The following is a 56,145-nucleotide window of genomic DNA, read 5'->3' as shown; positions in this document are numbered from 1 at the left end:
GGTGGGGCTGACCTCGCGACCAGCCTCTTCATTGGCTGGCAGAGACTCAGCGCTCCGTGATTGGCTGCCGAGGCTACACGCCCCCTACCCTTGCTTTGCCGGAACGGGGCAGCCAGACTTCCACCCCGACCCAGTCCGGCGCTTCCCGCCGCCATCCTTCGTGGCCGGGAATGGGGAGGGAAGGTTCCTTGTCCGCTCGTCATTGGTGTTGCGGACCGCTGGCTTCCTGTTGAGGTGGACATCTGAGCATCCGTCCAAAAGCACACAAGAAAGACCCCAAGAATGAAGTTGTCACCTTTTCAACGTCTGGAACTTCTAGTCCTTAATGGAGATCTGATGACTCCAGTGGGGGCTGCGTGCTGCCTGTAAGTAACAGCATCTGTTCTCTGATCCCACAGCCTCTCGAGACGTTGATGTCGTCGCTGTCCACCAGGGGGTGGCAAAGGGTGTTGATTCGTCTTGGAAAGCTGCTGCTGGGTAAATGAGGCAGCCCTTGAGGAAGGAACGCCTATTTCCAATTACAGTTTTGAAGACTCCCGGTTGAAGATGGGGCTTCCATGGACTGGTTCACTCCCCAAATGGTCTGGCTAGACCAAAGTCAGGAGCCAGGAGCCAGAAACTTCCTTCAGGTCTGCCACGTGAGTGCAGGGGTCCATAGACCTGGGCCATCCTCTGCTGCTTTTCCAGGCCACTAGCAGGGAGCTGAATCGGAACTGGAACAGCTGGGACTCAAACCAGGGCACATATGGAATACCGGTGCTACAGGCAGACGCTTAACTTGGCACCAGCCCCAAACCATCTTTTTTCCAGAAGACATAAGAATGTACATATCTGTGTGAACTTGGGGAACTAAATCTTTTTCAAACCCTAAGAGTTGGTGGACCATGCTTCTAATTGCTCTTGCAAAAACAGCAACAACAACCACAAACTGAGTGGTGAATGTAACTACATCACACAGGTCAGATTTTATATCCGCGTTGGTTGGAATGTTGTTGTAATGTAGCAGGTGAAGCCACTGCTTTGGATGCCCGCATTCCACATCATAGTACCTGGGCCCTAATGCCTCATCTGCTTTGGATCTAGCCTCTTGCTAATGTTCAGTCTGGAAGGCAGCAAAGATGGCTCAAGTGCAAACCACATGGTAGACTTGAAGGCATGGTGGGGTGGGGGATGATCCTTTGCCTCTTCATTCTGCCCATTCTCCTCCTCTTGCAGGAAACCTTCCATGGCTCCCCACTGCCCTAACACAGAACCCGCTCCACCTCCCACTGTTCCCACTCCACCTCTCACCGAACCCCGGACTTCTCTCTGTTCTATTTCATTTTCGATATTGATTGGCTATGCAGAGTTACAGAGAGAAAGGAAGAGATGGGGGAAGAGAGATCTCCCATCTAGCACTTCATTAGTGGTCCCGGTGGCCAGGGCTGGGTCAGGCTGAACGCTTAGCACTCCACCTGGGTCCCCCACGTGAGTGGCAGGTGCCCAAGACATTAGACCATACTCTGCTGCTTCTTCAGGGGCATTAGCAGGGAACTGGATTGGAAGTGGAGCAGCCGGAACTCCCACACTCTTGTGGGATGCCGGGGTCAGAGGCTTGGCCTTGGTCTTAACCCTTAGGGCCACAACAATTATCCCCCCTGTGTTGCTTAATTCTCTGTGTGTGAATCCATACATGTACTCTCCTATCTGGCTGGGTAAAGTGCATGGTTAAGGATGAGGCTGGGGGCCCAAGGCTATACATTTCCAACAACATTGGCTCTGGTCCCCAGATCAAACCTCAATAACAGAAATCTCCCTCCCTCTCCCTGCTCGGTCCCCCTGCAACACTCCCTTTCTACCCTCAAACACACCCCAGCTTCTTCTGCTGTGTCAGACCAAGGAGCTTCCCAGACACTCGGGATAGACTCAGGGTGAAAGTCCTGGAAACCTACTTACGCCTCCCAGAAAAGAGGTGGCCCTGCCTGCATGGCATACCCACCTCCCACCCCCTTGCACACTCAGGGTGGCCACTGGTGCCAGCTACTACCAAGAACTCTGGAAATACAAATGCTGGGCATGCAAATGCTGCTGCCTTCCCTGGTGTCTTTGCTGAGACTCTGAGAGCTTCTGAGGGAATGTCATTCATGGAGGAGATGGGGAACCGGTGCCATGGCTCAGTAAGTTAATCCTCCACCTTCAATTGCCAGCATCCCATATAGGTGCCACTTCATGTCCCAGTTGTTCCACATCCTATCCAGCTCACTTCTTGTGGCTTGGGAAAGCAGCTGAAGCTGGTCCAAGTCTGTGGGTCCCTGTACCCTCATGGGAGACTCAGATGAAGCTTCTGGCTCCTGGATTTGGATTAGCTCAGCTCTGGCCATTGCAGCCACTTGATGAGTGAACCAGCAGATGGAAGATCTTTCTGTCTCCTTCCGTCTGTAAATCTGTCTTTCAAATTAAAAAAAATAATAAATCTTAAAAAAAAAAACAGCAACATGTCACTCTAGTCTCATGTAGTTTTACACTGCTCTACCTACCTTATCCTAGGGCTGATCTTAAGTTTAACTCTTTGCTCATATACCAAATTTCACTGTACAGGCAAGCCCATCTACTTCTCTTTGTTGAGTTTTTTTTTTTTTTTCCTGTGGCTGGGCTTAGTCCTTCTGGACTCAGAAACTGGACATTGATGGAAGAGTCTCTCTGTTTTCCTACAGTGACTTTTATTCACTCTCTATCAACGTGTAGCAAAAGCGAGGGCTTCGAGTTGTGGGATTTTTGTTTTTGTCTCTCTCCCAGAGCCATCTTTCCAGGCTGTATAGGGTGTACACAAGGGCTGGAGTTAACAGCATTGACTGCTAAGAGCTTGGGACTGAAGGTGTGTGGGTGGGGGGAAGTGGAAGGAGGGTTCACTCCTTGACTGTGTGACTCGAGTTCCCCCCTTGTGCCGTGTTAGTACTCCCAAGTGCTTGGATTGGCCAGCTCTGGTTTTTCAGGATGTATTGTTCTTAGGACTCAGATCTGAGCAGAATGTTTTACATTTTAATTCATTTATTTTTTTTAAAGATTTATTCATTTTATTACAGCCAGATATACACAGAGGAGGAGAGACAGAGAGGAAGATCTTCCATCCAATGATTCACTCCCCAAGTGAGCCGCAATGGGCCGATGTGCGCCGATCCGAAGCCAGGAACCAGGAACCTCTTCCAGGTCTCCCACATGGGTGCAGGGTCCCAATGCATTAGGCCGTCCTCCACTGCTTTCCCAGGCCACAAGCAGGGAGCTGGATGGGAAGTGGAACTGCCGGGATTAGAACCGGCCCCCATATGGGATCCCAGGGCTTTCAAGGCGAGGACTTTAGCCACTAGGCTATGCCGCCGGGCCCTTTAATTCATTTATTAGGCAGGGAGAGAGAGAAACAGAGAGTTAGCATCCTCTGGCTCAGGCTCCCATGGCTGGGGTTGGACTGAGCCAATCCTCGAAGCTAGCTACCACTCACACCCACCTTCCAGGTGACAGTGGAATATCACTTCTCAACCTGTCTCAGACTACCCTCCTCTCCCAGGAAGTCTTCGATGACCTCTCCCCTTCCCCTCTCCCTCTTCAGGTCTCCTCTGTGCTGCCTGAGCTCCAGAACACAGCACGTTGGCTCTGGGGTGCTGCCTGCCTGTAGGGGAAGTTAGTTGCATGCGTTGGGAGAACCCACAGCACACTCAGGTCTCTGCCTGTCCCTGCCCCACTCCTGCATGTACCAGATTCCTAGGACCCCCTAGAGAGGCAGAGGCACTTCCCAAGAAGCCAGACTGGATCTGGATGGCTGGATCCCAGATCCTTTCCCCATTTGAGGTCCACCAGTCCTGTGTCCACACTCTTGGGGCTGAACCAAGCAGATGCTGATGTGGGTGCCTGGGCTTGGCAAAATTCCCTTCTGGTGTGATCCATCCATGGGCCAGGCCAGTTCTACCACTGCCCCCCTCCTTGGACCCTAGGATGACCTCCCCTCTGATCCATCATCTTATTCCAGAGGGAGGTATATGGGGGGGGAACCTCTGGCTTCTGAGCAGGCTAGGGGAACCTACCCTTACCCCAAAAGTCCAGCCAATGAAATGGGCTAGTGGAAGGAAAAGGCACAGATCAAGTTAGGATGGGATACAGAGGAAAAAACCCAAGGATGCTCAGCCAGGGACAGGTGCAAAGACAGCAGGTGCAGCATATTCCACTGTAAACTGTTTTTATTAAACATTGTTGACCACACAGGCTGAATATATCAATTTAGTCTTCTCCTGGAGCATAGATTCTCAGGTATTTGACAAGACAGGGCAGCGTGACAAAGCACTCTACAGGGGACAGCTGGAACGCTGCTGAAATGGATGCTTCCTTGGTGGTTCCCCATTCCACTCATCTATGCTCTGAAATAGGAAGTGGCAACGCAACTTAAGCAGCCACCTGTGACATCAGCATCCCTCATCAGAGTGCAGATTCAAGTTCCCACTGTCCTGTTTTTCATTCAGCTTCCTGCTAATGCACCTGGAAAAGCAACAGAAGATGATCTAACTACTTGGGTCCCTGCCACCCTGGCTTCTGCCTGGCCCAGCCAACATCATTGTGGCCATTTCAGGGAGGGAACCAGTGGATGGAACATCTCATTTTCTGTTATTCTACCTTCAAAATAAATACATTTTTGGAGACGGTTCAATGGCTAAATCCTTGCTTTGCACACGCAAGGATCCCATATGGGCATCAGTTTACATCTGAGCTGCTCCACTTCCAATCCAGCTCCCTGCCTGCGGCCTGGGAAAGCAGTGGGATAACAGCACAAAACTTTGGGAACCTGCACCCATTGTGGGAAACCCAGAAGAAGCTCGTAGCTACTGGCTTTGGATCAGCTCAACTCTGGCTGTTGCAGCCATCTGGGGAGTGAACCAGTGGATGGAAGATCTTTCTTTCTGTCGTTCCTTCTCTCTGTAAATCTACCTTTTCAATAAAAATAAAGACATCTCCAAAATAAAATAAATATATTTTCAGTGGAGGGGCAGAGACTGCTTCCATTCACTTTCTCCTAGCAGACACTGTATTTCCAGGTCAGGCTCTTTTGGAACATGAGGATTTGCAAGGTGCACGCTCAAGACGGAACTCGGTGAGACGCCAGAGCAAAGAAGCACAGCAACGCCCAGGGAAGGTGCCTACAGCCCGCCCCGCCCTGGACTCCTGCAGGTCGCAGCAGTCCATGGAGAAGGAACGGTCCAGGCAACTGCAGGTTGAGGACAGTGACCTCAGGAGGCCAGCAGAGTCTGCAGGAAGCCCCAGGACAGGCTTCACCCCCAGATTGTGGGAACAGAGTGTGGGAGCAGGCTGTACCCTCCACCCCCAGATGTACACTCTGCCAATGCAGCTGCCTGGAGACTCAGGCACAGGAAGTGCTTGCTGCACACACCAAACACACTGCCCATGTTGGCCCAGTAGGACCAGTCGAGGGACAAAAAGGTGCCCAAGTCTTATCTGAACTGTGAGGCTCTCTTCGTTTATTGGTCAGAACCACGGGGGACCAGGGAAATCACAGGCAGGTTAGCCCAAGGGGGTCACCAAAACTGCTATCCCCCAGGCACCTACTGGGTCAGGGGGGCTGGCTCCCAAGGATCTGCAGTCACCCCCACCCCCGCTCCCCACCCCCCTGCAACCCTGGTGGGTGTGGCCAGTGGCCTTGCACCCCTGTCCTGACCCAAGGCCAACTCCTTGCAGAGGAACTCAAAGAATCGGGCGCTGTGGCTGCGGTTCTGCTCAGCAGTGCCCACCACACCCAAGGCCCTGATGCACAGCTGGACACAGGGCTCCTCAGAGCTGAGATGCAGCATGGTCAGGCTTGGCCTCACGATCACGTTTATGTACTGTGGGTCAAAGCTGGGCAGAGGTTAGGGGAAGAAACAACCAAAGTGTCGCCTAAAGCTGGGCCCCAACCATGGAAGCTCTGAAAATCACTGCTCGTGCCCCAAGCATGGAAGTTCCGAAGATCACTGCTTGGGAGGGTGGCAAGGGAGGATGCTCATGAAGAGTTTGTGGGAGGTGGGAATCAGACTAGGATAATCTGGACATTTACCCAAGGCAATATCCCAATTCTTGCAACCGCCCCAAGCTCACGTACATTCTCGGGTTTATTCAGGATGGTGGCAGCTGCCTGGCATAGCTGCTTCTCCAGCCCCGCAGGCAGGCGCCCGGTGGGCAGATTGGTGTCCAGTTCAATGGTCGGCATGTCGGGAAGCGAAGACAGGGTAACTCTTGCTACAGGGATTGGCAGGTGTATTAGAACAGGGAGCGGGGCAGAGGGTTGGACTTTGTGTGGCAGTTGCACTCCTCATTGGCTGTGGGGCCTCAGAGGTCCCTCCCATGGCTGCCTGCCAAAGGACTGGGTAGGGCCAGTGTACTGACTCTGATTTCAGGAAGTCAGATCTCTTGGGGCCCCTAATGTCCCAGTGAGTAGGGCTCTGACATCAGCAGGCACTGGGGTGTTAAGGTACTTTGGATCTAGCTTCTATCTAGATGAAGTCTGAACCACTCCCCACATGACCCTGTGGAATCCTTCTCCTGATCTTTCACAATAACCCTCTCCATGTGGCTTGCAAGACCTTTTTCTCAATGAAATGTCAACCATTTCACAATCAGATTTCAAGTTCCAAAGGGAAACCTGGGTGCTGTTCTCTGCACATAAAGTAACACGTGGCACGCAGGTGGGGCTGGGTGTGATCTTGGCTTTTACCCTCTTGTAGGGGAGAGAAGCCACTGGGGCAGGGGGAAGAGATAGGGTAGGAACAAAGATCATCATGTGTGGGCCCATGGGTATAGCTTCATTCAGTCCAACACACGTGACATTGTGCACATGTGTGCATATTACATAAAGCAGCCTCCTTGGGTGGGAGGGACGGGTGGAGGCAGGCCAGCCAGGAGACTTTGTCATCATGCCCTGTCACCATGATTCAGGAGATCTCTGTGGAGTCTGGGATACAAGACAGGTGGCTTGGTGGCCCCCTGCAGGTGGCAAGACTGGGAGCCACAATGGGGCCTAAAGAAGGCTGTGGTGGTGATGAGAGCGATGTGAGAGGGATCACCCAGCTGTACCCAAAACTCCCATGGGAAGAGACTAGGATATCATTCCTCTTTTATCTTCTTTTGTTGTTATTTTTTGTTTTTTGGTTTTTTTAAGAATTGAAAGACAGGGTTCAGTGCGGTAGCCTAGCAGCGAAAGATCTTGGCTACCACACAGGGCTCCCATATGGGTGGCGGTTCTAATTCCGGCAAGCACACTTCCCATCCAGAGCCCTGTTTGTGGCCTGGGAAACCAGTCAAGGATGGTCCAAAGTCTTGAGATCCTGTACCTGCATGGGAGACCCAGAACAGGCTCCAGGCTCCTGGCTTCAAATTGGCTCAGCTCCAGCAATTGTGGCCAGTTGGGGAGTAAATCATTGGACAGAAGACCATTCTCTCTGTCTCTCTTCCTTCTATATATCTGACTTTCCAATAAAAACAAATACATATTTTTTTAAAAGATTGGACAGGCAGATTTGTAAAGAGATCAAAGGGATCTTTCCTGTGCTGGCTCTTTCCCAGAATGCTCACAATGATTGAAACCAGGAGCCTGCACTCCATCTGGGTCTCCCCCTGTGAGTGGTTTAGGCCAAGTACTAGTACTATCTTTACTGCTGTTGCAGGAAATGGGTCAACTGGGATCCAGTTAGCATCGACGGGGGAGAATGACCTTGTAGAAGGGCAGCACCACATTCGTCTTCTGCAACACAGCATTAGTCCCCACAAAACAATACAACCTCCAGCAATATTGCTTATTCCAGGAGGTATTATAAAGGATGAAGAATGACTAGAAGGGACACATGCACACACTGCTTCTGGAAGGGTCCGCTCTGGTTTACAACCAGACGCAGCAAGAATGAACCTTGGATTCCAGGACCATAAGCCAAATAAACCTCTTGTTAAAAAAAGAAGAGGTGCCCTACAGGGTAGCTTAGTGGTCAAATTCCTAGTCTTGCACACACCTGCATCCCATATGGGTGCTGCCTTGTATCCCGGCTGCTCCACTACTCATCCATATACTCATGCCTATAGCTTGGGAAAGTAGGAGAGGATGTCTCAAAGCCTTGGGACCCTGCACCCACAAGGGAGACCTGGAAGCAGCTCCTGGCTTCAGATTGGCTGAGGCCAGCCTTTGGGAGTCACTTGAGGAATGAACCCGCAGATGGAAGATCCTTCTCTCTGTCTCTCTTACTCTCTGTAAATATCACTTTCCAATTAAAACATGCATTTTTAAAGAGTGAGTAACACACAATTACAGAGAAGGAGAGACAGGTCTTCCACCTGCTTGTCATCCGCCAATGTCTACAGTGTCCCAGTCTGGGACTGGCCGAAGCCAGATTGGAACTCTCTCCAGGTCAACAGGTGGGTAGCAAAAGCCCAAGGACTTAGAGCATCCACTGCTCCTTTATCGGGTGCATTGGCAGGGAGCTGGATGGAAAGCAGAGCAGCCAGGAACTGAGCAGGCATCATATGGGATGCCAGTGTTGCAGGTGGCAGCTTAACCCTCCTGGACACAAGGCTGGTTTCTGCATCTCTTTTCATTATAACTCACCCAGTCTATGACATTGTGTTATTGTCAACACAAAAAGAAACTAATGCTTTTGAAAAGGCACAAAAAGAGTTGGGGTCATTGCTGTTACTGTTGCTTAGGAGCTGCACAACTTAGGGGAGGACTCGATGAACACTCAGGGAGAAGGAGAAACACAGCATTGCCCTGGGCAGGTGCCTGCCTGATACAGTAGTCCACAGAGGTGGAACGCATCAGGACACCCCAGGCAGAGGACAGCAGAGTATGCAGGAAGCCCCAGGTCAGACTTCACCCCCAGATTGTGGGAACAGAGTCAGCAGGACGGTCCCTCCCCCGCCCCAACTCGTGTGTACTCTGACAATGTCACTGCCAGGAGAAACAGCACAGGAAATGCCTGCCACACATGCCAAACACACTGCCCATGTTGGACCAGGGGGCCTGGTCGAGGGACAAGAAGGCGCACAAGTCATGTCTGCACTGTGAGGCTCTCTTCATTTATTGGTCAGGACGTTGGGGACCTGGGAGGTCATGTGCAGCTCAGCTCAAAGTTGGCATCTCCCAGATCCCCACTCAACCAGGATGTGGCAAACATCAGACACCCCGGATCCTTTGGCGACAATCATAAGAACGTTGCAACTGTCCCATTCATGCCGATCTGCCAGCATTCCACTGGATAGAAGCGAATAAGTATTCTACAAGACACAAAGAAGAAGTTATCAGCTCTGTGGCTAAGGGTTCATCCTGGACACCCCTCCCTGGAGCTTCCCGTGAGACTTCCCCCAGCACATCCCGGCTCAACCTGCCCTGCAGCCTGAAGGCATGTATGTCCGGGTAATGATCTCCCATTACCTGGACAGGACAGCACATGCCTCTTGCAGACAGGCACTGCCCACCCAACAAGGACAGAGTTGACCTGGGGGCCTCCCAGCAGGTGCAGTGTGCACCCAAGTCCACCAGTGTGTGGGCTCACAGCAACAGTCACCCTCTTCCTGACTGCAGGAGACCTGCAGGAGACCTGCGCATGGTCTCAGTCAACCTTTGCCTCCTCAAAACCACATTCCAAGCTGGTGTGGGACAACTCCCAAGTAACATCTAAGGAGGAATGATCAAGTCCCTGGTACCCCTCTCCTGCTGGCTACAGCAAGTGGCAGCTGATGAGCACAGCAGGGAGAGCTGAGTGGCAAGCGTCTCTTCTCCTCTCTGTGGAGCCCTCAAAAATGCAGAGGACACTTCCGGGGAAAGGCCAGACTGGGGGCAGGCCTGAAAAGAACCTATAGAATTCCCTGCACATGCGCATTAGCTGCATCTATGGGAATCATCCTCTCTCCCTGGCTCCACCCACATCGCAGCACCTGCCAGGAGTCACCAGTGTTTGCCAGCCTTCCTTGGGTACACAAAGGCTCCACCCTGGAAGGTCCTCTGCAGGCCCTGCTGTCCTCAGCTCCTCACTGACTGGAATTGCACCCAGTGGGCAGTGTCACCTTTGACACCAATGCCACATCTGGGTGGCAGAATCTCACGGTGGTGGAGGGTGACCATCACACCTCCCTGCTTTGTTCAGTAAAGAGGGCCACCCAACGGAGGATGGCTCATCACCAGGTACTGGTCAGTGCTGGCCCCAGACTCCACGTGTCCCGAATCTGCTGCTTCCCCTGGCCAGGGCTTTCTCGCTGCTCTGTGACGCTGAGCCTGGGTTCTCCCTGGCATCCATATTTCCATAGCATTTCTCCCAAGTGGCTTGAAAAAACTCTCCTTGGGTATGAGACTCTGATTATTTCCCAGCAATAGCATCTCCCCATTTGCCCAGGTGCCAAGTGAGGCACAGAACACCTGCCAGGCCATGAGACCCTTGCAGAGCCCCTGGCGAGAGGGTTGATGAAGACAGCCTACTCTGTGCCCACTTGTACCACTGAGGATTAGAAAAAGCCATGATGACATTCTTGGACAGTCAAAGGTCAACCCACCTTCATCTGGGGGAGGAATCTGGGGCACCAGATGTGGATGAGTCTGTCTTTGGGGACTGCACACGAATGTGGCCCTGAGCAGTGTCCTGCAACGGGCGTCCCCTTACGCACCTGCAATGGGCGTCCCCTTACGCACCTGTCCTTGGCAAGCCCCAGCTCCTTGGTGAGGAATTCAAAGAAGCGGGCGCTGTGCTCACGGTTCTGCTCTGCGGTGCCCAGTCCTTCAAATGCTGTAATGCTCAGGTGCACACCAGGCTCAGAAGAGCCACCCTGCATCATGGTCAGGCCCGGTCGCACCAACACGTGCATGATCTGTGGGCATGGGAAGGAACAAACGAAAGTGTCACCTGTAGTTGAGCCCCAGCCAAAGCCTGGGACCTCGGAGAGCTGCCATTCAGAGAAGTCAAGGTCACTGCTGAAGAAAGAAATAAGGGAAGACGCTGGATATTCAGCGCAGGGGTGAGAGCTGCTGGAGGCAGAGTGAAGGAGCCTTGGGGAGAAGGGCAGGGGTTAGGGGAATCTGTGCCTGAAACCCGGACAGAACCCCAGTCCTTGAACCTTCCCAGCCGCACTCACGTTCTCTGGTTTGCCCAGGATGGCCGCGGCGGCCTGGCTCAGCCGCTTCTCCAGTCCCGCGGGTAAGCGGTCAGCAGGCAGGTTGGTGTCTAGTTCAACGATTGGCATGTCGGCGAGAGCGGCAGGGACAGAGAAGACAGGACAAGTCTGGCTCCTGCTTGGACTGGAAGCCTTATTTGAACAGGCAGCTGGGGCAATGCTGGGCTCCTCATTGGCTGCTGGGACTCAGTGGTCCCGCCCATGGTTGCCTGCCAAAGGACTGGGCAGGGCAGTATGCTGGCTCTGATTTCAGGAAGTCAGATCTCTGCGGACCCCTAAGGTCCCAGTGGGCGGTTGTATGACCTCTGCAGTCCCTGGGGTGCTAGGGTCCCTGGGCTTCAGCTTCTGTCTTGATGAAAGACCCACCCACCAACACCCACACCTTTGGGATCTTTTCTAGGCTCCCTCTCCCCATACCCTCTTACTGAAAATAACCCTCACCCCTCCCAAAAACGTTCACCTAAACTGTTGACATTTGTCCTGTTAAAGTTATAGAGTTAGACTACCCGAAAAACAACCAGATTCAGCAAAATCATGCTTCAATGCTATAAAATGCTAAATACTAACATTGAAATAGACAAGAGACAGCTGAATAGCAATCTATAGCCATTTTAAGGTATATAGAACATGGTTGAATATAAACCAAAATTGAAATGCCTATGAGGAAGTCACAGGTTGTGGTCGAGAACATGCATTTCCCTAGTAACATATTGGTTAATCAATACCATGTCAATTAATGCCATAATGTTGTAAATGGTAGTAAATATTATGTTGGGTTTTTTACTTGATTGGGATGATACTCTGCTGGTTCTACCTTCAGACCAGAGATGGTCTCACCAAGAAGCCATTGAACGTACCAGGACGATAAGATGCTGGACTTTATGATTGGTCAAAACCTCCAATGAAAGAATCTCAACTGAAATTGAACTATGGAAATGCAACAAGGTGGAGCAATCCACTATGGGGGGAGAGGGTTTGGGGAGGGGCGGGGGTGGATATCCAGTGCATAACAAAAAAAATGTGTCAAATAATGCAATGAAATTAATAAATAAAAAAAAAGAAAAGAACCCTCTCTATGACTTACAATCCTTTTTTTTTCTTTCTTTTCTTTTTTTTTCTTCTCTCTCTCTTTTTTCCAATGAGCTGTAACCATTTCACAACCAGATTTTAAGCTCCATAGGATGCTGTTTTCTGGACATGAAGTGACATGTGAGCACAGGTGGACCTGGACATGACCCTGGCTTTCAGTCCCTTGTAGGTTCTAGGAGCCACTAGGATGTGGTTGGGCAAGGGGAAGAGATATTAGGAATGATGGTTGTTACTCCTGAGTTCATGGGTGTAATCAGGCAACACATGATATTCTGCATGAATGTGCAAATTACATAATGCAGCCTCCTTGGGCGGGAGGGATGGGGGGAGGCAGGGCAGCTCAGAGACTTTATCATCATGTCCTGTCATCATGATTCAGGAAATCTCCGTGGAGTCTGGGATACAAGACAGGTGGCTGGTGGTTCCCTGCAGGTGGCAAGACTGGGAGCTACAGTGGGGCTTAGAGAAGGCTGTGGTGGTGGTGGTGGTGGTGAGAGGTTTAGATGGTGTGGAAGGGGCCAGCATCCTTGCCCCAAATACTCCCCAAAATACTTGCCCCAACTGAACCAGGAGATCGTGGCTGGTTTTTCGCTTTTAAGATTTGAAAGGCAGTTTTACATAGAGATGAAAGGCATCTTCCCTCTGCTGTCTCACTCCCCAAATGCCTACATCAGTTAAAACCTGGAGCCCATTGGCCTCCCCTGAGTGCAATAAGTACCCTTGACCTTGGTCTCCAAGACCATCCATCAAAATAAACTTCTTTTCTTTCTCTTTGTTTTAAAAGATTTCTCTTTTTATTAGTAAGGCAGAATTACAGAGACGGAGAGACAGGTCTTCCACCTGCTGATTCACTTCCCAGCTTGTTGGCATGGCCAGAGCTGAGCCAGGCTGAGGCCAGAATAGGAATTCTAGCTGGGTCTGCAGGTGGTTGGCTGAGGCCCAAGCACTTGGACCACCTTCTGCTGCTTTTACAGGTGCATTAGCAGGGAGCTGGATTGGGAGGTAAGCTTAAGAGGGGTGCTCAAAGCTGGTACTCCATGGACCTCCGCTGGAGCAGGAACGCTGGCTCACAGACACACCTGGAGCAGCGACAATCACAGAAATGTCAGGACTGTCCCTTGTTTGCCAACTTGCCATGGCTCCACGGGATTAAACAGGATAAGTATCCTTCAGGAGAGAGAAAAACAAATGTTATCAGCTCCTTGGCTTCACACCACATCTTGCACCCCCCCACACACACACACCAGGCCAGCTCATGAGCCCACCTTGCAGTTTGAAGTCCTGCTCATCCCCTGCTCTGACCTTTCCCATGACCTTGGCGGAGAAGCAGGTGACAGGCAGAGCCCGCTCAAGACAGGCACCACACGGGAGGGAGCCTTCGTGTGGGTGCTGTGTGCTTGCCAAAGTCTATGCAGTCCCCTCTCCTCCTAACTGCACGGTCCCCGGGGACCTGTACCCCATCTCAGTCAACCTATGTCTTAAAGCCTGGCTCAAGGTGAAGCTGGGGTGATCCCCCAGCTCACATCCACAGTGTGAATCCTCAGGCCCCTCTCACCAAAATGACATGAAGGTTATGGTGAGGAGAAGGAGACTTGGCACACGTTAGCAGAAGGGTGGGGTGCAGGACTGTTCTGAGCATCTGCATGAGGGGCTTATCTGAGTGTGTGATAATCTCACTTTTCCCATCTGTAAAACTGGCATAATGGCGGCATCTACCCTGTGAGGGCCATATGTTTGCACAAGAGGGCATGCAGGAGTGGTCAAGTTCACACATGTGAGAAACCTGCAGAGCTCCCAGCTGGGAGCATCGCTCCATTCCTTATGACTGTGTCTCCCCAGCTTGGGCCAGGTCAAAGCACCTGCCAGAAGCAGCCAGTTCTTGCCAGCCTTCCTTGGGTGTACAATGAGTCTGGAAGGTCTACTGCAGGTCCTGGGGCCCTCAGTTGCACTTGAACTGTACCCAGTGGGCAGTGTCACCCTTGACGCCGATGCCACGCTTGGGTGCTAGCATCTCGCTGGAGAATGGAGCCCTTGAACTCCACCCCGATGTCTGTTGTTCAAAGAGGGGGCTCCCAGTGGAGTATGGCTCATCCCCAGGTACTCTTCAATGCTGGCCCCAGACCCCACATGTCCTGAAGTCCCCACCCTCCACCCTCCACGCCAGGGCTCTCTCTCTGCTCTGCGGCTCTGTCCCTGAGTTTCTCTTGGGGCCTCTGGGCACCTCCCCAGGATTTCTCCCAAGCAGCTTGGAAAAGCTCTCCCTAGGCATGAAATTCTGGCTTTTCTTCAGGCAGTAATATCTCTCTACTTGGCCAGGTGACATGTCAGGCACAGGACACTTGCCAGGCCCTGTTTCCCTTGAAATGCTCCTGGGGAAATGGTGCTCAAGTTGTCTTCTAGGTTCACACAGCAGCACATTGGAGACCACAAGCCACACTTGGTACAGGTGTCACAGGCAACCACTGCAGAGCTGGTCATTCATTCATTCATTCATTCATTCAATTATTCATTCACAGGACCATTAGAGGCCTGGCAACCAGGATGAGTCTGCCCTTCCTGGGTTGGGTGAGGAATGCGTGGGGGGCTGAGGGTGCAGTCTCCTCCCAAGTGGGTCCTCCCCTGGGTCTTACACACCTGTCCTGGCCCAGGGCCAGTTCCTTCGTAAGGAACTCGAAGAAGCGGGCGCTGTGGGCGCTGTTCTTCTCGGCGCTGCCCACCAGCCCAATGGAGGAGATCCGCAGGCACACATAGGGTTCGGTGGAGCCGCCCATCAGGATGATCAGGCCCGGCCTCAGGATCACGGTGACGCCCTGCGGGGGACAACCAATTTTTACCTGCAGCAGGGTCAGCCGGGACTGGAGCTGACCCAGGGGAGAGGCGACCCCGGGGAGTCAAAGCTCAGCCCATGTGGCGTCGTCGTAGGGGCCTGGAGAGGTGAGCTTGAAGGGCCATCACGCGGTCACGGCTGGAGAGCTAAGGTGGGATGCGGCGGACCGCATGGTCGCGGTGCTTTGAGTAGAACAAACAGGACCACCATAGGATTCGTGGCGTGGACAGGACTGGAAGCCTAGGACCTCAGTCTCCCACGCACCCGCTGCTCCCCGGGGCCACACTCACGTTCTCTGGTTTGCCCAGGATGGCCGCAGCGGCCTGGCTCAGCCGCTTCTCCAGTCCCGCGGGTAAGCGGTCTGCAGGCAGGTTGGTTTCCAGTTCAACCAACGGCATGTCGGCGAGAGTGGCACGGACAGAGAAGACAGGACAAGTCTGGCTCCTGCTTGGACTGGAAGCCTTATTTGAACAGGCAGCTGGGGCAATGCTGGGCTCCTCATTGGCTGCTGGGACTCAGTGGTCCCGCCCATGGTTGCCTGCCAAAGGACTGGGCAGGGCAGTGTGCTGGCTCTGATTTCAGGAAGTCAGATCTCTGCGGACCCCTAAGGTCCCAGTGGGCGGTTGTATGACCTCTGCAGTCCCTGGGGTGCTAGGGTCCCTGGGCTTCAGCTTCTGTCTTGATGAAAGACCCACCCACCAACACCCACACCTTTGGGATCTTTTCCAGGCTCCCCGTGCCCCACACCCTCTTACTGAAAATAACCCTCTCTATGACTTACAATCCTTTTTTTTCCTTTCCTTTCTTTTTTTTTTCTTCTCTCTCTCTTTTTTTCCAATGAACTGTAACCATTTCACAACCAGATTTTAAGCTCCATAGGGTGCTGTTTTCTGGACATGAAGTGACATGTGAGCACAGGTGGACCTGGACATGACCCTGGCTTTCAGTCCCTTGTAGGTTCTAGGAGCCACTAGGATGTGGTTGGGCAAGGGGAAGAGATATTAGGAATGATGGTTGTTATTCCTGAGTTCGTGGGTGTAATCAGGCAACACATGATATTCTGCATGAATGTGCAAATTACATAATGCAGCCTCCTTGGGCGGGAGGGATGGGGGGAGGCAGGGCAGCTCAGAGACTTGATCATCGTGCCCTGTCATCATGATTCAGGAAATCTCCGTGGAGTCTGGGATACAAGACAGGTGGCTGGTGGTTCCCTGCAGGTGGCAAGACTGGGAGCTACAGTGGGGCTTAGAGAAGGCTGTGGTGGTGGTGGTGGTGGTGAGAGGTTTAGATGGTGTGGAAGGGGCCAGCATCCTTGCCCCAAATACTCCCCAAAATACTTGCCCCAACTGAACCAGGAGATCGTGGCTGGTTTTTCGCTTTTAAGATTTGAAAGGCAGTTTTACATAGAGATGAAAGGCATCTTCCCTCTGCTGTCTCACTCCCCAAATGCCTACATCAGTTAAAACCTGGAGCCCATTGGCCTCCCCTGAGTGCAATAAGTACCCTTGACCTTGGTCTCCAAGACCATCCATCAAAATAAACTTCTTTTCTTTCTCTTTGTTTTAAAAGATTTCTCTTTTTATTAGTAAGGCAGAATTACAGAGACGGAGAGACAGGTCTTCCACCTGCTGATTCACTTCCCAGCTTGTTGGCATGGCCAGAGCTGAGCCAGGCTGAGGCCAGAATAGGAATTCTAGCTGGGTCTGCAGGTGGTTGGCTGAGGCCAAGCACTTGGACCACCTTCTGCTGCTTTTACAGGTGCATTAGCAGGGAGCTGGATTGGGAGGTAAGCTTAAGAGGGGTGCTCAAAGCTGGTACTCCATGGACCTCCGCTGGAGCAGGAACGCTGGCTCACAGACACACCTGGAGCAGCGACAATCACAGAAATGTCAGGACTGTCCCTTGTTTGCCAACTTGCCATGGCTCCACGGGATTAAACAGGATAAGTATCCTTCAGGAGAGAGAAAAACAAATGTTATCAGCTCCTTGGCTTCACACCACATCTTGCACCCCCCCACACACACACACCAGGCCAGCTCATGAGCCCACCTTGCAGTTTGAAGTCCTGCTCATCCCCTGCTCTGACCTTTCCCATGACCTTGGTGGAGAAGCAGGTGACAGGCAGAGCCCGCTCAAGACAGGCACCACACGGGAGGGAGCCTTCGTGTGGGTGCTGTGTGCTTGCCAAAGTCTATGCAGTCCCCTCTCCTCCTAACTGCACGGTCCCCGGGGACCTGTACCCCATCTCAGTCAACCTATGTCTTAAAGCCTGGCTCAAGGTGAAGCTGGGGTGATCCCCCAGCTCACATCCACAGTGTGAATCCTCAGGCCCCTCTCACCAAAATGACATGAAGGTTATGGTGAGGAGAAGGAGACTTGGCACACGTTAGCAGAAGGGTGGGGTGCAGGACTGTTCTGAGCATCTGCATGAGGGGCTTATCTGAGTGTGTGATAATCTCACTTTTCCCATCTGTAAAACTGGCATAATGGCGGCATCTACCCTGTGAGGGCCATATGTTTGCACAAGAGGGCATGCAGGAGTGGTCAAGTTCACACATGTGAGAAACCTGCAGAGCTCCCAGCTGGGAGCATCGCTCCATTCCTTATGACTGTGTCTCCCCAGCTTGGGCCAGGTCAAAGCACCTGCCAGAAGCAGCCAGTTCTTGCCAGCCTTCCTTGGGTGTACAATGAGTCTGGAAGGTCTACTGCAGGTCCTGGGGCCCTCAGTTGCACTTGAACTGTACCCAGTGGGCAGTGTCACCCTTGACGCCGATGCCACGCTTGGGTGCTAGCATCTCGCTGGAGAATGGAGCCCTTGAACTCCACCCCGATGTCTGTTGTTCAAAGAGGGGGCTCCCAGTGGAGTATGGCTCATCCCCAGGTACTCTTCAATGCTGGCCCCAGACCCCACATGTCCTGAAGTCCCCACCTCCCACCCTCCACGCCAGGGCTCTCTCTCTACTCTGCGGCTCTGTCCCTGAGTTTCTCTTGGGGCCTCTGGGCACCTCCCCAGGATTTCTCCCAAGCAGCTTGGAAAAGCTCTCCCTAGGCATGAAATTCTGGCTTTTCTTCAGGCAGTAATATCTCTCTACTTGGCCAGGTGACATGTCAGGCACAGGACACTTGCCAGGCCCTGTTTCCCTTGAAATGCTCCTGGGGAAATGGTGCTCAAGTTGTCTTCTAGGTTCACACAGCAGCACATTGGAGACCACAAGCCACACTTGGTACAGGTGTCACAGGCAACCACTGCAGAGCTGGTCATTCATTCATTCATTCATTCATTCAATTATTCATTCACAGGACCATTAGAGGCCTGGCAACCAGGATGAGTCTGCCCTTCCTGGGTTGGGTGAGGAATGCGTGGGGGGCTGAGGGTGCAGTCTCCTCCCGAGTGGGTCCTCCCCTGGGTCTTTACACAACTGTCCTGGCCCAGGGCCAGTTCCTTCGTAAGGAACTCGAAGAAGCGGGCGCTGTGGGCGCTGTTCTTCTCGGCGCTGCCCACCAGCCCAATGGAGGAGATCCGCAGGCACACATAGGGTTCGGTGGAGCCGCCCATCAGGATGATCAGGCCCGGCCTCAGGATCACGGTGACGCCCTGCGGGGGACAACCAATTTTTACCTGCAGCAGGGTCAGCCGGGACTGGAGCTGACCCAGGGGAGAGGCGACCCCGGGGAGTCAAAGCTCAGCCCATGTGGCGTCGTCGTAGGGGCCTGGAGAGGTGAGCTTGAAGGGCCATCACGCGGTCACGGCTGGAGAGCTAAGGTGGGATGCGGCGGACCGCATGGTCGCGGTGCTTTGAGTAGAACAATCAGGACCACCATAGGATTCGTGGCGTGGACAGGACTGGAAGCCTAGGACCTCAGTCTCCCACGCACCCGCTGCTCCCCGGGGCCACACTCACGTTCTCTGGTTTGCCCAGGATGGCCGCAGCGGCCTGGCTCAGCCGCTTTTCCAGTCCCGGGGGCAAGCGGGTAGCGGGCAGGTTGTTGTCCATCTCTTCGAACAGCATTGCCAGGCCGTGAGTTGGGCAGCAGCAGCCACTGGGCAAGGCAGGTGCAGAGTTCTCCTGCTGAACGTGCACAAAGGTCTCATTTTAGGGAACGAGGGAAGAGCGCCACGGCCACCGGGCTCCTCATTGGCCCGGTAGGGTTCCCGCTCTGCGCGATTGGCTGCCCTAGTTACACAACTTGCACCTCTTCAGAAAGTGTCACCAGTTGTTTGCTCCGCTCCTCCGTGTCACCAGCCAGCTAAGTGTAACCCCACCCCCAAACAGGGTGCTTCGCCACCCTGCTCCAGTGTGTAGAGCAGGGGAGGATGGGAGGCGGGGAGGTGATTTTCTCTCTTCTAGCTTACGTCGGAGGTGTGCAAAACTCAAAACTCCTGCAAAACACACACACACACACACACACACACACACACACACACCCCTCAGGGGGTTCTCCCCACGGTGGATCCCTTCCCCCAGTAACCACCACCATAATGGCTCAAAATGTGTTCAACAGTTTGCTACATTGTAAAGTCAGGCCAACTTCAAGTACCAGAAGAGAATCAGCCAGCACGTGCTTCTCTGGGATAACCAGGAGACCTGGTGACCCTTGCAGATGCAGCTGGGGTTGGGCATGACGCTTGGGGGAACTGCCTCTGCACCTGAGCCCCTGGACACCCGTCTTCTAACTTCTTCTGCCAGTACTGAGCTGTCTGAACCCCGTGAGCCTGCTGGCCACCTGGGAGTCACCACAGCCTTGTAGAGCCTGTGCCTTCTGACTGTCCAAACATCAGTCAAGTGTGTCAGAGGGGTGCTTGTGTGCAGCAACAAGTTCCTGTGTAAGGTTTCCTGCATATGCATAACACATGGGGCTACTTGTCATTGTTCCGCTAGCTTGCTTAGTGCGTAATTCAAGTATCAGAGAGTCTGAGACCCATGGGCTGATGGATAAATTGTGATAATCCTGAAGGTGGCAAGTCAGGAGAAGGTAAGGACTGGGCCTGGAGGGCCAGGGACTGCACCCCCACTCACCTTGGGAGGAGACCCAGACAACCCACACCACTTCTGCTTCAGACACCTCAGGGTCAGCCTCCATTGGTGCCTTGTGTGCAACCCTGGGGCAGTGGAGAGTAGGGTAGGGGGACGGATGCCTGGAGACTGTTCCCAAGCAACTGAGAAACTCAGGCCCAGAGGACTCACCTCACCCGGCCCAGGGCCCATGCATGCTGGGAGGACTTCCTGGAGAAGGTGCCAGATGCCAAAAGACCAGCATAGGCACCAGACCAAAGTGATGAAGAAGGGGTAAGGTGAACCAAGGCAAGGAGCCAAGGGGTGGGGGTCCTCAGTGGCACATGATGTGGCTGTTGTGAAATGATGTCAATCCTAAAAACTAGTTAAAAAAAATGTTCTAGATATGAGAAAAAAAAAATGTCTTTGGTATTTTGAGATTGCAATAAGCTTGTAAATTGCTTTAAGTACGATGGGTATTTTGATGATATTAATATTTTCAATATATAAGAATTTGATTTTAACAGATAATTTTGTACTATGAATGTTTACTGTTAGTACCAGGTATGAAATATGGCTTTTTTGTTATTGTTATACTTTTGTTTTCAAAAGATTAATTTTTCTGGCAGAAAGTCTTAATTATTTTAGAGGTAATCTGTGACTACTTTGCCATGTGTGTGTTTTTCCTTTCTTCCTGCGTGTTCTATGAGGAAGATATTCTGACTTTGTAGATGAAACATGCTTATGCTTTATTGTACAAGAAGTCTTATGTTTTTTTTTTTAAAGATTTTATTATTATTGGAAAACCGGATATACAGAGAGGAGGAGAGACAGAGAGGAAGTTCTTCCATCCGATGTTTCACTCCCCAAGTGAGCCGCAACGGGCCGGTACGCGCCAATCCGATGCCGGGACCCTGGAACCTCTTCCGGGTCTCCCACACGGGTGCAGGGTCCCAAAACCTTGGGCTGTCCTCTCCTGCTTTCCCAGGCCACAAGCAGGGAGCTGGATGGGAAGTGGAGCTGACGGGATCAGAACCAGCGCCCATATGGGATCCCGGGGCTTTCAAGGCGAGGACTTTAGCCACTAGGCCATGCCACCGGGCCCAAGAAGTCTTATGTTTTTAAAGCAAATAAAGGTGTTTAAGAAAAAAAAAAGGACAGAGGTCTGAAACTTGTGAGGTCTGGCAGGATAGGAATATGCAAGTTCAGCACCTTTGTACTTCAACCTCCAGAGAAACAAGTTAAGCAGGAGAAGATGTAAACAAGGCAATCGATACTAAGCAAAATCAGTCTTTATTCAGACTCTTTCCAGAAGGGTTTTCCAGGAGGTCAGAGGGAAGGGTGAGAGTAGGGTGGGTGGCAAAAGGCACACAGCTGTGGTTCCCCTGAATATGGTGCATGGCCTGCGGGGGGGGGGGGGGGTGGCGAGCTATGTCCAGCCAGAGACGTGGGCACCTCTCCAGTTCTCCTCTGACGTCACAGCTCTGCAGGCCAGGGTGCCTGCCATCCGCTCACTGCAGCAGCATCTGCACTACAGGCCCCAGCCTCTCTTTGATGGCAGGTTCTGCCGGAGGCATGTCCTTGGCCTTCATGACCACCTCGTGGGCCTCCCGGAAGAGGTCCTCCCCCACGGCAGCCTTCACACGCTGGTGCCACGCGTTCAGTTTGGGACGACCTTCAAAGATGTGGCAACCGGCACTGACAGGCTGTGGACAGAGGGAGCCGAGAGGGAAGGGCTAGGTTAAGGGGAGCACCAGCTTCGTAATCGGCTCCAGGGATTCCTCCTTAGAAGCATCCCTCGCCCACCACCAGCAGCACCAACATCACCAGTGTTTGTCTGGATTCATTTGGTGGATATAGAAACTGAGAATTCCAAAGCATCTCATCCAGGCTGTCACAGCCAGAGAGAGCAAATCCCAGCCAGGGGGAGTCACCTGGTTCCGCCCTGCCCTCACCATAGCACTCACATGCATCAGCTCCGTGATGGCCACCAAGTCAGCCACAGAGATTTGGGGACCAGTAAGGAAGGCTTGGTCCCGCAGGAACTTGTCCTCGAGTAGTTGCAGGTACCTGTCCAGCTCTGCCAAAGTGGCTGCCAACGTCTCCGGGGGCACTGATTGGCCCAGGAACACCGGGCCAAACACCTGGTGGGCCAGAGTCATATCATAGCCCATGCGGGCCCTGCCTGCTTCCCATCCATCACCAGGCTCTGGTATACTCCTGAGCCTGCCCATCCCTGGCACCCGGCAGCCCTGGTGTCCTACTCAAACAGGGACTGCCTCCACCTTTCCCTGGGCCCTCCTCCCATAGGGCAGCTGGAGAAGGTCTTAATGCCTCCTCAGCCTGCTCATCCTCCTCCTACAGGAAGCCTTCCATGGCTCCCCACTGCCCTAACATTAAGCCCTCCCCAGTGCAGGCACAGTCCAATCTCTACCACCCGTTACCCCCATGGCAGCCCACCCCACCCCCAGGATCCAGTTAAGGTATATGTTCCCAATCAGTAGTAATCTGGATGGGGCCTGGCACTCTGCATTTCCAACAACTCCTTGATGCTCACTGTTGCTCCTGGCTCCTCCTTCCTCACTCTCCTCATCTTTTCTTATTCTGCCCTCAAGTGTCCCCAGGCTTCCACTCCCGCCAGCTTCAGGGAGTTCTGTTTCCCCATTCCTAGAGACTCAAGGTGGAAACACTGGCATTCAAGTGTCTCTTGACCCTGGAAACCCACTTATTGCCAGAACAGACTGCCTGCACCAGGTGTGAGCAGACCCACTTTGCTCTCACACACACGTACACACATTGTGTGCCAGGTGCTACGTGAGTGCTATCCCAGGGGCACAGCTCAAACACATGAATACTGGAGAAGAAAGACAGCAGGTGTGTGTGTGTGTGTGTGTGTGTGTGTGTGTGTGTGTTGCCAGGCCCACACTTGCTGGGTGCTGAAATTAAATAGAATTTCGACACTTATTGGTCATGTGTCTTTGGCCTTCAACTAAACCCCTGCTGGGTTCCTTGGCCCCATTTTCCTTTTTCAGGAGAAAAATGTCTACCGGTTGAGTTTCCTAAAGTATCTTTATAAATGTCATTTCTTGGGCCCTGCACAGTGGCGTAGTGGCTAAAGTCCTCGCCTTGAATGTGCCAGGATCCCATATGCGCCCTGGTTCTAATCCTGGCAGCCCCGCTGCCCATCCAGTTCCCTGCCTGTGGCCTGGGAAAGCAGATGGCCCAAAGCCTTGGGACCCTGCACCCATGTGGGAGACCTGGAAGAGGCTCCTGGCTTCCTGCTTCAGATCAGCTCAGCTCTGGGCGTTGCAGCCACTTGGGGGGGGGAGGTGTGAATCATTGGATGGAATATCTTCCTCTCTGTCTCTCCTCCTCTCTGTGTATCTGACTTTTCAACAAAAAATAAAACAAATCTTTAAAAAAAATGCTTGGGTCTCTGCCACCTATCTGGGAGACCTAGATGGATTTCCAGGCTGCTGGCTCAAGCCCGGCATAGTCCTGGCATAGTCCTTTAGTCATTTGGGGAGTGAACCAGTGGCTGAAAGATCTCTCTCTTTCTCTGTAACTCTGTTTTTCAAATAAAATGTGTCTTTTTTTTAAGTCACTTATTTCTGACATCTTATTTTTTCTGACATATCTTCACCAGTTCCCAGGATCTTTTTTGTTTTAAGTGTAATCCTTCTCCATCCCAAAGTTCATTGTAGGTGTAAAAATATGTTGATGTTTTCTTTGTTGAGTTCTCCCATTATTTCTCTTTTAGACTGTCTTCCATGCCCAGACATCAGGCACATGCCAGTTGTAAGGTCTCCTTGTTTCGTTACAGTGTCAGACTATTTTTCACTTAGTCGTGTTCCATTCAGGGATATGGTGTGTAGCAAGGTGAACATTTTTGTTTGACTTTTTGTTGTTTTTCTAAAGACCTATATTGATCTTCATTGGAAAGTCAGATATACAGAGAGAAGAAGAGACAAAGATCCACTCCCCAAGCAGCCACAATGGCCAGAGCTGAGTCAATCTGAAGCCAGGAGCCAGCAGCTTCCTCTGGGTCTCCCATATGGGTGCAAAGTCCCAAGACCTTGGGCCATCCCCAACTGCTCTCCCAGACCACAAATAGGCATCTGGACAGGAAACAAAACAGCCAGAACATGAACAGAAACCTATGAGATCCCAGAGCATGCAAGGCAAGGACTTCAGCTAATGGGCTACTACACATGTCCTTGTGTTTGTTTGTGCCTATCTCAAAGAGCAAGACCCCAGGGGCAGCTGGGCGTTGACGTGTGCTGGGAGCTCAGGACTGAAGGTGCATGGTTTGTGTGGGAGGGATTCCTTCCTTGGTTCTGTGAGTTGTCTTGTGCCATGTTGCTTCAGGATGTTTGGTTCTCAGGGTCTCAGGTCTCAGCCGTCAGCACCGTCCTTTGAGCCCCCACTTCCCTTCTCTGCTCCCCAGGGTGTTTACCTTCTGCCACAAGACCCGGGTACAGCAGTTTCGCAGGGTGGTGTGTTGCCATGACAGGTACTCATCCACGCGGGCCCGGGCCTGCAGGTCCTGGGGGTACCAGTGGTCAGGGGCCTTGTACTTGCGACTCAGATATAGTAGGATAGCCACGCTGGGGGTGAAGGAGTAGGGATGCCCCAGTTACTTTTCAGCAATTTTATACAGGATACCTGTGTGTGTGTGTGTGTGTGTGTGTGTGTGTGTGTTGCATTTTCACAATGGCCTTGGGGGCATAAACAGAACGAAAGGGTTCTGAGAAAAGAAATGAAGGTGACTGTCCAGGCCCACTTCGATCTGCCCAGGGCCCTCCCACTATCTTAATGTGAGACAGAAGGACTTGTATTTCAGGAAAGATCTGAGGGCTTCCTGGAGAAGAAGGAGGAGGCGGTGACACCCAGTGGGGAGGGTCAGGGAGCCTTGAAGGACAAGCACCGCCTAGAATTCACGCACACATGGGCCAGGAGTGGACATGCACTCCGCTCGGTGAGGGTGGGGCTGGGGGAAGGCTTCCAGATGACATTCAGATGTTGCTTCCCATCCCAGCTATCTGCCCAAACCATCCAGTGGCTTCTACCTGAAAGTCCTCCATGGTTTCCTGCCTTCACTTCCTTCGTATTCAGTCTGGTTTGTGCAACCTGAGATCCAAGTCGTCTATGCAAGCTGGACCGGGCAGCAAGGTGCCTGGGCCCGCAGCCTGGGGTGAGCCCCTTCCCTCTCGTGCCCTCTGTTCCTCATCTGCACCGCACCGCCGTAGAGCCCACCACAGCTCACCGCAGCCTGGGTGCCTCTGCCTGCTCCAGCTGGTGGTCCACTCCAGGCTGGGCACACAGGCTATGAAAGGGGCTAACAGCAGGGGCTGCAGACACCTGACCGGTCCCTGGGGACACCACAGCAGTCCCAGGAGTGGGGACTCCTTACCTCTCAGCCAAGGTGAAGTCTCCATCCTTCAGGGCTGGCACCTTCCTCAGAGGGTTAACCTTGGCAAAGGCATCAGTGAAATGCTGGCCTGTGGTAGAGGACAGGAGAGTGCTGAACCCTCTGAGGGCTGTGCCCTCGCCCTCCCCACCCAAATCCAGGCCCTCTCTCGGCGGTTGGGATATCAGGAGAATAGGCAATCACCCTGCTGGACACTGACCCACAAATCTGTCCGTGGCTCTTGGACCCTTGGGTGGAGCAGATGCTAAACTTTAGGTCAGGATCAGAAGGACTCCCTGATGGCTGTTTAACCCACCTGCACTCCGGGCCAGTTCCAACCACGTGCCAGACACACCGGCCTCCTTCTGCCTTGACCTTTTTCTCGTCCCAAATGACGTCTCGGGCCATTCTATCCAGGATGGCTGCCCTGAATGCCCTCACCCGCACCTCAGTGCTCTGGCCACCCCGCCTGATCCCAGGATCACCTGTTCCCATCTATTGCACAAACCCAGCAGCTCAGCTTTCTCCTTCCTTCCTTGCACTGACCCATGAGGGTCCCCAGATCTGAATCTTTCACATGCCCCGTGTTAGGCTTCACAGCCCAGGCCTATGCTAGAGCCTCTACTTGGCACCCAGTGGACTCCCAGTGTGGAGTTAGCTATCCCTTACCTTCTTGTCGCTTCTTTTGTCCTTCTGACAATGAAGACAACCAACCCTACCTGTTCTCCCTGTGGCACTTGCCTTTGGGGGCAGGGCTGTGGGTTAAGTCATCACTCAGGATGCCTGTTCCCTCAGAGGAGCAAGGGGTGGAATCCCTGATACTATTCAGACCTTCCCATCCAGCTTCCCTGCTGATGTTCTGGGAGGCATTGGGATGGTGCCTCAAGTACCTGGGTTCCTACCACCCACGTGGGTGACTCACATGGAGTTTCTGGGTCCTGTCCTTGGTCTGGCCCAGCCCTGGCTATTGTGGGAATATATGAAGTAAACCAGCAGATGCAAATCTCTCTCTTTCTCTCAGTCTCTCTACCTGTCACTCTGCCTTTCACAGCCACTGTCCCATAGCAGGTGGCCCAAGCTGGGAGTACCAAAGGCAGCAGGTAGAAGGGTCCAGCCAACAGGGCCATTTTTGGGCTTGCCCCAGGGGTTTCCGGCTCTGGTGCCAGCTGTGGCCCCACATCATCGCCTAGCCTCTGAGCCAACTATGATCAGTCAGCCCTGACAGGTTGCCCTCATGGCCCCTCCAGCTGGGAGTTGGGGGTGTAGAAGACACCCCATTGGCAAAGGCAATAGGACACAAGAAAGAGAAAAGGCAGAGACAGGGCAAGGAAGGCCCGCAAGTAGAAGTGACAGAGATAGAAGGCAGGCAAGGAGGCAGGGGTGGGAGCCACAGAGGAATCCTGCCTTGCAGGATGATGCCGGAAAGACCTGTGATGGCAACGACCCTAGCTAGGAACTAGGGCTGCTGTTCTGGTCCTTGATCCACTCCCTGCCCCTGTCTCAATTCCCAGCTGCTTTGTCCCCTCCTGTCCTACACGTGGGTAGGGTGCTGGCGTTCTCCCGAGTGAAAACACTCAACTACTAACTGATACAACGGCTTCCTCTCACACCTGAAAGCCTGGCGCCCATCCACAGCCTCGGTATAACCCAGCCCGCTGCGGAGCGCTCGACCCACCTTTTAACACATTCACCGTGCGCAGCTCGAAGGGGATGCCGTTCTTCTTAGCGAAGATGTAGACGGCGCGGCAGGGCTGGGACATGAAATCCAGGTAGAGCTCCAGAACCATGGTTGCGGAGCGGCGGGCAGGAACGGCTGCGAGGCGAGCGTGGCGCGGGGGCGGTGGACTCCGGCTGCGGCGGGACACGCGCGGCTGAGCCACTGAGCCCGCGGCGCATAGTCCAGGGGAGGACCCGAGCACGCTCACGCCCTCCTCGCCCGTTGGATTGCTCCCGAGAACTTTGGGCCAATCAGTAGCGTCCCCGTTCCCGGGGCGTCCTGGCTGCCGGTGTCTGCCGCAGACGGGAAGGACCTAGACTTTGACCCAAGGGTCTCCGCTGCCAGGTGGTTCCGCTTCCCTGGACCTCAATGCATTCCTTTGGGGATAAATGGGGCGGGGCGCGTGGTGGTCCTGGCAAACGAATGTGCTGTGTCTTTCCAGTACAGACCAGGCGACGGAATTCGGATGGGAAGATCTCTGTTACCTGGGGGTACTGCCATGGTCCAAGCACCCAGGGACAGGGCAGAGAAAGAGGGATGCGCAAGGCATTCGCTGAAGTGCTTAAGGTACAACTTGGGGCCCCTTGAAGTATCTGGGTTTGAGTGCCCTGGACACTCTGGAAGGCAACTGGACGATGGCCCAAGAACTTGGATCTCCAATTCCTGTCCCTCGTCTTAGTCTCAGCCTGGGCCAGCGAGCCAATCAACGGAGGATCTCTCGCTGTCTGTCGCTCCATGCCCATCTCCGTTTCTCTTTCAAATGCAATGAAAAGAACGTTTTTTGGGCGTGTGTGTGTGTGTGTGTGTGTGTGTGTGTTTTGTTTGTTTTTCGTTTTTGTTTTAAGATGGGAGAGAGTAGAGGAGGAAGGCCAGCTTCCACATCTAGTGCCTGGGTCCAGAGCCCAAGTGGGAGGCCAGGGAGGGTGACTGGCCCTGTGCCCGTAACTCACCCCTGGGGAAGGAATGGTCCCTCACCCTCCCCTTCCTCCCCCCTCTCTCTGCCATCCAAGCCTTAGGCTTCTATTTCTCCCACTCCAGCTGATCCAAAAAGCCAGACTCCAAAAGCCAGAGGCCCCATGGAGCAGAACCTCCGGCCTTCAACGACAGCTAAGATGGAACAGAACAGTACTTTGCTCATCTTGTATGCAGGGTCAAGCTTCTCCCCTTGCAGCTCAGACTCCCTGTGGCCACGGCACCCTCTCCCTGGTCCCCTTACTCATTTCTCTTGGAGTGAGGAGGTCCTGTCCCCAACCCACGACTGTATAGAAACCTCCTGTGGAAAGGCGAGATGAGCAGAGGACCTGAGGATATCTGTATGGGGGCTGGTCCTGTGCCATCCTCCCCTAAGGAAGCTCCATCCTCCTGCAACAGCACCGCAGGGGGGCACCTCCTTGGCCTAAAGCTGTCACTCACTCCCACTGTTCCCCACCCTCCCTGAGAGCCTGTCCCCCTCCCCTCCACAAGCCACTTTTGGCCCCACTTGGGACGTCTCATCTCCCAGCTTCCTCCCTGGCTGTTCTCCAGCCTAGCCACGAAGAAGCAGCAGCAGCAAGCCAGAACGTTCTACAATGCAAGCAGAGCCCTCCATGTCTGTGCTCGGCTGAGTACCCAGGAGTGCCATGGAGGCCCCTGCATGGCACGCTCCAATTCCTGAGCACTTCTTACATGGTGCAGGACTGGGGACTGATCGTACCCTATGCAGAAGGGACTTGTTCTCAACCAGGTTGGCCTGGCCAACCCATTGATCACCACACCTGCAGCTTCTACATGCCGGGGTGCTGCTGGAGTTTTGTGTCAGCTGACAAACTGCTTTTCCCTGAGGACTAGAAAGTCACATGACATTTGCAAATTCCATCCTCAAGGAAGGGGTAAGGGGCAGCACTGGAGCATAGAATGTTAAGCCTCCGTCACCATCCCATCTGGTCGCCAATCCAAGTCCTGGCAGCTCTACTTCCAATCCAGCTCCCTGCTAATGGCCTGAGGAAGCATTGGAGAATGGCTCAAGTCCTTGGGATGCTGCACGCACATGGGAGACCTGGAAGAAGCTCCTGGCTCCTGGCTTCAGGTTGCTTCAGCTCTGGCTTGTTGCAGCCATTTGGGGAATAAACCAGCAAATGAAAGATCTCTGAATCTGCAACACTACCTTTCAAATAAGAGTAAATAAATCTTAAAAAAAAAAAAAGGAAGGGGTGGGAGGTCACATTTCGGATGAGGGCGAATAAGTCACACATTAGAGTTAGAAGCAGAACCCAAGGCTGAGTCTAAATTTATTATCTGTGCTTGATACAGAGCAATTAACAAGCTGCAGTGTGTGCTAATCATTATGGTGGCTTTCAGGAGGCTGTGGAGGAAAGGGTGGGGGTGGGCCCTGGCCTCACAGAGCTGAGGATAAGTCTCAGGCAAGATCCTTCTTGCTGTGCCCACCTCCCCTGGGACCCTGGAAAGGCGGGAGCTTGCGTGAACTGCCCGGGGCAGCGCGGGATGCTCATCGGATCATGGCCAGCACCCCTGGCATCATCTTCTGCTTTATGGTGGGGTCCACAGGTGTGGAATCCTTGGCCTTGAGAATGACCTCGTTGGCCTCACGGAAGAGGTCTTCGCCTACTGCTGCCTCCACACGCCGGCGCCATGCAGCCAACTTGGGCCGGCTTTCAAACACTTGGCAGCCGGCACCCACGGGCTGGAGGGAGAAGGGTGGGCAGAATGAGGATGCGTGCACGAAGCCAAAGACAGGCAGCTTCTGCCTGACCCGGTGACCACATCAGCACAGTCCCAGAGCCAGATGCGTGCACAACCAAAGGGACCGGCTGGGCCTGTTGCTCCACTTCTTCCTCCCCCGCCCACGGCACTCACATGCATCAGCTCCGTGATGGCCACCAGGTCGGCCAGGGAGATTTGGGGCCCGGCAAGAAAGGCCTTGTTCTGCAGGAAGTTGTCCTCCAGCACCTGCAGGTTCACATCCAAGTCGGCCAGGGTGGCTGCCAGCAGCTCAGGAGACACCGGCTCACCCAGGAAAACGGGGAACATCACCTAGGGGATAAGTGGCAGTGTGGCCGAGTCAGGGGGCATGCCCACCATGGTGGGGCAGAAGGAAGGCAAGTCCTACTCCACAACCTTGACTCCACAAGCCCTGACCAGTGCGCTTATGCACCTTTTGCCCAGGGGTTGGCTAAACCTGAACGCGAATTTCTGAAAGATATTCTTTCTTCCCTGCTGTAGGGTTGGCTGAACCTCAGAGCATCAGACTGAATGAACAATGAATCAAACGCTTTCAGAGGGAAGTGTTTAACTTTTTTTTTTAAAAGATTTTTATTTATTTTATTACAAAGTCAGATATACAGGGAGGAGGAGAGACAGAGAGGAAGATCCTCCGTCCGATGATTCACTCCCCAAGTCAGCACAATGGCCAGTACTACGCCGATCCAAAGCCAGGAACCAGGAACCTCTTCCTCCGGGTCTCCCACGTGGGTGCAGGGTCCCAAAGCTTTGGGCCGTCCTCAACTGCTTTCCCAGGCCACAAGCAGGGAGCTGGATGGGAAGTGAAGCTGCCGGGATTAGAACCAGCACCCATATGGGATCCCGGGGCGTTCAAGGCGAGAACTTCAGCCACTAGGCCACGCAGCCGGGCTCAATTGTTTAACTTTTTATAAAACCAGTAACCCTTACAGCGTAAGGGGCAGAAGTTGCGAGTAGCAACTTAAGCTGCCGCTGGGGATGCCAGAATTCCTTATCGGAGGGTATGGTTCAAGACCTGGTTCTTGCACTCCTGATTCAGCTTCCTGTATGTGCCCTCTGGGAGGCAGCAGTGGACAGCTCAAGTACTTGGGTCCCTGCCAATACCATAGGACCCCTGGATTTAGCCTGGGTCAGCTCTGATTTGCTATGTGTATTTGAGGGAAGTGAATCAGCTAATGGCAGATCCATCTCCCTTCTTCTCCAGAAAAAAAAAAACAAGAACAAACAAAAAAACAAAAACAACAAAAACAAAAAAACTCATCTCTTAGCCTTTCAAGCAAATGAAGACAAACAAACATAAAGACATCCAGTTCCTTGATAATGTCAAGAAAGTAGCAGAGGATGGACCAAGTGTTTGGGTTCTTGCATCCACATGGGAGACACAGAAGAAGCTTCTGGCTCCGAGTTTCATAACAGCCCAGTTCTAGCCAATGCAGCCATCTGGGGAGTGAAACAGCAGATGGAAGCTCTCTTTTTGTGTCTCCTACACTCTGTCAACTGTGACTTTCCAATGCAAATAAATAAATATTTTAAAAATTTTTATTTATACTTTTATTGAAAAATTGGACATACAGAGAGAAGGAGAGACAGGAAGATTTTCCATCTTTTGATTCGCTCCCCAAGTGGCCGCAATGTACGGAGCTGAGCTGATCCAAAGCCGAAGCCAGGAGCTCTTCCGGGTCTCCCACACAGGTGCAGGGTCCCAAGGCTTTAGGGCATCCTCCACTGCTTTCCCAGGCCACAAGCAGGGAGCTGGATGGGAAGTGGAACAGCTGGGATACAAACTGGCACCCATATGGGATCGCTGGGGGCATGCAAGGCGAGGAGCTAGCCACTAGGCTATTGTGTCAAGCCCTAAAAATCAGCATATCTTTAAAAAGTTCTTAATATGATCATAAATTTCATTTGCATAAGCTCTAGTACATTTAATTACTCTACAACTCTTGGCTAAATTGCAGTGGGGAAACATTGGTTAGCAGTAACTCAGATCCTACTCCAGTCCTGCCCCTAACCAAAAGCTAGAACTTTCATCTTGAATGGTGTTTTGTTTTATGATCGGTGCAAATAAAATTCAGAATTGACAACTTGCTGGGTGGGCAATGTGTCACTCACTGGGACATGCATACCCAATGTCAGAGTGCCAGCTAGCCCTGACTATTTAGCTTTCCATCGAGCTTTCTGTTATCCTACTGGGAAAGTAGTGGAGGCTAGTCCAAGTGCCTGGGCCCCTTGCTACCCATGTGGGAGAACTATTCAGAGTTCCCAGCTGCTGACTTCAACCTGGCCCAGTCCTGGTGTTGAGGCCATTTGAAGAATAAAGCAGCAAATAGATAGATAAATTTAAAACAGAAAATCTTTGAAACAAATGAACCAAAAAAGAATTTATCACTTGAGTCAACACCCATCTGTTGACTTTGAAAATGTGTTGAGGGCCAGGCACGGTAGCCTAAAGGTTAAAGTCTTCACCTTGCACGTCTCAGGATCCCATATTGGAGCTAGTTCTAATCCTGGCAGCCCCACTTCCCACCATCCCTATTTGTGACCTGAGAAAGCCGTAGAAGACGGTGCAAAGCCTTGGGACCCAGCACCCACGTGGGACACCCAGAAGAGGCTCCGGGCTTTGGATTGGTGCAGCTCCGACCGTTGTGGCTGCTTGGGGAGTGAATCAACGGACCGAAGACTTTCCTTTATGTCCCTCCTCCCCTATGTATATCTGATTTTCCAATAAAAAATTAAAAAAATATATAAAATGTACTGAGACATTATTTAATAGGTATTAAACATTACAAACAAGAGTTTCAAAAACATGAGCCTAGTAAGCTCACACTGTAAAACAATTTCCTTTTCCTGGTCCCTGTTTGCTGTTCTCAACAAGCTTATTCAAGTATTTTTTTTTTAAACTTGAACAAAAACTCATGGTCATGCCGACTGTCTTGAATATCTTGCTGTCCGTTCCAACACTATCAGGAAGGCACGGCCCGTGGCTGACCTCTACCCTCCTGAGCTTATATAAGTAAACCCTGATGCTTGCACAATGAAGAAATTGTGAAAGGATGCTGGCTTCAGAACACACCAGCTGTTAAGCAAGGCATGACTTTGCAGTAATGAGTTGATAAATAAATTCTGATTGATTCCTATGATAAAGTAACATAGAGCAGCAAAAACGAATACCTTTGAGCCACCCATTGTGACATGGAAAAAATAAAAGTACGCATTGCGGAGTACAAGTTCCAGATTGGCAGCACAACATTAAAAATGATAAAATTTTCATTAAAGCTTTTAAAGTCTTTATTTTATCACTTGAAAGGCAGAGAGACACACACATACTCCGAGAGAGGTCTTCCATCCCCCTGGTTCACTCCCTCAGAGCCTGCAAAACTTTGATTGAGCCATGTTTAGTCCAGGAACCTAGAATTCAATCCAGTTTCCCACATGAGTATCAGGGAATCAAATAATGGAACCATCTTGGCACGTCGTGGGGTGCAAATCAGGAAGATACTGGAGGGCCCGGCACAGTGACCTAGCGGCTAAAGTCCTCGCCTTGAATGCTCCAGGATCCCATATGGGTGCTGGTTCTAATCCCAGCAGCTCCACTTCCCATCCAGCTCCCTGCTTGTGGCCTGGGAAAGCAGTGGAGGACGGCCCAAAGCCTTGGGACCTTGTATCTGCATGGGAGGCCTGGAAGAGGTTCCTGGCTTTACATCAGCGCAGCACTGGCTGTTGTGGTCACTTGGGGAGTGAATCATCGGACAGAAAATCTTCCTATCTGTCTCTTTTCCTCTCTATATACCTTTGTGATAAAAATAAAATAAGTCTTTAAAAAAAGAGAGAAAGAACTGCAGAGACCAGCGCCATGGCTTAACTGGCTAAGCCTAGCCTACAATCACCAACATCAGAGCTGGTTCATGTCCCAGCTGCTCCACCTTCCATCCGGCTCCCTGCTTACGACCTGGGAAAGCAGCCGAAGATGGAAGCCTGTGCCTACGTGAGAGACCCAGAGAAAGCTCCTAGGTCCTGCTTTGGATCAGCTCAGCTCTGGCTCTTGCCACTATTCGAGGGAGTGAATCAACAGATGGAAGATCTTTCTCTCTGCGTCTCCTTCTCTCTGTAAATCTGCCTTTTCAGTAACAATGAATTAAACCTGAAATAAAACAAAATAAAAAGATTCTGGAGTGAGGAACAGGACCAGAACTTGATCCCAGGCATTCCTGTATGGGATGCACGTTTCCCAAGCATTGCCCTAACAGCACCAAACAACTGCTTAGTTACACTCACATACAGCATACAACTTGAGTTCTCAGGTTGAACTTTCTTTGGCTCACAGCCACATCCTAACCTAATAAAGCTTACAATCATAAACTATGAGGACTTTGGCACCAGATCCTGGCGTGAGCATAATGGCCTCGGGGGAGGGGGCAGGGGGGAGCAAACAGAACAACAGAAGAAAGGCTATTTGAGTATTTTTTTTTTTCCTCAAGTATTTCTTTCTGACATCAAAAGGATTAGGAGGGAAAACAAGTTTCGCAATGCAGAATTAGTCATAGGCTGGCAAAAAGAAAGCGTTCTACTTTGTAGCAGGACATGAACGGTTGGGAAAAAGATAATAAAGTACACCCACTGTAATACTGACTTGGAAAGAAAATAATCTCACTTAAAGTCATCGAGAGTTAACGGTACCTTAAGAAAATAAGAAGGATGGAAACCTTTCTGTCTCTCCTTCTCTCTGTAAAGCTGCCTTTCCAATTAAAAAAAAATTTTTAAGGAAAAAAAAATACATGAAAAGCACAGACTGGTACTATCCTAGGCTCAGGAAGTGTTTGGTGGTTTTGGCCCAGAGGTGCTCACCCATCTGAACACACTCCAGAGTCGGGGGCTCAGTACTAGAGAGAAACAATCAGAATGTAAGACATTGCATGAACCGCTTTTCTACTGGGACAGGCAGTTAGGCTGCTTCTTGCCATGTCGCAGTGCCAGCTGGAGTCGAAGCTTCTCCACTTCTGATCCAGCTTCTTGCTAGTGCACACTGGGAGACAGCAGAGGAAGACAACTTCTTGGGTCCCCCCCCTGACACTTGTCAGGGAGACCCGGGTCGAGTTTTGTGTCCTGACTTCAGCCTGGCCCAGTCATTTGGGTTTGGGGAGCATGAATCAGAAAGATGGAAGAGGGCCCAGTGCGGTAGCCTAGTGGCTAAAGTCCTCGCTTGTATGCGCCGGGATCTCATATGGGCAGCCCCAGTTCCCATCCAGCTCCCTGCTTGTGGCCTGGGAAAGCATTCAAGGACGGCCCAAAGCCTTGGGACCCTGTACCCGCGTGAGAGACCCCGAAGAGGCTTCTGGCTCCTGGCTTTGGATCGGCTCAGCTCCAGCCATTGCGGCCACTTAGGGAGTGAACCATCGGACGGAAGATCTTCCTTTCTGTCTCTCCTCCTCTTTCTGTATATCTGACTTTTTAATAAAAATAAATAAATCTTTAAAAAAATAAATAAAATAAAAAGAAGATGGAAGACCTCTGTCTCTATCTCTACTGCTCTGCCTTTCAAGTCGATGAAAATAAAAACAAATCAGCATTCAAAATAACTTCTCCCGGGCCCAGCGGCATGCCCTAGCGGCTAAAGTCCTCGCCTTGAACACGCCGGAATCCCATATGGGCATCAGTTCTAATCCCGGCAGCTCCACTTCCCATCCAGCTCCCTGCTTGTGGCCTAGGAAAGCAGTTGAGGACGGCCCAAAGCCATGGGACCCTGCACCCAAGTGGGAGACCTGGAGAAGGTTCCTGGCTCCTGGCTTCGGATTGGTGCAGCCTTTGCGGTCACTTGGGGAGTGAATTATCAGACAGAAGAGCTTCCTCTCTATCTCTCCTCCTCCCTGTATATCTGATTTTCCAATAAAAAAAATAAATCTTAAAAAAAATTCTTCCTTCATGCATTCATAGATTGCCAGGATAATTTGTGAATGGTGGCATGATCTAAAATTGACCGAATCAACCATTTCAATAGCAAAACATTTTTTTAAGTGCCGAATTCAGTGTGGTTAGCCTCAAAAAGAAACAAAGATGAGCTCTCCAGAACAAATGAGTTTATTCTGGGACTAGCAGAGAACTGTATCATGGAGGAGGAAGGTCATGGCCGTAGGGAGAAGAGTTTGTTAAAGAGAAGAAATTATTTTGAAACCAAATGTTACAAAACCCAAGGCCACAGCGGAGGCTTCCCAGAGGAGTCAGGGTTTGGTTATTGGCTGAAGTAGCCATGGCTGTACATGTGGCTGCTTCAGAATGCTTTGGTCTTCGGGAGATTTTCACGCTAAATCTCATTGCACATTTACCCAGTGCTGCAGCCTATCCACAAGGAAATGAGTGAGCCCCATGGGTGAACACAGACCGTGACTAAGACATAACATCTATCAGTGCAGGCGGTGAACAGATAAAGGCCATCTGGCAAACCCCCGCCCTTGAGGGAAGCCGCACTGGCCAGAGTCATTCACTGTAGCTTTCGAGGACTGATTTAGGATAGGTGGGGCAGGAAGATAGGCACTTTTATCACCCTCAGGATTGTTTATCAAAGGTGATTTTTAAAAAAAATATTTATTTCGGGCCCGGCACAGTGGCCTAGCGGCTAAAGTCCTCGCCTTAAACGCCCCGGGATCCCATATGGGTGCTGGTTCTAATCCCGGCAGCTCCACTTCCCATCCAGCTCCCTGCTTGTGGCCTGGGAAAGCAGTGGAGGACGGCCCAAAAGCTTTGGGACCCTGCACCCACGTGGGAGACCCGGAGGAGATTCCTGGTTCCCAGCTTCGGATTAACTCAGCACCGCCGTTGCGGCTCACTTGGGGAGTGAATCATTGGACGGAAGATCTTCCTCTCTGTCTCTCCTCCTCTCTGTATATCTGACTTTGTAATAAAAAAAATAAATCTTTAAAAAAATATATTTATTTCAAGGGCAGAGTTACAGATAGGAGGACAGACAGAAAAAGAAATATTTTATCTGGGCCCTGCGGCATGGCCTAGTGGCTAAAGTCCTCACCTTGAATGCACCAGGATCCCATATGGGTGCCGGTTCTAATCCCAGCAGTTTTCCGTCCAGCTCCCTGCTTGTGGCCTAGGAAAGCAGTCAAAGACAGCCCAATGCCTTGGGACCCTGCACCCACGTGGGAGACCTGGAAGAAGCTTCAGGCTCCTGGAAGAAGCCATTTGGGGAGTGAACCAGTAGGTAGAACTCTCTCTGTATGTCTCCTCTTTCTGTAATTCTGCCTTTCAAATGAAACAACAGGGCCCGGGCGGCATGGCCTAGCGGCTAAAGTCCTTGCCTTGAGTGCCCCGGGATCCCATATGGGCGCCGGTTCTAATCCCGGATGCTCCACTTCCCATCCAGCAACCTGCTTGTGGCCTGGGAAAGCAGTTGAGGACGGCCCAATGCTTTGGGACCCTGCACCCGTGTGGGAGACCTGTTGCACTCACTTGGGGAGTGAATTATCAGACGGAAGATCTTCCTCTCTGTCTCTCCTCCTCTTTGTATATCTGACTGTGTAATAAAATAAATAAATCTTAAAAAAAATTAACAAATGAAACAACAAAAAAAAAATTTAAAGAAGTGTGTTTTAAAAAGTTTGATAACATTTGGAATTCTTTCACGATTCTAGCATTTTCTTAGGTGTCATATTAGGTTTTTGAGTTTCAGGTGATGCATAACATAGCCAGATATGAATAAATATACCCTTAAAGATAAAAAAAAAAGAAGAAGGAAAGATGGGAAAATGTGTGATCAGATGGGGAGCTTCAGTGGAGAACTAGAAACTCTAAGAAATAATTTCTAGAAATAAATGAAGAGGGCCTTAGATGGCACAGCAGCACACGCACAGCCGAGGAATCCGTGACACGGGACAGGCCAGCAAAGACTCCCGTGCCCCTCTCCGAGTTGAAAGGCAGAGCTGGGCAGCACCTGATCCCCCAGTAGTCGACGGCCTCACCGCCCCGCCACCCTCCTGCCCAGCCTCACCTTGTGCCACAGGGCCCGGAGGCAGCTTCTCCGCAGGGTGGTGTGCTGCCACGCCAGGTACTCATCCACACGGGCCTGCGCCTGCAGGTCCTGGGGGTACCAGTGGTCGGGGACCTTGTACTTGCGTGCCAGGTAGAGCAGGATGGCCACACTGTGGGGGACAGGGATGTGTGATGGAAAGAGGGAGGGCACAGTGCTGGGGGCTTCCTGCACAGAACCTTCGGCTTCATCCTTTCTGACAACCCACCAAGGCACTGACTCTCTCTCTGTAACTCCGACTTTCAAATAAAAATAAATCTTTTAGAAAATATATTTACTTATATTTATTGAAAAGTCAGATGTACAGAAAGAGAAGAGACGGAGAGGAAGATCCTCCATCTGCTGATTCACTCCCCAAGTGATGGCAATGGCCATAGCTAAACTGATCTGAAGCCAGGAGCCAGGAACCTCCTCCCGGTCTCCCATGTGGGTGCAGGATCCCAAGGCCTTGGGCCGTCTCCGACCGCTTTTCCATGCCACAACAGAGAGCTGGATGGGAACTGGAGTGGCCGGGATTACAGCCAGCATCCATATGGGATCCTGGTGCATTCAAGGGGAGGACTTTAGCCACACCAAGACCAATAAAAATAAATCTTAAAAAAAAAAAAAAAAACAGGGCTCAGCGGCATGGCCTAGCGGCTAAAGTCCTCGCCTTGGAAGCCCCGGGATCCCATATGGGCGCCGGTTCTAATCCCGGCAGCTCCACTTCCCATCCAGCTCCCTGCTTGTGGCCTGGGAAAGCAGTTGAGGACGGCCCAATGCATTGGGACACTGCACCCGCGTGGGAGACCAGGAAGAGGTTCCAGGTTCCCGGCATCGGATCGGCGCGCATCGGCCCGTTGCGGCTCACTTGGGGAGTGAATCATCGGACGGAAGATCTTCCTCTCTGTCTCTCCTCCTCTCTGTATATCTGTCTGTAATAAAATGAATAAATCTTAAAAAAAAAAAAAAAACAGCCTGTCGTCATACCCAAGCTTAGCAACTCCAATGGTTGTGCAGGATGTCTTATCACTTCTTAGGCTGCCAGCTAATGGTTCAAGCCTCTGAGAAGGATGCAGGTGCACAGAGGAAGAGCGAGCAGACAGAATTAGCACCCTGCCTCCCACTGGTACCCGAGAGGGCTCAACAGTCAGGGGACACACAAGGACTTGGTACTGGGCAGGTGCCTAGACTGGGTTCCAGCCCCAAGGCTCCGTGACATTGGGACAAAGAGGCCCTTCCCTTTGAAGACTCCTCTGGGTTTTTTGTCTGAAGCATGGCACACTGGGACAGGAATGCATTCAGCGGGGGGTCGTGGCAGCTGCCCCAGGGTGCCCACTCACCTCTCCACCAAGGTGAAGTCCCCATCCTTCATGGCTGGCACCTTCTTCAGGGGGTTCACCCGGGCAAAGGCATCGCTGAGGTGCTGACCTGTAAAGAGACCAGCATAAGGTGGGCTCCATGTATGGGGGCATGGTGACAACAGAAGGTTGAGACCTCCGTGGCCCGCCCTGACTTCCAGCTGTCTGCAATAGCAGAGGCTGCTGGGAGCCACCATGGCAGGCGGCAAGCTGGCGGGAAACACACATGGACCGCTACGACACACATGCTCTGACTTGCCAAGTCCCACAGACACAAACGCCCTCCACAGCCCAGCCTTCAGCAACGGAGCTCAGTGTGCAGGTTGGGTGGATGGGGGTGCTGGGCCCTCCCCGCCCACCTACCTCTTCTGCCCCCCCACCAGAAGCTTCACGAACTCACATACAGAGTGTCCCAGGCTACAGGATAGGTCCTCTGGGAGGAGTCAAAGGGAAGGCCACCAAACCCAGAGAACTGACCTTCCCCTGAAACCTTGTTACTTTCTGTACCAACCTCCTCCACCTGCCATCCCAAGAGTGGGTGGAATGTTCTGGAAACCAGACACCGACACCGTTACCTTGGCCAATATCCCCTACCCTCCCTTCACACTGTTCTGCCGCCAGGGAACCCTCAAGCCCTCTCCTGGTGAAGCACCTACACTTTGCACTCCTGTATCTTACAGCTGGGTTGACAGCTGTTTGTCCCCTCTCTCCCTGACCCCAAACTCTTGCCCTATTTGGCACAGAAGGACCGGGAAGATGAAAGTGCTGGCAGTGGACCAGGACCCGTGCCAGGGAACAAAGGCAGCATGGCCCGGCCATCCACGGAGAGGATGGATATTGGCTGGATGGCTTGGTCATGAAGAGCCACCCCACTTGCCTACTCCCTTAAGTTCTGCCCCCTGTCCCCTTCTGCCATGGAGCTGGGACACAGAGAGTGTTGGGCTGTGACACAGGCACCTGTATCAGAGTGCAGCTTCAGGTACCAGCTGCTCTGCTTCCCATCCAGCTCCCTGCTAACACACCTGGGAAAGCAGCAGAAGATGGCCCAAACGCTTGGGTCCCTGCACCCAGATGGGAGACCTGGCTGAAGCTCCTGGCTCTGGGCTCCAGCCGTGGCTATCGCAGCCGCTTGGGGGAGTGAACCAGAGAACGGAAGGTTCCTCTCTGTCTCTCTTTTTGTAACACTACCTTTCAGATCAACAAAATAGACCTTTTGCATTGAAAGAAGAGAGGCGTGGGAGAAAGAGGGACAGAAGGAAGGGTAGCCAACTCAGGGAATACAGAGAATGGGGTGCAAAGCCAGTCCATGGGGCAATGCCTCCTCTGCCGCAAAACAAGGAGCCCAGGGTTCAGTCCCCATTTCTGCACCCAGTACACTTGAACCCTCCCCTGAAGCCCCATCTCTCTCCTGTCCCCTCCCCCCAGTCAGTCAACTTTCCCTTCTGCCCTCCCTTTCCCAACCCCTTCCCTTTATCCAGCCCTAGCTGAGCCCTCCATTGTCCGTTAGGGGGAGCACCTCCCCCCGCAGCAAAGTTTGGGTTCTCCCTGAAACTCCCCTTTCTCTACCTAGGCTCCAATCAGCCTGGAGATGGCCCCGGGAAGGAGGCGGCACTGGGAGGGCTTCCTCGAGGCTGGATTTGCCTCCCAGGTCCTCCCGGACTCTCCGTCTCCCTCCCCCTCATCCTTCACCTAAGCCCACCTTGGCGCAGCTCCACGGTGTGCAGCTGGAAGGGGATGCAGTTCTTCTTGGCGAAGATGTAGATGGCCCGGCAGGGCTGGGACAGGAGGTCCAGGTAGAGCTCCAAGCCCATGGCGCACAGCTGCGAGGGGCGCGGACTCTGCAAAGCAAGCACCGCGGCGACTGGATCTCGGAGCGCGGGGCGCGGGGTCTCGGGTCTCCTACCCTGCGCTCGGCACAGCCACGCCCGTGTGCGAGGGCGCTGCGCTCATTGAACCACTCTGGGGTTCTTCGGTCCAATGGCTGGCCGGCCCGGAGCGAGGGGGAGTGTCGACAGGACAGTTGGAGGTGCATGTGCACGGGGAGCCTTCCCCCTCCCCACCACACACCACACACACACACACACACACACACACACACACACACACACACACACACACCCCAGGCCTTACTATCTGGCGCTGTCTCTCTCAAGGCCAAGTTGCTAGCTTGCCCATTTCACAGATGAGCAAATTGAGGCACTGATGGATTGGTGGCCCCACATGGCATGATTCCTGGGTCCAACTTGCTCATCCTACCCTAAAGAAGTCTTGGTGCCAGGACTCAGGGTGTGTGCGTGTTGTCTTTTTCTCCAAGCGCACATCCTGGAACTGGACATTTCCCCAGAGTGTCTCAGTCCAGAGATGTTTTATAAACGGCACATCCTGGACCCTGCACATGCCAGTGAGCTAAGGTTTGGCCCGGCCCTACCTGGTTCACCTCCCCCAAAACCGGTCTACGTGCCTGCTGCCTTGCCTGGCCTGACCAACCCCTAGCCCTGACTGACATGGTCACCAGCAAGAGCAACAGCCCACCAGGGGAGTTTCCCAAGTTCTCTCAACAGGCCCACTCCCAGACCCACATATCACATGTGCCACTGGGTGTTAGCCCCTTACCCAACATAGTCGGCTTCCTATCTCAGCCTTTGTGTGTGCTGGTGGCTGTTGTGGCCTGACCCTCCCCACACTCTGTCCTTGGGACCAGCCCAGGCTGTTCCCAACCCCAGTACCCATGAGTGTTGGGGAGGTTCCATGGTCATGTCTAGCTCAACCTGTCACCACTCCTACTTCTTGAGTAAATCAACAGATATTGCAGTTCCGTAAGATTGAGCCCACATATCTCCCACAGAATCTGTCTCCAGACCTGATTATTTCATGTGTCGGTGAGTGTCATGGCCCAGCTTACCTGTCGCCTGTTTCAATACTTACTGGTGGTTACTATAACCTAGCCCTGTTAGGTAGTCCCCCAGCTCCCTGCCTGTGGCCCAGGAAAGCAGTCGAGCACAGCTCAAAGCCTTGGGACCCTGTACCAATGTGGGAGACCTAGAAGAAGCTCCTGGCTCCTGGCTTCAGACTGGCTCAGCTCCAACCATTGCTGCCACTTGTGGAGTGAACCCGTGGACGGAAGATCTTCCTGTCTCTCCTCCTCTCTGTATATCTGACTTTCCAATAAGAATAAATAAATCTTAAAAAAAAACAAAACTAGGAATTCAACATCCAAGTTTCCTCTGTGGGTGACAGGGACCCTGTGACTTAAACATCATCACTGCCACCACCATTCTTAGAAAGCAGAACCAGGTCCTTGGATGCCACACATTGGCTCCCAACCCACAGCTTTGCTGAAAAGCCAGCTTGCTTCTCATTTGTCACTTCCTTGGGGGACCTGCCAAGGCCCACCCCCGACCCTGTCTTTCACCACCATCCCAGTCTCAGCCACCAGCCAGCTTGGTAGTTTCCATTTTTTATTAAGCAAAGACACTATTGTGTTTTGAGCATCTCCTCTCCAACTGCACCCTGCCCCTCAATAAAACAGAGACTGGGAGGGCGCAGCTCGCCTGGATGCGTGGATTGGGGTGGGGAGCTGCCCATAAGGGTCACTTGTACTTCCGTAGAAACTCGCAGATCTTCTCCTTGACGGAGGGAGCCAAGCTGGAGCAATCCCACTCGCCCAGCTTCACCAGCCTGTCATGCGCCTCCCAGAAGAGGCCTGAGCCGATGCTTAGCTCCACGCGCATGCGCCACTCGGCCAACTTGGAGCTGCTGAGGAAGACGTTGTGGCTGGCTCCCATGGGCTGTGGGTGCACGCAGAGAAAAGGTGTGATGAGCCTGGGGTCCAGCCCCTCCTGCAACTTCTCCTGTAGGCAAGCCTCGAAGCCTTCCCCACCTGCCTCAGGTCCCCTGCCAGGTAAGGAATAGATGTGGGCTGGACACAGGGCACCTGGAATCCCCCAGGGTTCTTGCTCCATGGTCCCCTGAAGAGGGGGCCCACTCCTCCCATCTAAGACTTGCTTCTTCCAGTCCCCCAGAACTACAAGGAGACTCCACAGGCAGCCTGCCCAGCCCAGCAGTCCGTAGTGAACAGGCACTCAGGGCTGGCTTTCGGCTTTGTGCTCAGGAAGATCGTTTCTCTCTACTGGAGGGCCCACGTCTGACTTCCTGCTGGCGGGCAGCATGGAATGGATCAGTTACTTGGGTTCCTGACACACGTTTGGAAGACCTGGGCTGAGTTACCAGCTCCCAGCTTTGTCCTGGCCCAGCTTGGGCTGTGGTGGGCGTGAGGAGTAAGCCAAGGGACAGATGAATAAATACATGGTTATCATCTATCACATCTGTGTAACATCTGTTGATCTATCATCATCATCACCTTCTATCATATGTTCTATCATATATTTGTTATCTGTTATGTTCTACCTTCATCACTCCGGTCATTTCCACCACTTCCATTTCTATCAGCTATTTATTATCTATCATCTCTACCATTAAAAAAAAAAACACTCTTTCTTAAAAAAAGATCTGGGCCCCATGCGGTGGCCTAGCAGCTAAAGTCCTCGCGTTGAATGCACCAGGATCTCATGGGTTGCCGGTTCTAATCCCAGCGGCCTCGCTTCCCATCCAGCTCCCTGCTTGTGACCTGGGAAAGCAGTCAAGGATGGCCCAAAACCTTGGGACCCTGCACCCACATGGGAGACCCAGAAGAAGCTCCTGGCTCCTGGCTCTGGATCAGTGCAGCACCAGCTGTTGCGATCACTTGGGGAGTGAATCAGTGGATGGAAGATCTTCCTCTTTGTCTCTCTTGCTCTCTGTCTCTCACAACTTGTCCTCAAAGGATGGCCCAACAGGTCACCCCCTCATGGCCCCCAGGCGGCACCTGCATCATCTCCACCAGTGCCACCAGGTCGGCCAGCGAGATGTGGTCACCCGTGATGAACAGCTTGTTCTGCAGGAACTTCTCCTCAAACAGTGTCAGGTTATTGCTGCCCTCTTCCAGCATCTCCTCCGTCTTCTCGGCCGGAACCTCCTCTCCTGTGATCATCGGGATCAGCAGCTGGCCACAAAGAGGGGAGAGGGAGGCAGGAGGCAGCTGCACCCCAGGGCCATCCGCCTCGCCAGGCCTCCACATCCTTGGCTACCTGACAGCTACAGAACCGCTCTGATCGGTTGATGCTGCCTGATGCCATGTACTCAGAGGGATTTGCAGCCTGTGATTGACTGGTGATGTCTGTCACAGGTGTCGGACTAGGGTTAGGGACATGCGTACTGGTTATCTGTTGTCTTTGTATCTGCTGGTTTCTACAAGTCCTTCCATTCTGCTATTTTTTTTTTTTTCTGGTTCAGAACGTAGCCCCCAGCATCCTGTCCTGGCTCATTTAGTACCAGCCTTTCTTGCCTTAACCAAACTCCTTCTCTCCCCAGAGGTTCCAACCCCATTCACAACAGCCCTGTCTGGCAGGGGCGGAGTAGAAACTGGGGGGGACATGAGGCTCAGGGCAGGAGTTCCTGAGTGGTCACCAGAGCCGAGACTAGGTCCTCAGCTTCCTGACTCCCCAGGCCTTTGCATCTGAGCCCCAGCTGCAGCCCAACTTACCTTGACCCAAAGTATCTTGCTCATGGGCTGCTGAATGGCCGTGTGCTGCCAGGCCATGAACTCATCCACACGGGCACGCGTGTGCAGGTCAGGCGGGTACCAGTGTGATGGGGCGCTGTACTTGCGGCACAGGTAGAAGAGGATGGCCACGCTGCAGAGGGCAGGGGTGGGGGGGCAATGCTCTCGCCTTCCTAACACTGAGACATGTCACCCCAGCCTGGCCTGGGACCACAGGTGAGCACTAACGTGCCAATAATCAGAGAAAGAAGGGAGGAGGCCAGCATGGGGGATTGTGTTTAATGGAGGGCAGAAGAATACACAGTGGAAGGAGTAACCCCCACATCCTGACCACAGCACCCCAACCCTTGAGGCCGCAGGTGCTGCAGCCAGGCAGTGGAGACAAGGATCCCAGGTACCTCTTAGGAGTTCATGTTCATTCTGCATCAGAGACAATGCAAGCGGGAATTTCTAAGATGCCTGCAGGTGCCAGCAGGCCAGCACCCAGCGAGTCTCCCAGGAGGAGAGGGAGGGACTAAGTGCCAGCAGGGTCTCTGAGCAGAGCCTGTTACCTTTCAGATAAGATGAATTTTCCTTCTCTGAGGCAGGGCAGCTTCCTCAGGGGGTTGATGCTGATGTATTCCTTGCTGTGATGGTGACCTGAGTCGGGGATCGGAGGAGGGGAGGATAGGGCAGGTGTGATGCCTGTGCAACCGCAGGCAGAAGAGAGAACGGCTTGGGGGAGTGCTCACAGGGGAGGGGCCCACCAAAGACAGAATTGCCTCCTTCACGGGTTTTTTTGGTTTTTTGGTGGTTTTTTTTTTTTTTTTTTTTTTTGGCAAGAAGAGGAAACTGAGAAATACAGGGCTTGCACTAGGTCCTGGGGCAAATCAGTACATCTTGACTGCTCTCTCTCTCTCTATGATGCAATGGACCAGGATGACCCACTGACCACCCCCTCCCCCCACACACAGCCAGCACCCACCTATGAATCCTCCAAAGCCTTAAGGGGGCCCAGGTCCTATCCCTCTCTGCTCCTGTCACCCCTACTCTGTCCCCTCCCGCAAAGGGAGCAGGGCCCCTGCACGGGCCAGGAAGTCCAAAGGGAACAGCTTCCTGAACTGCATCCGCAGGCCACATGGGGACAGCACCAGCTATCTCCAGCAGGAAACGTTTCTGGGCTGGGGATGCTTAACGCCCACCCAATTCTTCGTTGCAGCCTCTGTGTTTACTGCCCTGTTTTTTAGCAGCAACTTCCCTGTGAGCTGAGCTTTGAAAGTCCCTCGTGGGACGCCAGCAGTGTGAGCTCTAGAACATGGAGGACGTGGCCTGAGCAGCATCCTATTCCCACAAGGAGACACTGAGAACTGGGGTGGGGGGGGTCCCTAGGAGCCCCTTCTTTCCCTTGTAACCCGTCATTACATAAGGTACAGCTTTCTTAAACCAACAACAACAACAACAAAATCAGAGCTGGCACAAGGGCTCAATCGGCTAATCCTCTGCCTGCAAGCACCAGCATCCCATAGGGGCGCTGGTTCATGTCCTGGCTGCTCCACTTCCCATCCAGCTCCCTGCTTGTGACCTGGGAAAGCAGTCAAGGACGGCCAAAGACCTGGGACCCTGCACCCGCATGGGAGACCTTGACTCCTGGCTTCGGATTGACTCAGCTCTGGCTATTATGGCCACTTAGGGAGTGACCTAGCAGATGGAAGATCTTTCTGTCCCTTCTTATTGTAGCTCTGACTTACCCATAAAAATAAATCTTCAAAAAGTAGATTTAATTCATTTGGCAAGTGGAGAGAGACAAAGAGAGTTCTCTTGCCCATTGATTCATTGTCCCCTCTATTTCCCCCCTACCCTCATCCCCACCCCCCAAAAATGTCCACAAAGGCCACAAAGGTGCCCTGCCAATAAACCTGCAGCATGGTCACTGCCTCTTAGGGGCGGCCCGAGCAGGAAGCCAGACCAGGGAGGAGAGTAAGAACTCAAGTTCACTCAAGCCCAGGCCAGCCCAAGTGGCAAGTGGGTGTGTCCAAGGCACCCACCCTAGCAGCCAGGCCCAGAGCCTTCCCCGGCTCTGCTGCCTTTGTGGGGGGTAACCCACAGGGGTCCCTGGCGCCCCGTGTGTCCTGCTCCCCACACGGGGCCAGGCTGAACCCACCCAGGCAGCCACAGTGGCCAATGGCCAAGGCGGCTCACCTTTGAGCAGGTCCACAAACTGGAAGTCGAAGGGGATGCCGTTCTTCCTGGCAAAGATGTAAACAGCGCGACAAGGCGGGGACAGCAGGTCCAGGTAAAGCTCCAACACCATGCTGAGAGGCCTGCTGGGCGCCGCAGCCTGTGTCCACCACCCTCAGCCCCTGGCCCTGTATCCTCCGGGACCTGAACCCTAGGGTGCCCCTTACATTCTGGAATTTCTATTCTCCCTTCGGTGTTTGTCACCAGGCTGGGAAGCCTCAGAATTCTCACCACAGCAGGATTCTGAGGTAGTGGAGGGGGACCCTCGCTGGTGGAAGGGTTGATGGGGCAGCCCTGTCCCCCCCAATCCCACTTGTACTTTCCTCCTTTGCCTCCCGGCTCCCTGCTGGGAATTCCCTGCAGGATTGGGGTGTGGGGATAGGACAAAGGGGTAAGAAGGGGGAAGGCAAATGAGGCCATGAGCGTTAACTATGGAAGGTTCTAGAAGACGGAACTAGAGGATAAGTGTAGCCTCAACTGTGGCCAGAAAAAAATGGAGGGAAAGAGACAAAAGGGCAGGGAGCTCTGGGGACAAACAGCACAGGGGAGCAACGGGGCAGACAGGCATCTCAGAAACTTCCTGACTGGGGCTGTGACTGTGGTGGCCAGACAGTGAACCTGCTGACCCATGGGGAGGCCAGAGGGCCATGCCCTCTGAGCAGTGTGTCGCATGCCACAGAGCCACTCCTGTAACCGTTGTGCCAGCGCCTGGTGAGTGTGGGGGGTTGTCCCACGGGGCCTCATGCCAGGGTGAACAGGGTAGTTAGGGTCAGGAAGCTGTTTGCAGTGCCAACATTCTATGTCCAAGTATGGGGCAGAGTCCTAGCTGTTCCTCTTCCCATCCAGTTCCCTGCTAATACACCTGTAAAGACAATGGAAGATGGCCGGAGACCTGGATGGAGCTCCAAGCTGGCTTCAGCCTGGCCCAGCCGGGGGTATAACAAGCATTTGGGGAGTGAGGGAAGCATCTTCTCTCTGCCCTGTGTCCTGGGGTGTGGGGAGGGGCTCAGGACAGCCCCCTTTCTCCACCCCACTTGGATGTTCATTTTCCAGGCTGTGGTATCTGGGGACTGTCTATCCTCATTTCCCATGGGAGGAATCTGGGGCACAGGTCTCAGAGATGGGAAGTGGGGAGCTGGAGTTCAAAGGCAGTCAGACCCCCTGAGACTGTGAAAGGACATGTTTGGGGCACATTTAAGGACAGGCTGACCTCTAGCCTGGGCCTGACCCTCCTTGCCAGCTCCTGGTGTTGCAAGCCTGGCTGGGCAACCCGTGCTATCTCCATAGTACGGCAGGCTGCATAGGAAGCCAGGAGCCAGGGCTGTTGCCCAGCAAGGCCTATAGGTGGGGAGTTGGGCCCGAGGTGTGCCCTCATCTGTGTGGGCACCCCTCTACCCTATCCAGACTTGGCAGCTCAGATCTGGAACTAATGCTGTGGCTGTGAATTAGAGCAATGAAAGAAGGGGGTTGGGGAGGGAGAGAGAGAAAGAAACAAAGTCCTCGGCCTGCGGTCACTCCCGGTCACTCCCATTTGTGCAGCTACAGATGTCTCTGCCGTTGGCTCAGTGCCCCGTCCCCCAGCAGCCCTTGCATTGAGCTTTTCCCCTCTCCCCAGTCCCACCTACTACCCAGCTGACAGGACGTGACCCTGACCATGACCTTGACTGGGACAGACCCAAGCCACTGCCTATTGCTTGGAAAATCTCAGGTCCTTCCCGGTGCAGCTCAGAAAGCAGCTCCAGGGCCCGGCGGTGTGGCCTAGTGGCTAAAGTCCTCGCCTTGAACGCGCCAGGATCCCATATGGGCGCCTGTTCTAGTCCCGGATGCTCCACTTCCCATCCAGCTCCCTGCTTATGGCCTGGGAAAGCAGTCGAGGACGGCCCAAAGCTTTGGGACCCTGCACCCGCGTGGGAGACCCGGAAGAGGTTCCTGGTTCCTGGCTTCGGATCGGCACGCACCGGCCCATTGCGCTGACTTGGGGAGTGAATCATCGGATGGAAGATCTTCCTCTCTGTCTCTCCTCCTCTGTGTATATTTGACTTTGTAATAAAAATAAATAAATCTTAAAAAGAAAAGAAGAGAAAGCAGCCCCGGCCAGGCAGGCACAGCAGTGGTCAAAGATGCCATGTGGGGCGCCAGCATGTTGGTGTGCCCAGAACTTGGAGTTTGAGTACCGGCTCCTCTTCCTAACCCAGCTGCCTGCTGGTGAACATCTTGCGAGGCAGTAAGTGGTGACTCTACTTGGGGTCCCTGCTACCCACATGGGAAATCAGAATGGAAGTTCCTGGCTCCTGAGTTCGGCCTGACCCAGTCCCGACTGCTGTAGGCACTTGAGTGAAGAGTCAACCAGTGTGTCTGTCTGTCTCCTTGCCTTTCAAATATAATGGAAACATATGAATAATCATAATAATTGATAATAAAAAAACAATGCCAGTCTGGCTGCTTCATACACTTAAACAGCTCTGGGGTTGGGTCCCGAGCATACGGGCACCTCCATGCCCAAGCAAGCCAGGGTCACTGCCTGACCCCCAAGTGGGACTGACAACTCTTTGAAAAGCAAAGGCAGCAGTGGTGACACCCGAGGGTGAAGTCCGACACCCGTATCCCACAGCATGCCAGGAGGCCCCAGGCTGGGCACCTAGGAGTATCAGGTGTCAGTCAGCCTAGCCAAGCCCACAGCTTGGTAACGTTCATATTTGTGGGTGCGCAGCGACATCTACTGGCACTTATGAGAATGCAGCCATGTCCACTTTCAAGACTTTCTGGGCACCTACCTTTCCGCCCCCTAAGAAGGGTGAGGCTGCTCCACTTTCCATCCAGCTCCCTGCTAATGAGCACCCTGGGAGGCAGCAGGTGGTGGCTCAGGTATGTGGGTCCCTGCCACCCACATGGGAGACACAGGTGGAGTTCCCGGGGTGATCCAGCACCGGTCCTTACAGCTATTTGTTGAGTGAAGCAGTGGATAGAAGATCTCACTCTACCTTTTAAATAAATCTTTAACATTTATTTTATTTTTATTGTAAAGTCAGATATAAAGAGAGCAGAAGAGACAGAGAGGAAAATATTCTTGGGCCCAGCATGGTGGCGTAGCGGTTAAATTCCTCACCTTGAACACACCAGGATCCCATATGAGCACCGGTTCTAATCCCGGCAGCCCCACTTCCCATCCAGCTCCCTGCTTGTGGCCTGGGAAAGCAGTCGAGGACGGCCCAAAGCTTTGGAACCCTGCGCCCACGTGGGAGACCCCAAAGAAGCTCCTGGCCATCTTCCCCTTGCTCAACGAATGGACACAAGCTGTCTGGGGGACGATCGCCCAACTCCTCGGCCTGGCCCCGCCCCCACCCCTCGGAGCTCCGCCCCTAGGGCGGGGCGTGCTAGGAACCGCTGGCTTGCTGGCTCCGCCCCCGCCTCCGTCCCTCCCCTTTCCCCCAGCTCCATCTGGCGCGCAGGGCACGCTGGGTGCAGCGCGAGGGCCGGTTGCGATGGCAACAGGCGTTACGTGCAACGGCCGCGCCAACGGTCCAGCATTAGACGGTTGAGAAGCCTGACTGGGATCATTCAGTCTGGGGCTGCAGAGGGAGGCGGTCGGTTCCATGCTGGCGGAGCGGCCCGCTTGGGGCTAGAGGGAGGGGAGGGACGGGGAGAAGTGCCTGAGAACAGGGAGCCTTGGGCGGGAAGGGAAGGGCCGGGCCGGGGAGGGGTCCTATTGACTATGGTGGAAGGGAAAAGACTGGCCTCCGCAGGTGCCCGATGAGGGGGAGAAGGAGACCCCGGGGCCCTCGGCGGGCGTCTGGAGGGAACGCTAGCCTTGTCGGGTGGGAGAAAGGAGTGAACAATAAAGGGTGGGAAGAAAGGGAGGCCAGGGCTAGGTGATTTCCCCCCAAACCCTACTGGGTCATAGTGAACATCCAATAGTTAGGAAAATTATTATTTTTTCTTAATGTGCAAATGGGGCGGGGAAAGGAGGGTAGGTAGTAGATAGGAGGAAAATAAACAAAAGCTCTGCCAACCTTAGGAGCCCACCTTGGAGCGGGAAGCAACCCAAGCACCGCGGGGTTTAAGGTGGCCGGAAGTGTGGCGTCCAGCCCCCCTCGCTCCTTGTGGTGCGTAAAACGGGCTATGGATCTATTTCTCTCAGCCTCGCGAAGGTTTAGGCTGTACCTTGAAAGAGCTGTTATCTTGGGGGATAGAACCCGTGCTGAGGGACTAGGGGTGGAGGTGGGGGTAGCCCGGGCTGAGTGCGGGGCAGGGAGAGAACTGGTCATTGATGTTAAATCTGCGTTGGCACCCCCAATCCCATTTCAGGGTTTCAGGTAGATCAAATTACAATCCAGTGGATCCAGAGAGTCCGTCCCTCCCCCTCCAGCATACCTGCGTTTGTCTGTTGGAAGACTTGCCTTCCAACTTGTTGGATGGTCATGCTTTGTTCATCTTTGACCTCAGGAGCACCTTTCGGGGGGGCGGAGGAGGGTGGAGGTGGGAGGGGAGAGAGGTTTCAAGCCTCAAGGGAAGATTTTTCGATGGTCTCACCCTTCCTAAAGAACTTACTGTGACCCTGGGGGGTCAGGTATCCCGCATCCCTGAAGTGGAATTACTGGACTCTCACAGTTGTCTGAAGCTGCTTTGTCATCAGGAAATCAGTCGCTGCTCCGCGTCCCCCCAAGCCCCCTCAACTTGGGGTTTGTGTTCCCCTGAAAACACGGAAAAAAAAAACAAGGGGTGGATGGATGGGGTCTGCACAGGGTAAACTCCGCCCAGCCTCCGGAGCTACCAGAGGCAAAATTGCAACAGGATTTTGCTGCTGTCCCCAGCCTGCTGTTCATCCTGGAGGGCTGCGTGGGCTTGACTTGGCTGTTAGCCCTCCTCACGTCCAGGGACTAGGGGTTCAGTCACCCCGGGTCTGTCGCTCACTGAGTGATCGTGGACAAGTCATTTCAGCTCTTTCCTCTTCTGGCAGAGGGAGCGGCGGGGGGAGAACCTGTGAATGAAAACTTTATTCTTTACATTTTTAATATTGTTTACATAGTTGAAAGGGATGCATGCCCATGTTGGCCTCTGGTTTAGAGTGGGGAGGGTCAGATATGGAGGAAGATTGTGGGTGGGACATTTTTTTTTAAGTGAATAAAAAACATTTCTGGCCTCCAGGAAGAGAGAAAGCTGCTGTAATAGATCAGCCCCTGGCTGGGAATCAAAGGCATTTTCATCAAGTTTCTGGGGATAAAGCATGGCCGGCCATTGCACTGGCCTTGGCCTCAATTCCCTTAGGTGTCATTTATAGATAATGAACCAGCACCACCAAGGATCAATAAATGCGATGAGGACGCTGTGTGTTCCCATCAGTAACTGGGGTGGGGTGTGGGGAGGGTGGCATCAAGACAACTGGAAGGACAAGGCTAAGACAAAAGTTAGGCCATTGCCACCATATTGCTTAAGCAAGTTTTACTGTTTGCTTTTTTTACCAGAAAAAAAATGGGAGAAATTAAAGTAAAAATTTTGAAAAGCTGCGCCCCGCTACAATAAACACACAACTCCAGGAGGAAGCCACCCCTTGCCATGGGCATACCTCATGTCACTTTTGGCCATATCAACCTTTCTGTATGGTAGTGATTTTGTAGTAGCTCCTGGAGACAGAAAAGTCTGTTTTTCCTTTGGCAATAGGCATGTCCCTATTGAAGTATCAAGGTGATCAGTTAAGTCCAACTATGATATCTCCCTAAAACACAAAAGATCCCTCAATTTGATCTCCTCTGCCCCAAGTATCCCCCCGCAAAAAAATAACGCTTAAGCAACTCCATCATAAGCAACAGGGGAATTTGCAACTTGCAAATCACAAATGGGATAAGCTAGAATCCCTCTGTCGAGATGGGGGTCCTGAAGCTTCAACTTTGACCTTGGCTCTGGACCTGGTTATCTGTGGCCACAGGGCTCCAGGTGAGCTGCTGAAAGTTGGAGGGTGGTAAGCATGGGCCTTTGGATAGCCCTAAACACTTTTTGGCTTCTCTGTAGAGACGCAGGTTCGCTGTCCACCTGCCATCTGATTTGGAAGTTGTATCTTAAACATTGGAAAAGGACGGGGGGTGGGGGTGGGGAGAAAAGAGACCCTGTGATGGCCCTAGACCTGCTCTCTCACTCCACACAGAGCTTGTTATAACTGAACCTGGAACTACAGGTGCGCTTCAAAAGGTGACTGATGGGAGCTGGCATTGGCTTGGATTCTTTGGCCTTTGGCCACTCCTTGGAAATTTTGGAGGCGGTGGGTCGATGGGTCTTATTCCCTTTGCTCCCCGCCTGCCCTTCTACCATCCGCCACTCTCACCCCACCCCATCTGGTCGGGGTGTTGGGAGGAGCCATTGAAGACGGTAACTGTGTCTAATGCCCACAAGCCAGAGGCATACACAGCAGAGGAAGTGGAATTAGAGAGAAAAGCGGTGGAAGAAGAAGAATTGGAAGACAAAAAAAAGCCTGTGACTTGTGAGGGAGAGGGGAGCACTTAGTTTGCTAGAATGAGGGAGCCATCACCCTGTTCCCCCTCCCAGCTTGCCCTTCACTTGCTTTGTGGCCTTTGCGGGGAAACTTCCTACTTAACCCATCTCTGGATCCCAGTTTGCCCTTGAAAGCCCTGGCTGCTTCCTGTCCTACCTCCCAGGGTTGTTGTGAGGATAACACGAGGTGATGTCTCAGGCAATTGCTTGGGAAAGCAGGAAGGGCCAGTCATGTATACTTCCTTATGAACCTTTGGCCGAGAAGGAGCAAGGTTCACTCAAAGCTCCCCACCCCCCCGCAACTGCTGCCACTGCCAGGCCCTCTGCCACCTTCACCAGGGCCTATGCAAAGAGATGACCCTGGTCTTGACTACTGAACCATAATCCTACCCTAGATGGAGGAGCCTGCACTCTCGGAGGCTGCAGTGGAGACTCCCACCCCAACCCCCAGCGAGGGGGACAGTTAGCCAAGCTGGCATATGCTGAGGGGGACTGCCAAACCGAGGGTTTACTTCAGTCTCTAGGTGCAGACATGGGAGAGGAAGTCCAGCTCACAAGGCAAGAGCCACGGGGAGCCACATGGATCAGCCACATTGTTGCTACTTGTTGGGGAGTTTGTGGGGGGCAGGAGGGTTGAAGTGAAAGGGTCCCAGGACAGCCTCAGAACTGTTCTCAGGGTCCCACAAGGGCAGCTGCCAGCCCCCCTCCCAGCAGCACCCCCTCAGTTTGTAGAGCCTGTGGACAAAATCTCCATCCTCACCAACCACCACCCTGGGTTTTGAGATGAGGCAAAAGCTCAAGTTGACTAATTCCCAGGGCATCTCGGACCCCACACCAAGACTCTTTGCCCTCCTCCGTTCCTCACTCAAAATGAGATCCCATCTCAGTCAAATTTTGCTCCAAGACATTGAGACATTGGAGCCAAATACATCAAATGATGGCAACACCCCCCTCCCATTAAAAAAAAAGTCAACATGGACAAAATGTCTATTCTCCTTATGTCCTGCTGTGCAGTTGCATTCCAACAGTTAAATTTCCATTGCCCTTGAGGGTTGAAGTCCAAAGTAAAACCCAAAGCAGGCAGAGAACCCATCCAAAGTTGTGTAACTTCCTCTCCACGGCCAGGGGGCTGGGCAGGGCTGGGTCACCCCTGAAATGTGGGATCCCCCTCCCCACCTACTGGTATTTTAACCAGCATGCTTTGTGCTGCAGTTTTATTTTTTTAAAACCCCGAGGGGAACAAATGGTCATTACCCTGAAGTCCATCCATTAAGCTGAAGGTCTATGTCCCAGCAATATAAGTTATCCTAAGAGACACACAGTGAACAACAACCTGGGCATACTTAGAAAGCGGCAGACATCCACCTTTCCCTGGCTTCTCCGCCCACATTCCATTACTGCCAAGCCTCACCTCTCCTGGAACTCTTGAAAGTATACACATTAGAAATACAAAGTATCTTTTTTTTTTAAGATTTATTCATTTTATTACAGCCAGATATACACAGAGGAGGAGAGACAGAGAGGAAGATCCTCCGTCTGATGAGTCACTCCCCAAGTGAGCCGCAACTGGCCGGTGCGCCAATCCGAAGCTGGGAACCAGGAACCTCTTCTAGGTCTCCCACACGGGGGCAGGGTCCCAATGCATTGGGCCGTCCTCGACTGCTTTCCCAGGCCACAAGCAGGGAGCTGGATGGGAAGTGGAGCTGCTGGGATTAGAACCGGCGCCCATATGGGATCCCGGGGCTTTCAAGGCGAGGACTTTAGCCGCTAGGCCATGCCGCCGTTGGGCCCAGAAATACAAAGTATCTTAACATTGCCATCTTCACTGTCCCTCCGGAGCAGTGAATAGAGTGAGGAATGCAGACACACAGGGGCCGTGCTCAGGGGCTACCTGTCCTCAGAGTCCGTCTATGGGAAGCCAATCAGCAAGCAGGCACTGGGGAGGCCAAGAGCAAGCATGGGACCAAGAGAGCGAGCCCCTCCTTATCATGGGCCTTTATGGGGGCCTGTGGGGGAGTGGCTACACAGCAATGCAATACCGCCCCCTCGCAGATTCCAGGTGACAGGTGGGCAGAAAGGAACAGCTAGGTGGTGGTGGTGGGGAGAGTCGCCTCCAAGCCAGTGACCCTGAACTAGGTACCCCACAACACATCTACTGTTATTTTACAGCATGTTTTGTGCTGTAATGTGTTAAAAAAATCCTCACTTGATAGGCAGAGAGAGACAGACTCCCATCTACTGGTTTTTCCCCCCAAATGCTTAGAAAGGCCCAGGTTGGTCACAGCCCGTGACCAAAAGCCAGGCATCTTTTCCAGCGTCTGGCACTTCCTGGGTAGTCGGAACCTAAGTACTTGAGTGATCACTGCTAGGTAAATGTTAGCAGGAAACTGGAGTCAGAACCTGGAGGTGAGCTCACCGGGGCCAAGGATGCTAACGTGAGGCCACAGGAGTTCTGATTGTCCTGGCAGGCATCTTAACTGTTAGGCAGAACCCTCACCCTGAACTCCAAAAATCCAGCGTTACCAGGGCAAACCAGAACGC

General features: G+C 52.8%; 6 protein-coding genes across 6 annotated transcripts; all 6 read right to left on the bottom strand.

Moving 5' to 3' along the window:
• Positions 1–5,058: 5,058 nt before the first annotated feature.
• On the bottom strand, positions 5,059–6,273 carry LOC131478313 (D-dopachrome decarboxylase-like). Its single transcript, XM_058657010.1, has 3 exons — positions 6,116–6,273; positions 5,677–5,861; positions 5,059–5,227 (listed from the first exon to the last, which is right to left on the bottom strand). Exons 1-3 carry the CDS (start codon positions 6,221–6,223, stop codon positions 5,059–5,061), a joined length of 462 nt encoding a protein of 153 aa, XP_058512993.1. The 5' UTR covers positions 6,224–6,273.
• Positions 6,274–9,054: 2,781 nt separating this feature from the next.
• Positions 9,055–11,297, bottom strand: LOC131478246 (D-dopachrome decarboxylase-like). The gene is made up of 3 exons (XM_058656651.1): positions 11,122–11,297; positions 10,682–10,857; positions 9,055–9,273 (listed from the first exon to the last, which is right to left on the bottom strand). The coding sequence occupies exons 1-3, from the start codon at positions 11,227–11,229 to the stop codon at positions 9,201–9,203; spliced, it is 357 nt and encodes a 118-aa protein (XP_058512634.1). The 5' UTR covers positions 11,230–11,297; the 3' UTR covers positions 9,055–9,200.
• A 1,727-nt stretch (positions 11,298–13,024) lies between these two features.
• On the bottom strand, positions 13,025–15,474 carry LOC131478247 (D-dopachrome decarboxylase-like). The gene is made up of 3 exons (XM_058656652.1): positions 15,367–15,474; positions 14,884–15,059; positions 13,025–13,416 (listed from the first exon to the last, which is right to left on the bottom strand). The coding sequence occupies exons 1-3, from the start codon at positions 15,472–15,474 to the stop codon at positions 13,344–13,346; spliced, it is 357 nt and encodes a 118-aa protein (XP_058512635.1). The 3' UTR covers positions 13,025–13,343.
• A 6,027-nt stretch (positions 15,475–21,501) lies between these two features.
• LOC101534648 (glutathione S-transferase theta-3-like) lies at positions 21,502–27,373 on the bottom strand. Its single transcript, XM_058656643.1, has 5 exons — positions 27,159–27,373; positions 25,487–25,574; positions 24,530–24,680; positions 22,041–22,217; positions 21,502–21,779 (listed from the first exon to the last, which is right to left on the bottom strand). Exons 1-5 carry the CDS (start codon positions 27,268–27,270, stop codon positions 21,585–21,587), a joined length of 723 nt encoding a protein of 240 aa, XP_058512626.1. The 5' UTR covers positions 27,271–27,373; the 3' UTR covers positions 21,502–21,584.
• A 2,076-nt stretch (positions 27,374–29,449) lies between these two features.
• Positions 29,450–41,145, bottom strand: LOC131478238 (glutathione S-transferase theta-1). Its single transcript, XM_058656582.1, has 5 exons — positions 41,005–41,145; positions 39,288–39,375; positions 37,927–38,077; positions 30,054–30,230; positions 29,450–29,880 (listed from the first exon to the last, which is right to left on the bottom strand). Exons 1-5 carry the CDS (start codon positions 41,114–41,116, stop codon positions 29,686–29,688), a joined length of 723 nt encoding a protein of 240 aa, XP_058512565.1. The 5' UTR covers positions 41,117–41,145; the 3' UTR covers positions 29,450–29,685.
• A 1,610-nt stretch (positions 41,146–42,755) lies between these two features.
• On the bottom strand, positions 42,756–47,307 carry LOC101531527 (glutathione S-transferase theta-4). The gene is made up of 5 exons (XM_004592024.3): positions 47,083–47,307; positions 45,456–45,543; positions 44,887–45,037; positions 44,170–44,346; positions 42,756–43,093 (listed from the first exon to the last, which is right to left on the bottom strand). The coding sequence occupies exons 1-5, from the start codon at positions 47,192–47,194 to the stop codon at positions 42,896–42,898; spliced, it is 726 nt and encodes a 241-aa protein (XP_004592081.1). The 5' UTR covers positions 47,195–47,307; the 3' UTR covers positions 42,756–42,895.
• Between the last annotated feature and the right edge of the window lie 8,838 nt (positions 47,308–56,145).

Source organism: Ochotona princeps, chromosome 29 (genome assembly GCF_030435755.1).
Source record: "Ochotona princeps isolate mOchPri1 chromosome 29, mOchPri1.hap1, whole genome shotgun sequence".
Classification (NCBI taxonomy): Eukaryota; Metazoa; Chordata; class Mammalia; order Lagomorpha; family Ochotonidae; genus Ochotona; species Ochotona princeps.
The sequence above is the reverse complement of the archived record's forward strand: the minus strand, read 5'-3'. Positions and strand labels throughout refer to the sequence as shown.

Coding starts and splice junctions, on each gene's coding strand:
- LOC131478313 (XM_058657010.1), bottom strand. CDS start 6,223: ATGCCGACCATTGAACTGGACACCAATCTGCCCACCGGGCGCCTGCCT. Junction 5,862..6,115: donor TCCTGAATAAACCCGAGAAT/GTACGTGAGCTT, acceptor TTTGACCCACAG/TACATAAACGTGATCGTGAG. Junction 5,228..5,676: donor GGTCAGGACAGGGGTGCAAG/GCCACTGGCCAC, acceptor CTCAACCTGCAG/TTGCCTGGACCGTTCCTTCT.
- LOC131478246 (XM_058656651.1), bottom strand. CDS start 11,229: ATGCCAATCGTTGAACTAGACACCAACCTGCCTGCTGACCGCTTACCC. Junction 10,858..11,121: donor TCCTGGGCAAACCAGAGAAC/GTGAGTGCGGCT, acceptor CCATGCCCACAG/ATCATGCACGTGTTGGTGCG. Junction 9,274..10,681: donor CTGGGGCTTGCCAAGGACAG/GTGCGTAAGGGG, acceptor TGTGTCTTGTAG/AATACTTATTCGCTTCTATC.
- LOC131478247 (XM_058656652.1), bottom strand. CDS start 15,474: ATGCCGTTGGTTGAACTGGAAACCAACCTGCCTGCAGACCGCTTACCC. Junction 15,060..15,366: donor TCCTGGGCAAACCAGAGAAC/GTGAGTGTGGCC, acceptor TGTCCCCCGCAG/GGCGTCACCGTGATCCTGAG. Junction 13,417..14,883: donor CTGGCCCTGGGCCAGGACAG/GTGTGTAAGACC, acceptor TCTCTCCTGAAG/GATACTTATCCTGTTTAATC.
- LOC101534648 (XM_058656643.1), bottom strand. CDS start 27,270: ATGGTTCTGGAGCTCTACCTGGATTTCATGTCCCAGCCCTGCCGCGCC. Junction 24,681..25,486: donor GACTTCACCTTGGCTGAGAG/GTAAGGAGTCCC, acceptor CTTCACCCCCAG/CGTGGCTATCCTACTATATC. Junction 22,218..24,529: donor CCCGGGTCTTGTGGCAGAAG/GTAAACACCCTG, acceptor CTGGCCCACCAG/GTGTTTGGCCCGGTGTTCCT.
- LOC131478238 (XM_058656582.1), bottom strand. CDS start 41,116: ATGGGCTTGGAGCTCTACCTGGACCTCCTGTCCCAGCCCTGCCGGGCC. Junction 39,376..41,004: donor CACCGTGGAGCTGCGCCAAG/GTGGGCTTAGGT, acceptor GTCTCTTTACAG/GTCAGCACCTCAGCGATGCC. Junction 30,231..37,926: donor TCCGGGCCCTGTGGCACAAG/GTGAGGCTGGGC, acceptor CTTATCCCCTAG/GTGATGTTCCCCGTTTTCCT.
- LOC101531527 (XM_004592024.3), bottom strand. CDS start 47,194: ATGGTGTTGGAGCTTTACCTGGACCTGCTGTCCCCGCCTTGTCGCGCT. Junction 45,038..45,455: donor AAATTCATCTTATCTGAAAG/GTAACAGGCTCT, acceptor TGCCCTCTGCAG/CGTGGCCATCCTCTTCTACC. Junction 44,347..44,886: donor GCAAGATACTTTGGGTCAAG/GTAAGTTGGGCT, acceptor CTTTGTGGCCAG/CTGCTGATCCCGATGATCAC.